Raw genomic sequence first — 72,089 nt, 5'->3', positions numbered from 1 at the left:
TGATCAACCTAGACAGCATATCAAAAAGCAGAGACATTACTTAACTGACAAAGGTCCATCTAGTCAAGGATATGGTTTTTACAGTAGTCATGTATGGATGTGAGAGTTGGACTAAAAGGAAAGTTGAGTACCAAAGAATTGATGCTTTTGAACCGTGGTGTTGGAGAAGACTCTTGAGAGTCCCTTGGACTGCAAGGAGATCAAACCAGTCAATCCTAAAGGAAATCAATCTCTGGATTTTCATTGGAAGGACTGATGCTGAACCTGAAGCTCCAATACTTTGGCCACCTGATGCAAAGAACTGACTCATTGGAAAAGACCCTGATTCTGGGAAAGATTGAAGGCAGGAGGAGAAGGGGATGACAAAGGATGAGATGGTTGGATGGCATCACCGACTTGATGGATGTGAGTTTGAGCAAGCTCCGGGAGTTGGTGATGGACAGGGAAGCCTGGCATGCTGTAGTCCTTGGGGTTGCAAAGAGTCAGACATGACTGAGTGACTGAACTGACTGAAGGGAGAGGTGAATCCAGGTGCACACAACACCTTTGTCCCTGGCTAATGTTTACTGAGTCATGTCCATGTTCTCATGCACTTCTGAGGGTCATGACACTGTCTCAGTTACAGCAATTGAGGTGGGGCAGTGAATGGGTGTATGCATTTGGAAAGAGGATTCAACTGTACACTCAAAATGAGTGAACTTTATTATGTGTAATGTTTTTATGCCTCAATAAAGTGCTATTTTTAAAAGTCAATAAAGACATCTGTTTCTACAGAAAATGTAAGCTGCAAAAAGCACACTCTTATCTTCACAATGGGAAAAGGTCAGATAATCTACAAAAGTGTGATTTTCTTGAGTACATCAGAGAACTCAAGTAGCAAGACAACCAAATGATCCAACTTCCAAGGAGGGACGATCTCCATCAAGAAGAGATGAGATACACAAACCCTTCCATATTTGGTTTCATCCAGGAAAAAGAGAAGAGAGCATTAGTAAAAGGAAAGAAGCAGCCAGAAAAAATGTAAATGAAATGTTACAGGCCAAGTGTGGGTTTGGGCTTCCCAGGTGGCTCAGTGGTAAAGAATCTGCCTGCCAATGCAGGAGATGCAGGAGAGGCAGGTTTAATCCCTGAGCTGGGAAGATCGCCTGGAGGAGGAATTGGTAACCTGCTCCAGTACTCTTGCCTAGAAAACTCCATGGACAGAGGAGACTGGCAGGATAGTCCATAGGGTTGCAAAGAGTCAGACATGACTGAGCGACAGCGCGCACACGGGCACACACACACGCACACACAAGTGGGGGCTTATGTGCTGGTTTGAAATAGATAGGCATTCCAGAAAACAGTGGGACAGTCACCTATAAACTATTCCTTGTGTCTCATCACTAGTGCTCATGAGGAAGACTGGGGGCAAGATAGGAGATGAGAGTACCCTTACTTGGTGCAGGCACGAAGGAAGGGAATGGCAGCCACTAAGGTATTGGCAACAAGCCCTGCAGACTTCCCCGGGCTCTTCAGCAGAAGCTTTCCATCACTTGAGGAGAAGCCGCAAACAGGTTAGAAATTCAAACTGTTCTGCCTTGAGAGTAGAAAATGTAACGTTCACGTTCCTAGAGCACAAGCAAAGATCCAATCGTGCAAAGACAGGAGATAGGAAAATACGACGCCTACATCTAGGGAAGGTGAAGGAAACCATCATGGACTCAGGATTTATATTGACAGTAGGTAGAAGTCTGCTACCACCCGGAACAGGGAAGGAACCCCTGTGAGACCAATCATGGTTACAAGGCCGAGCGTGGTTGCTACAGGAAGGAAGAGCAGGAACTCTGAGAAAGGCTCTCTCAAAGACCCAGGCACAGAGGACCTGCCTAAGACAGAAGCTAGACCAGGAGACAGTGACTCTCTCCTGTTCTTAGTGCCCCCCAGGCTTAGTCCCCAGGAACAAGGGCACAGCAGCATCTACAACCAGTGGCGGGGAAGCACGGTCACCTTGGCCTCAGAGATTGCTGACAGCAGAGAGGGCGGAAGGGACACTGAGGAAAGACCCTCCTGCATCTCGGCCCCCAGCCTAAGTACAGGGCAACAAAGAATTTGAAGCCTGTGGTACACTGCAGATTAATTACAACAGTAAGGAAAAGTTATTAAGGTGTTGTTAGACAGCAATGGCACTTCATCTTTATGTCATTTGGAATGGAACTTGGAACTGGGTTGGGCCTCAAAATGTTTGTTACCCAGCTGAAAAAGCTATTGACTGTTTCCAGTGCCTACACCAATATTTCAAATTGTCCTTTTTTTACTTCCTAGAGTGTTTTATACTGTGGGGCCATGTACCCTCATCAGATTGAGGATGGGTGAGGGATAGTCAGTGAGACAAAGGTGATGGTCAAGGCAAATGCTGAGACATCACTTGAGTTACCAGGCAGACCCATTTTCAGTTCAGTTCAGCTTCAGTCACTCAGTCGTGTCTGACTCTTTGTGATCCCATGGATTGCAGCATGCCAGGCTTCCCTGTGTTTCACCAATTCCTGGAGATTGTTCAAACTCAGTGTCCATCAAGTCGGTGATGCCATCCAACCATCTCATACTCTGTCCTCCCCTTCTCCTCCTGCCTTCAATCTTTCCCAGCATCAGGGTCTTTTCAAATGAGTCAGTTCTTTGCATCAGGTGGCCAAAGTATTGGAGTTTCAGCTTTAGCATCAGTCCTTCCAATGAATATTCAGGACTGATTTCCTTTAGGATTGACTGGTTTGATCTCCTTGCAGTCCAAGGGACTCTCAAGAGTCTTCTCCAACACCACAGTTCAAAAGCATCAATTCTTCAGTGCTCAGCTTTCTTTATAGTCCAACTCTCACATCTGTACAAGACTACTGGAAAAACCAAAATTTTGACTAGATGGACCTTTGTCAGTTAAGTAATGTCTCTGCTTTTTAATATGCTCTCTAGGTTGGTCATAGCTTTTCTTCCAAGGAGACCTATTTTAAGAAAGAATATTTATGGCAGTTGAGGATCTGTAATAGCAAATGATCCCTTTAAAGCATTCTGTTTCTTTCTACATCTTGGAAAGCCTTCAAGGTACCAGAGCACCTTGTACCCAAGCTTGAAGCTATCTTCATGGTTTACAGTATTTGTAGAGTCTTCTCCAGCACCACAATTTGAAGGCATCAATTCTTCCTATGTGACTACTGGAAAAACCATAGATTTGACTATATGGACCTTTGCAGGAAAAGTAATATCTCTGCTTTTTAATATGCTGTCTAAGTTTGTTAGCTACTATTATTATAATCTCATCAGGTGGGTAGTAAAGTCTTTGATGTTAGAGTGAAAAGGAAGACTGGAAGCAAAGGATATTGTAGAGACTGAATTGACTTCTTTCCTCATTAAATGTGATGGTAGAAAGAGAGAGGGCAATGTCAAGAATGGAGCTCCAGTTTGAGACTCCCAAGGCTGGCAGTATGGTGATGCCCATGGTACACTGCAAACCGTGTGCCTCGTCTGTAAAAGGTGGACCATTCAGCTCCAGCCTCTTCCATTTAGGACTGCAAGCCTAGTGGTGTCAATTCACCAATTTTTCAGCTGAAGCCAGAAATCCAGATGATTATGTGAAATCTTCTGAATTTTTATATTCTTAAATATCTAGAGCAAATAAAGCATCACCATGAGGTACAAACTTGCAACTTCTGTGTAGGATCTCAGAGGTTCCTCTGTTGTAGAACTCATCAATGCCTGCCCCGTGAGTGCTCTGCATATTTTTAGGTTCTCATTAAGTGCTGGTGAAATGAATGCATTTTTGATCAAAGATTTTCTAGGAAGCATGTATACCAACACTTCCTGGTTTTATAAATTTGTAAAATAGTTGAGAGAAATGGATACTAAAACATAACACTGCTGTTCAAGATTTAACATTTGAAGATTAGAGATGCAAAAGGAATCTTAAGCAAACATTATAAACATATTACGTAGGGCTGACTTTAGACAGGGCTGTTCAAAGAAATGGTAGTCTCTTCACTCAGCATATGCTACTTTTATGTCCCTATAAGCTCAACAGTCTTTTTACACAGGCAATAAACCATCTAATTTTCCTCTTGATTCTTCATTTGATGTCACATTTTTTTCCTGACCTAGAAAGTATCTTTCAACATGTTTTACCCTTTGCTGCTCATGACACTGTATTGCATTCTCTTTTCTGGTTAGGGCTGCCCTTATCCTGGTTCCCTTTCCACCCGTCTCTAGAAAGCTTATGATTCTAGCTTTCTTAAACAAGGATGGTATCTATGTCTGTGAACTAGAGAGGAAATACCCGTGAAGTCTTGAAAGATGAGTCCTAGTTACCCAGGAGACAAAGGCATACCCGGAAAGAGGGCATACCAGGCAGAGGGGAAAGCATGGACAAAGCAAAAAGATGCGAAGGTTAAATTATGTTCAGGCATGGCGGTGGTACAAGGTGACTAAGGTGTGTGTGGAGAGGCAGAAGATGAAGCTTGAAAGAAGAGGACTGGAAATAGAACTGCCATATGACCCAGCAATCCCACTTCTGGGCATACACACTGAGGAAACCAGATCTGAAAGAGACACGTGCACCCCAATGTTCATCGCAGCACTGTTTACAATAGCCAGGACATGGAAGCAACCTAGATGCCCATCAGCAGACGAATGGATGAGGAAGCTGTGGTACATATACACCATGGAATATTACTCAGCCATTAAAAAGAATTCATTTGAATCAGTTCTAATGAGATGGATGAAACTGGAGCCCATTATACAGAGTGAAGTAAGCCAGAAAGATAAAGAACATTACAGCATACTAACACATATATATGGAATTTAGAAAGATGTAACGATAACCCTATATGCAAAACAGAAAAAGAGACACAGATGTACAGAACAGACTTTTGGACTCTGTGGGAGAAGGCAAGAGTGGGATATTTCGAAAGAACAGCATGTATATTATCTAGGGTGAAACAGATCGCCAGCCCAGGTGGGATGCATGAGACAAGTGCTCGGGCCTGGTGCACTGGGAAGACCCAGAGGAATCGGGTGGAGAGGGAGGTGGGAGGGGAGATCAGGATGGGCAATATATGTAACTCCATGGCTGATTCATGTCAATGTATGACAAAACCCACTGCAATGTTGTGAAGTAATTAGCCTCCAACTAATAAAAATAAATGGAAAAAAAAAAAAAAAAAGAAGAGGCCACTCTTCAGCCCCCACTGGCTTTCAGGGTACAGTCACTCTCCTTAGTTTGGCATTCAAGACATTTTACCCAGGAGAATTTGCAGACTGAAATGCTTCCCTCTCACACAGATGAAGGCACATCCAAAGCCCCTCATGAGCTTTGAATAAAATAGATCTGGGTTTATATACATGCTTTGAAATATACAAGCTACCTGATCTTTGGAAAGTTGTTTAAAATCTTTGGACCCAAATTTTCTCACCTCTAAAAGGAAAATTAAGTATGTTTATCTCAAAGAGATGTTGTGAGGACCTAATTACATGAAAAGTGTTTATAACATACGTAATACAGTATGTATTTGGCACCTAGAGTCCTCAGTAAGTGGTAACTAGGAGTAGTAATAGGGTTGTGTCCCAAAATACTGATTTACTTTCAGTTCTCTGAATGTACTACATTCATCCTCATCTACATGTTTTTGAAGATACTGTGATCTCTACCTGGAGTTTCCCAAAAGCCTTCTCTGACTTTCCTCCCTCTATCTCTGTTTTTGATGGTTTGCTGTTTCCAGCACAGATTTTTCTTAATCCAAGAGTCCCCTTGGGGGAACTATAGATGGAAATCAGAGGCATCTGTGAATTTATATGGGAAGAAGTTGCATCTTTATTTTCACTAACATCTCACTGAAAGTCTGCATTTAAAGAATTCTGTATGTAGATAATAAAGCTCAATAGTATGAGTAATACCTAATATTGAAGCCATTAAAAGTCACAAATATTTCATATCATGTCCCAGTTGTTGCAGATTTCACAAAACAGCATTTAGTCACACTACTACTTTTAAACTATTATAAACTGTTGTTGTTTAATGTGGTAACTTTGAGGGGCATAAATTTCTGTATCATATTTTAAAATGCTCTGAACACTAAAATTTTGTATAATTAATTTCTTTTTAATCCTGCATATTTTAATTCATGCATTTAACATTGTTTTGAGAAAATGTTCATAGATTGTAAAAGCTTTCTAGGGCATTAAAAAAATAAGCTTAAGAACACTTGTCCTTATACTTTCTATAGTATATCTTACCACTAATTTAGATAAATATGGGCTTCCCTGGTGACTCAGATGGTGAAGAATCTGCCTGCAATGCAGGAGACTAGCTTTAATCCCTGGGTCGGGAAGATCCTTTGGAGAAGAGAATGGCAATGCACTCTAATACTCTTGCCTGGAAAATCTCATGTACCAAGTAGCCTGGCAGGCCACAGTCCTTAGGGTCACAAAGAGTTGGACACGACTGAGTGACTCACACTTAGATAAATATACTATTTTCAGTTAAAATACCATCTCAAAGTTGCATTCTGGGCAAAACTTCTTAGTTTCTTTTAATATATTTCTCAATCAAAAGGGAATATAACACACAATTACTTTTAGTTGTAGAAAGTTAATGTCCAGTCAGCACACTGAACATGTGCTTTTCTTAAATTAAGGTTTTCTTTCCTGATCCAAAGATCTTTGTCTTCCTAAAGCCATTTTTTTTTTCCCTTTGAAATAAATCCCAGAAGACTTACAACATCAGCTTGCAGTGGAGTCGGCCAACAGGAACATCATCATTCCCACAGTGATAGGAAATTCCAAATCATCTACAGGAAGATGACTTTTGCATAACTCTCAGAAACCAGGGCCACGGGCCAATTTTCTAACTTAAAAATCTAAGAAAAGCAAAGTAGTCCAAGAACAGAAGGGATACAAACAGTGATTCACTTTTGGTGGTTGGGTGGTGGGGTAAAGGATGGGTAAGAATTAAAATTTATTTTTAAACAAATTGCTGAAAGCTGAGTATGAGCTAGTGTAAGGGTAGAGGATTTCTGGGGCTGAAGACACAGGAGAGTTTGTACAAACAGGAGAGTTTGTACCTACCTGCCAGCTCTTCTCTCTGGGCCTCCTCCAAGCACTCATGAGAAAGATGAGGGTCAGGGCAGGAGGCTGGATGAAGTCTCTCTTGGTGGCGCAGGCCTGGAGGAGAAGGCAGCCCCTTGATGGGAAAATCTCCCCTGCATCCTCCTCTCCTAAGAACAAAAGCCTGTGCCCTTGGGGGAGGACAGTGAACCCTTCTCAGAGCACATGTGCTGACTGACTCTGGCTGGGGAAGCAGAGAAGAAAGAAAACTGTAGACTCCTGTGGGGAGTGTGGAGGGAAGGACACAGGCCAGTAGAGATTTCCTAATGCTGTGATCTCCCCAGGTGGCACTAGTGGTAAAGAACCCGCCTGCCAATGCAGCAGACATATGAGACACAGGTTCAATCCCTGGGTTGGGCAGATCTCCTGGAGAAGGAAATGGCAACCCACTCCAGTATTCTTGCCTGGAGAGTCCCATGGACAGGGGAACCTGGCGGGCTAGAGTCCATAGGGTCACACAGAGTCAGACACAACTGAAGTGACTTAGCATACATGCAAGGGCTGCTGTGGGGAGGGGCCAGGATCACTGAGAATGTGCTCTCCAACCCCTGGACCGATTCAGGAGCACAGGGTCTGCTTAAGATAGAAGCTGAGCCAGACCAACGGAAAGTGCCATTTCTTCTCCCCACCCAGGCTGGCCAGGGCCAACGGAGAGGCAACCACCGTGGGCCACAGGAGAAGGGGCCAGGTGAAGAGTGTGATGTGGAGACACAGGCCCAAGGGAAGGGCGAAGCTAAGAGTGAAATAGGGACACCAGGAAAAGTCCTCTGTCTAAGCAACACCCAGTTCATCCCACCATGAACTGGGAGATTGGGGTTGACATATATACACTGTACTGCGTATAAAATAGATGAACAATGAGAACCTACTGTATAGCTCAGGGGGGCTTTCCTGGTGACTCAGCAGTAAAGAACCAGCCAGCAATGCAGAAGCCATGGGTTGCACAGGTTCCTTCCCTGAGTCAAGAAGAAACCCTGAAGGAGAAAATAGCAACCCCTTCCAGTATTCTTGCTCAGATAATCCCATGAACAGAAGACCCTGGTGGGCCACAGTCCATGGAGTCTCAAAGAGTTGGACACAACTGAGCGACTGAGCGTGCGCATATAGCTCAAGGAACGCTAATCAGTGCTCTGTGGTGACCTAAATGGGAAGGAAATCCCAAATGAGCAGATATATGTATATGTACAGCTGATTCGCTTTGCTATACAGCAGAAGGTAACACAAAATTGAACAGCAACCATGTTCCAATAAAAATTAATTAAAAATAAAGTCATAATGTTTAATTGAGTAAAAAAATAAAATAAATGATACCCACCACCCTAAATTTCCAGGGAAATTTGAAGCTGATGGTGAACCCAAGATCACCACAGCAACAAAAAGCCAAAACTCAGCTCAACTACTGACTAAACCTAACACAACCCTGGCCTCCAACACATCCTAAGGGCCTAGAAGAGGTATATAATTTCTATGCACAAATACTGTTTGTTTCAGGCTATACTCTTCTAAATGTTGTTTATGACAATGAATAAAATATGAGGGAAATACAGAAAAAGTGAGAAAAAATAATCCATGGTAAAGAGCAAAGCAATCAACAGAGTCAGATTCAGAGATAACCCAGATATTGGAGTTAAATGACAGGGGTAGTTACAGAGATGAAGTATGTCTTTGATGGCTGTGATGGTTAATTTTGTGTTAATTTGACTGAGCTAAAGGATGCCCAGATAACTGGTAAAACATTATTTCTGGATGTATTTTATGAGGATTTTTCCAGAAGAGATTACTGATTCAAGGCAGGCTGAGTAAAGAAGATTGCCCTCATTCCTAACCAATGTGGGTGGGCATCATCTAATTCACTGAGGACTGGAAGAGAATAAAAAAATGGAGGGAGGGTGAATTTAGTCTTTCTAATTTAGACAGGACTCCTATATTTTTCTTCGCCTAGACATCAGTGCTTCTTATTCTCCAGCCTTTGGACTTGGACCAGAACTTATATATATATATATATAGATAGATAGATAGATAGATAGATATATCTGTCTCCCAAAACTCAATGAAAAGAAAATAAACAACTCAATTAAAAATTGGCAAAAGTTTAAACATTTCACCAAAGAACATATACAGAAAATAAATGAACATATAAAAAGATGCTCAGCATCACCAAATATTAGGAAGTGAAAGTTAAAATTATTGGGTTGGCCAAAAAGTTCACTTGGGTTTTTTTTCTATACCCTCTTATGGAAAACCCAAACAAACTTTTTGGCCAATCCCAGTATAATGGTATATGACTATACCTCTATTAGAATGTCTAAAAAAACACCCTGAAAGTACCAAGTGCTGACAAGAATGTAGAGCAGCTGAAACTTTCATACATTGCTAGTAGGGTATGCAAAAATGGTGAAGACACTGTGAAAAGCAGTTTGGAAATGTCTTATAATGTTAAAATAGACCTCTTATATTACTCAGAAGACCACTATCCAAGAGAAATGAAAACTGATACTCACACAAAAATCTGTATGTGAATGTATATAGAAGGTTTATTTACAACTGCCAAAAAACTGGAAATAATTCAAATATCCTTCAATTGTGTTAACAAGCTGAGATACATCCATATAATGGAATACTACTCAACAGTAAAAAGGAACAAACTTCTGAGAGATACACAGTGTATGAATCTAAAATGTACTATGCTAAGAAAAAGAACCTAGACTAAAAAGGTTTATAGGATATTCTGGAAAATGATAGGAATAGAAAATAGGTTAAGAGATTGTTAGGGGTGTGCAATGCAGGAGACTGGAATTCAATTCTTGAGTCAGGAAGATTCCCCTGGAGAAGGAAACGACAACCCACTCCAGTATTCTTGCCTGGAAAATCCCATGGATAGAGGAGCCTGGTGGGCTACAGTCCATGGGGTTGCAAGAGTCAGACATGACTTAGTGACTAAACCACCACCACCACCAGGGGTTGGAGCAAGGATTGGCCACAAAGGGACATGAAATAATGCTTTGGGTAATGGAATTGTTCCATATCTTGATTGTGGTCATGGCCATATTACTGTCAAAGCTCACAGAATTGCATATTAAAATTGGTGAATTTTACTGTATATAAACTATATCTCAATAAATTGAATTGAAAAAATCTGGACAGGAGTGTCATTTTCCACATTTGCTCCTGTCAGACTGTTCTGCACACCATGAAGAAAGGGGCTCCTTGATGGTACATATTCTTTAAAGGGACAGGCATATAATTTTGTACCCACTTAGATACATCATATCATTTACTATTTTATCTTATCTGTTGGCTTTCATTTTCCAATGAAAACACGGAGTTTCATTATAGATATGTAATGTCATTCTCATTTTCTTTATGATAATGCTATTATCTTGGTACAACACAGTATATCTATTTGAGATTAGATCAAAAAGTTTTCTCATCAGTTATACAACAACTAATTTGAAATGCTCATTTTTTTCCCTCCAACAAGCTCTCCAGTTAGAATGCTGTCAGCATATCACATCTTGATGATTTGTTAACAAATAATGTATGGCCTGAACTTGTTCAAAGTTTGAAAAATTTATGGGCATAGTATATGATTTTGGTCCCTTTGGTAGTCATAATTTACTGGGGATTATGGTAGTGTTTGGGCTTCCAGGTGGCTCAGTGATGAAGAATCCACTTGCCAATGAAGGAGATGTGGGTTTGATCCCTGGGTGAGGAAGATCCCCTGGAGGAGGAAATAGTAACACTCCAGTATTCTTGCCTAGAGAATCCCTTGGACAGAGGAGCCTGGGAGACTATAGTTCATGGGGTCACAAAGAGTCAGACACAACTGAGTATGCATGCATGGTAGAACTTAATACGTTAATTCTAAAAATATAAGGGTTTGTGAAGTCTGAAGATCTCAAAGCATGCAAAGAGACTTGTAGCTTTTAAAATACTTCAACATCTTCTCTGAAGCCCACGTAGTTAACATTGAGAGTTACTGGCTGGCCATGGACAGCAAGAACCCATTGCTGAGTCAGTGTAGGTGGGAAATAGTTTGGCATGTTAGAAAGAATTTATAATTTGGAGTCAGAAAGAAAGGCTGAGTGTGTAGGTGGCAAAGTCAAGCTCAGGATCTAGGGATTCAGAGAAGCGCTGACCATCGAAATTTGAAGCTCCTTGGAATTCCCCTTCCTATGCCACCTCATTCTAAGTAAAGCTACTATTTTTGAACACGGATACTGCATTAGGACCTTTTCTTGCACTGAAACATTAATAATCTTCATGACAAACCTGTGTGCCGTTATTATCATTCTCATTTTACAGGAAAAGAGACTGAGCTTGTAGCAAAGTCAGGAATATCTTTTTGATTCCAGTGTCCCTACCTTACTTGATGTTCCACACTATCCTGCATCTTACAAGGAACTGCCCAGCATTCAGCCTTTCTGGCCCCACCACACATTTTCCAGATTTGTGAAGTCTCTTTCCACATCTCTGAACAATCAAGCCACTCTTTCCACTGATACTATCTTCTTTCTTTATGATTTATGGCACCTTCTAGATATCAGAGAGGACTACTCCCAACCCAGGCCTTGTCTTACAGGCTCATACTCTTTGCTTTTTTGAAAGGAACACACTTTTCTCCCCTGTAGAAAGTTCATACTTTTTTTTACTAAGATCACCTTTCTCATTTTAAGTATCACCGTTTTCAGTTTTATAACATTGCTTGCTAGCCTGGAGCCAATGTCAAGGTCTTCTTCACAGTGAAAACCTCATAGCATCATAATTATCCTTAATTAAGGGATGGGGAAAAATCTTCCCCCGAAAAATGTTCAATTTGATTATCATTATCAAGATTTAAAAGGTGCATCTCCAGATCAGTTCTGATTTGTTTCAAAATGTTTTCTCTGAACTCTCAAACAAAAGACATGTTTTGTTTTGTTTCTTTCCAGAAATGGTAACATCGTATAACTGAATCCACTGTGTGCATGCATGCCTGCTCAGCTGTGTTGATGAACTGGTAATTAAGAGACTTGTTCTATCTGAAATCCATTGTTTAAACAGCTATATGGCCTTGAGTAAATCATATAATTGATTTGAACTTTGGCTTCTTAGTCTGAAAAATCATATAGTTTTGCCAAACAGTTTCTAAATAGGTCTTAGAGACCCCAACCTCACTCTAGATCGTTAAAGTATGCGTGTAATAAACTTTTACTAGCTAGTAGACAGCTTGTTTTGGAATGTTCTCTTAATGTAATTGTTTTTTCTTTGCCTTTGTTTGAACAGAATTCCTGTTCCGTCATGATGGACAAAGTGACCAAAGGAAAAACAAACACCTCAGTGAGAATATACACACCTCTATAGAAAACATACATAAAACATATGCCTACACACATCTAGTTTTACTTGCAGAGATATCCTCTTTAAAGATGGCATCTTGAATAAACACGTTGCCAGCACAAAGCCAGATAAAGAACCAGGCCACCTCCCCCAACTTAGGCCCCTTTGTTTTAAAATCTTGGTTGATTATGAAAACTGACCACTTGGGACATTATTATTATTATCATTTGTCTTCTCACATTTTAAATTCCCACTTTTACGTTTTAAATTTAACAATAAAGGGGGAACCTGCAAGAGACTAGGCCCCCACCCTTGACCTCAGTAAAAGCAGAACTCCAGGACCACACCTTCTGCCTATGACCTCCTGACTGCAGGTGTGCTGGGTAATTTCCAGGTCCTGTAAGCAAAAAAACCTTTATTTTTCCAAAGTTTCCTGATGGTTATTGCTGAAGGGTGACTTGTGCTCACAGTAAGAACCACAAGAACTTGTCTACAACATTGGTAACTGATGGCTGAGACAGGCACAGAAAACACCCCTATCTGTACGTGCCTCAGACACACAAATGCAGCATTGAAAGTGGCAACTAAAAATTGTCACTCACCATCTGCCTCTGCAAGGATAAAGTCACTAGCCATTGCAGGTGCAGACCTTCAACACATCCTAAAAGGAGTTTAGGGCACAGATCAGGAGCGGGGCACTCCATGCTCTGGGAAACACTGGCAGAACAGACTTTAAGAAAGTTAGCAATTTTTCAGGAAAAGATTTTATGAGCCCTATTTTTTACATCTTCTTATAACTAGAAAAGTACTAAAATCATTAACAGAGACATCTGCTTCTCTTGACTAGCAGAAACCTTCTGTGGAGATGTGTGCTTGACTGCACGCACCCCTTCACCAAAATCATATGTATATTGACACTCCCCTAGCTCTTTGGAGCAGTTCCTCAGAGTTATCTGGGAGTCTGTTCCCAGGCTATAGTCCTCATATTTTTCCCCCGAATAAAACTTAACTCACAACCCTTATACTGTGCATTTTTTTTTCAACTGACAAGCATTAAAGAACACCGAAGCTCTCCACCTCTAAACTGTGTACCTGCTTGCCATAGTTCATGAGTTTCTATAACAAATTACCATAGACTGGGAAGGTTTTAAACATGCATTTTTTAATGTATTTATTAAAAATACATAAATGTATTTTTTCAGTTCTGGAGGGCTGGGAGTCTGCTATCAGGATGCCAGCATGGCTGGGTTCTGGTGAGAGCCCTCAGTTGGGCTATAGACTGACTTCTTGCTGAGTCCTCATGTGGCAGAAAGAAGACAAGAAAGCTCTTGGGAGTCCCTTTCATGAGGGCAGTCATTCTATCATAAAGATTCCACTTTCATGACCTTATCAACTCACAAAGGCCCCATCTACTAATACCCTCACATTGAGGGTTAGAATTTCAACATGTAGATTTGAGAGGAGGGAGCTCACACATTCATTCTATAAAAATGGTCATTCTTTCATTTATTCAACAAAATTTTATTGACCATCTACTATATGCTGGGTGCTGTTCTACTGTGTTAAGAGAGATATATGGGCCAGTGAATTATCTAAGTATCCACAGGTATTTTCATGAGGATCCAGATTCTGATCAACAGAGAGCAATTGAGCTGGTTATTTTCTTCTAGAACTTAAAGGAATATATCTGGATTTTTTTAATTCATTTTTTTTTTCTTTCAGTTTACAAGTCAGAAAACTGAGGAACAGAGTAGCAGAGTGAAGGTAAGAGGAGAAAGTGCTTCTTTATTAATCTAATTATAATTAGCAACTAGACAAGTCTCTCTAAAAACATTGATTTGAAGCATCACTCTGAAGTAACAGACTTCTAAGTGTTTATTCAGTGGGAGGCCATTCATTTGTGAATTAAAAGAAAACATGCTATACACTATACGTCAGTCACTGTATTAGGCAGAAGCTAGATTTAAAGTATGTCTACAAATACTTTGATACTATTTCCTTTGAAAAGGCAAGCCTTTAAAAAAAATACATAGTAGTGTATACAATAGATAACTAATGAGAACCTACTGTATAGACCAGGGAACTCTACTCAGTGCTCCGTGGTGACCTAAATGGGAAAGAAATCCAGAAAACAGGGAATATATGTATATGTATGGCTGATTCACTTGCCGTATAGCAGAAACCAACACAATGTTGTAAAGCAATTATCCTCCAATAAAAATAATAAAATCTTGAAAAAAGGAAATCCTCTTATTGCCCTCTTCTCTAACTTTCAGCATCCATAAAGGAATTCCCCCTTTAGTCTCTTGAGCCCTACTTCACTGGGCTCCTCTGTGAAGCTTATGGGGTTTGATAATCCCACCTCTTTCCTAGGCTCCCCCAGCCCTAGGGTGATGACTGTTTGTGCAGTTACTGTCTCATGTACCTCACTGCTCCTCCCCTTGGGTTTTTTTGAATCCACCAATATCTGTTTAACTTATTCTCTAATTTAACTTCTCTCTGTTGAAATAACTAGTGTGTGGTTTCTGTATTCTTGAATGGTCCTGGATTGATACAGGTAGGGATTAACCAGGTGAGAGAGTGAAGGGTATCCCAGACAGAAGGAAGAAAAAGAACAAAGCTATGAAGGCATGAGTGAGCACAAGGTAATTTAGAACCTGGGCAGACAAGTGGGGAAAGGAACGACATAGGAAGATAATGGGAGAGGATAGGGGTCGTGACTTGTTTTTATATTTTCTTACAAAATATCCGTAATTAATTTGTCAATCTTTTAATGGACACTGCAGGTATAAAATGAGACTACTAGGACATGACTGATGGGTTAGTGAAATTGGAACCTTGGAAAAATCCTTCCCCCCAAAACCAATTGGACAAAATTATTAAAAACAACTACTCCCGAACTCAGAAGTTAACCAAATGCATACAACAAATAGAGAAGCATTTATTTGAGAAAAACTACAGGATCTTGATAAGAAGGGTGGAATCTCTGACATTTTAACCCAGAGATGCTCATTCCACTCCCAGCTTCATGGAGTAGTAGCTATGAGGAATGCTAGCTGGATAGGGCTAAGCTGTTTTCGAGATTCACAGAAAAGCCCCACCATCAGAGATGATTTTCAAAACAGTAACAATCCGTAGACAACTTCTGAAACAGTGGTTTGAGGGGCAATGTGTGGACCCTTTTCCCAGTGAAACAACTGTAACTGGTGAAAACTATAAAACACAGATTTAACATCTCCAAAAGTTATCCTAAGGGAACACAGTAAATGAATAAACATTTAAAAAAGAAAATATGCTAAATCTTGGTTAGAACAGCAAGAGTTTATGGCATTTGAGACATGAAATGCTTCTTTTCTCCATGCCCCCTATACCTGCCCCCTCACCAGATGAGAATGACAGAAACTCCATTCTGGTGGGCACAGCCAAGAACACAGGGCCTCCCTTTCCCCAGCTTCCGGTAGAGGGTATCTCCCCCAGAAGGGTCAAGCACCAGCATTTCTCACCCCCTCCAGCTCCATGTTGCAGAAGTTCTATTCCAGGCAGAATGACTGAGAAATTGAGGACTCCTTTCCTCCTCCTAGCCTCTACTTGTAGGGCACGAATTTGGATTCCAATGCGGTAGACCCTGGGCCCAATCCTGGCCAATCCTGGGCCCAAATCACTCCCGTCCAACTTTCTTGTTGGGAGAGACAAGCTGAGAAGATCTATGTGCAAAGCTAGCACGTCACTCTGGGGAAAGTGGGCCACTGGCCCTGTCCTCAGTTCTGGAGCAATTGCAGAGGTTTCAGAAAGGCAGAAAATAGAACAGAACGCTCCAAAGTTCTCACTTAGAGAACTGAGTTTATTTGAGAAGTTCAAGCCTAAGGACACTCTCAAAAACAGTGGAGATACTGGTGGTAAGCAGTTAGGAAGAGGCTGGTAGTTACATAAGAGCAACAAATTAAACCACAGACTGACTAGTTTACCAGAGAGAACCCATAGAAAGAGGAAACTAAGAGCCCTCTGGAGTTGGAACAAACTACAATGACTAGTCTCAAAGACTGCCCATGCTAAGGGGCCTACATTTAATTGATTGGTCAAAAATAATGGAGTAATCAGTCAGCAATTACTCAAGCTGTTAGGATGTTGTGTCAATAGATGCAGACAGCTTAACAGATCAGGATAAGAGATAGTCAAAGAGTCAAGAAATTTTGATAAAATCACTGTCATTTCAATGTATGACAAAAACCACTGCAATGATGTAAAGTAATTAGCCTCCAACTAATAAAAATAAATGAATACAGAAAAAAAAAATAAAATCACTGTCAATTCAGGGTGATTGTGTGCATGCCCAGGGTTACACCTTCTGAGGAGTAACAGTAAAAGCTGCATTCTCCAGGAGAAATAATCTTTACTAAAATAGTCAAGGAAACAACTAAACAAACAAGCAAACAGCATCAACATCCAGCTCCACAGGCAGAGATCAGTGTATAGAGTTACTACAGTATATTACCTCAAGTGTTCAGTTTTCAACAAAAACAACAACAACAACAAAAAGAGACATGTAAAGAAACAGGAAAGTATGACCCTAAAACAGGAAAGAAGAAAAAGGGCAAGCAACAGAAACTGCTCTAGATAGGACCAAGTTATCAGGTTTAGTAGGGGTATGGCTGTATGTTCAAAGAACTGAAGGAAATTCTGCTAAAAGTCATTAAAGAAAGATATGACAATATCTCATCAAAGAGATCATCAGTAAAGACAAATTATTTTAAAAATGGCAAAATACAAATTTTAGAGTTGAAAAGTATACTGCTGCTGCTGCTAAGTCGCGCCAGTCGTGTCTGACTCTGTGCGACCCCAGAGATGGCAGCCCACCAGGCTCCTCTGTCCCTGAGATTCTCCAGGAAAGAATACGGAGTGGGTTGCCATTGCCTTCTCTGGAAAAGTACACTAGTTGACTTGAAATGAAAAGCCCAATAGTATCTTTGAATTGGAAAATTATATTTGTAGATAAATTGATAGAAATTATAGAGGAATAGAGAGAAAGATCATGAGAAAAATAGATATGTTTTCATAGATATGTGGTACAATTTTAAGTACATGAACATACACATCATAGGCAAACCACAGGAGAGGGGAAAGAAAAAAATAGGAAAACTATTAGAAGAAATAACTTGAAACTTTCTCAAATTTAATGAAAAACACTAATCTGCATATCCAAGAAGCTCAACCAACTCCAACTAGGATAGTATAAAGCAATCCACTTCCAGACAATTAGAAAAAGTAAATAAGTTCAGCAAAGCTACAGAGTATAAGATCAATATACCAAAACCAATAATATTTCTATAAATTACCAATGAAAAATCTGAAAATGAAATTAATAAAAAATTCTGAAACCGTTTACCTCAGATTGGGACTTGAACCCATGTGCTGGGACTTGAACCCAGCCAAAACCCAGTTTGGGACTTGAACCCACATGGCTGGGGCTTGAACCCAGTCAAAATCTTGCTTGGGACTCTCACCCACGTGGCTGGGACTCAAATCTAGCCAAAACCCATGGTCTTCCAACTGAGACCACAGACCTGGTTTTAGGACCTCATGAAGCTCAGGTTCTTAATGTCTCATCATATAAACAATTCAGTGAGAGACAAAATGTATGTAAGAAGCATATTTATTAAGACAGAAACACACAACATAAGAGTGTGAGCCATCACAGAGGGCAAGGGCAGTAGCCTTTAAATGTGGCATGGTTAGTTTTTATGGGCTGGGTAATTTCACAGGTTAATGACTGTGTGGATCACAACAAACTGGAAAATTCTTAAAGAGATGGGAACACCAGAACACCTTACCTGCTTCCTGCAAACTGTATGCAGGTCAAGAAGCAGCAAGAGTTAGAACTGGACATGGAACAACAGAGTGGTTCAAAATTGGGAAGGAAATATGTCAAGGCTGTATATTGTCATGTTGCTTATTTAACTTGTATGCAGAGTACATCATGTGAAATGCTGGGTTGGATGAAGCACAAGCTGGAATCAAGATTGCCAGGAGAAGTAACAATAACCTCAGATATGCAGATGAAAACCACCCTTATGGCAGAAAGTGAAGAGGAACTGAAGAGCCTCTTGATGAACATGAAAGAGGAGAGTGAAAAGGCTGGCTTAAAACTCAGCATTCAGAAAACTAAGATCATGGCATCTGGTCCCATCACTTCATGGCAAATAAATAGATGGGGAAACAGTGGAAACACTGACAGACTTTATTTTTTGGGGTTTCAAAATTACTGCAGATGGTGACTGGAGCCATGAAATTAGAAGATGCCTGCTCCTTGGAAGAAAAACTATGACCAAATTTGACAGCATATTAAAAAGCAGAGACATTACTTTGCTGACAAAGATCTGTCTAGTAAAAGCTATGGTTTTTCCAGTAGTCATGTATGAATGTGAGAATTGCACCATAGATAGAGCTAAGCACTGAAGAATTGATGCTTTTGAACGGTGGTGCTGGAAAAAACTCTTGAGAGTCCCTTGGACTGCAAGGAGATCAAACCAGTCAGTCCTAAAAGAAATCAATCCTGAATGTTTATTGGAAGGCCTGATGTTGAAGCTGAAGCTCCAATACATTGGCCACCTGATGCAAAGAGCCAACTCATTAGAAAAGACCCTGATGCTGGGAAAGATTGAAGGCAGGAGGAGAAGGGGATGACAGAGGATGAGATGGTTGGATGATGTCACTGACCCAAAGGACATGAGTTTGAACAAGCTCCAGGAGATGGTGAAGATCAGGGAAGCCTGGCATGCTGTGGTCCATGGGGTTGCAGAGTTGGACATGACTGAGTGACTGAACAACAACCATGAGTAGGAGGATTATTCCAACTACTTTGTGAAGGGTTGGAGATCTCCAGGAACTGGGCCATCGCCTCCATTTTGGTCTTTTGATGGTGCCTTGGAACTGTCATGGTGCCTCTGGGTGTGTCATTTAGCTTGCTGATTGAGGATCAAGGTCTAATCGAAGTTGACTTGTCTGGCATCTTGGACCCATTTGATTCTAATCAGTTTACGTTGTGTCCTCTGTTCAGTTCAGTTCAGTTACTCAGTCATGTCCAACTCTTTGCGACCCCATGGACTGCAAAAAGATATGACACTTTTTGCTCTTTTGTGTCCTCAGGCTATGTCATTTTTTCAAATGTTGTGCCCTGCCCCCTTCCCTCCTGTTTCAATTCTATTTAAAGTAACATTAAAAATGTGAATGAATTTAATAAAGTAAATGAAATTCTTATAGATAGGCCATATTCATGGATCTGAGGACTTAATATTGTTAGAATGACAGTTCTTTCCAAACTGATCTGCAGATTGAGCACAATTGCTGTCAAACACATAGCTAGCTTTTTTTTTTTTTTGCAGAAGTTAACAGACTGATCCTAAAATTCATATGGAATTGCAAGGGACCCAGAATAGCCAAAATGATCTTGAAAAAGAATAATTAAAAAAAAAGAAAAAGAAAAAGAATAATTTCAGATAATCCACACTTCCCAATTTGAATCCTTCTACAAAGTAACAGTGATCCAGCCTGTGTGGTATGGGCGTAGGAGTAAACTCAAATAATAGAATGGATTCAAAGTTCAGAAATAAACCCTTACAAGTGTAATCAATTTCTTTTTGGCCAGAGTGCCAAGATAATTCAATGGGGGAAAGAATAGTTTGCATAGTTTATTTGATAAATGGTGCTGGACAACTGGTTATTCACACACAAAAATGAAGTTGGAACACTTCCTCATACCTTATATGAAGACGAACTCAAAATGGGTTACAGTACCATTGTTACAGCAAATCTACAAAACTCTTGAAAAGAAAATATATAACAGAAAAGAATCTGAAAACAAATATTTATATATGAATCACTTTGTTGTACATATGAAATTAGCATAATATTGTAAATCAACTATAGTTCAATAATAATAATAAAAAATATAAGACCTATGCTAAGAAAAAAAAAGCCAGGCATAATATACCATATATTGAACAATTATATTTGTATGAAATGTCCAGAAAAGGCCAAGTGACTGAAAGCATATTAGTGGTTACCTGGAGCTGGAGGTGTGAATATAGGGGTGATAAAGATATTCTAAAATTGATTTTTGTTTCGCCCTTGATACTTGTTTCAGTGCTGTTCTCTCAGAACATCCCACCCTCACCTTCTCCCACGGAGTCTAAAAAATTATTAAAAGGCAGTGAACTAAACACCTAAAGTGGGTAGTTTTATTGGATGTATATTATAGTTTGATAAAGCTGTTAAAACAAGAAATTTACAGTTATGAGGGATATATGTTAAAATAGCAAAAGGCATCACGTACTAGAAACAAATTGAGGGAAAACCAATCACTGTGTTTGGGGTTGCTGCCCCGACTCTGTGCGACCCCACAGACGGCAGCCCACTGGGCTCCCCCGTCCCTGGGATTCTCCAGGCAAGAACACTGGAGTGGGCTGCCATGTCCTTCTCCAGTGTTTGGGGTTGGAGGGTACTAAACATGAAACATGGATTGGAAACCATTCTTGGTTTTGTTTGTACCTGAACACCCCCAAAACCCACTAAATACAGTCACTTGTGGTCTTTCTTTAAAGTTAAAGTTTAAGCCAGTCCACCATGAGACTGGTGCAGAGAGAGGGTTCATATAGATGCTGGTGGTGGGAGGCAAGGGAGCAGAATCTACATTTCCACACTGCTTTGTTATTTTCTCCTAGTGTGATAGGAATATTATATGTAGAAAGTTGAATGTGACAGTAGTACTTGAAATGGGGAGAGTCTTAAAATGTCATCTCAGAGGTCTCCTATATAGTCGTTTTAACAACAATGTTTGTTGTTGTTGTTTAGTTAGACACATTTTTATTTGCCTGCAGATCCTCACTGAATTATGTGCAGGTGGAGCAGCAGATGCTGTGATGTTTGGTAAGTGACTCTTTGTTGTTGTTGTTGTTGTTTTTAAAATTTTAATTTTATTATAGTTGACTTGCAATGTTGGGTTTGTTTCAGATGTACAGCAAAGTGAATCAGTTATTTGTATCCACGTATCCATTCTTTATTAGATTCTTTCCCCATATCGGCCTTTACACAGTATTAAGTAGAGTTCCCTGTGCTTTATAGTATGTTCTTGTTATCCACCTTGTGTATAGTAGTGTGTGCATATTCATCCTAAGCTCCTGACTTATCCCTCCCCCCTGTTTCTCCTTGGTAAACATAAGCTTGTTTTTCACATCTGTAAGTCAGATTCTGTTTTGTAAATAAGTTCATTTTTATCCTTTTAAAAATTATATTCCACATATGAGTGATATAATTTGATATTTGTCTTTTTCTGCCTTACTTCTCTTAGTATGATAATATCTAGGTCTATCCATGTGGCTGTAAATTCATTATTTATGGCCAAGTAATATTCCACTATGGGGCTTCCCTGGTGGCTCAGTGGTAAAGAATCTTCCTGTAGATGTCGCTTCAAAATTATAGCACTATTTATGATCGCCGAGATATGCAAGCAGCCTTTAACAGCAATTCAAATAAAAATGCCTAGAAATTTATAGGGCTTCCCTGATGGCTCAGCAGGTAAAGAGTCCGCCTGCAATACAGGAGACACAGGAGACATGGGTTCGATTCCTGGATCAGGAAGATCCCCTGGAGGAGGAGGTCATGGCAACCCACTGCAGTATTCTTGCCTGGAGAATATCATGGACAAAAGAGTCTGGTGGGCTGCAGTCCAAAGGATTGCAAAGAGTTGGATACAACTGAGTGACCACACACACACGTGCACACAGAAATTTGTTAGTGATACAAAAGGACATGTCAGCTAGTAGATCACTATGACCTGTGATGGCCTTAGGTGATTACTGGGTACTAGATATTTCAATGTAAGCGGCAAGGAGCCAGTGGAAAGTGAGGGTTGCCATCAACAGAGCTGCTTTCAAACAATTAAATCTCCATTTTCTTCTGTAGAATTCCCCCTCATTTTTGAGGATCATTCTCTTCTGTTAATACCCATCACACCCTCCTTTATTTGCCATCTGTCAATCTTTCCCTTACATTGTAATTGAGTTTACTATTGAGTTCATGACCTTCTTTCCACCCTAAATTTTGCTTTCATTCCATGGGTTTTCAATAGTCATCTGGTGACACATCTGACATCTAAACCCTCATAGTTTCTTGCCTTTTCAATCCAGTGATCTTCTTCCCCTTTTCACCACTTTAGAGAATCAGACCCATGGGCATATATTACAGCTTGTCATTAGCTGTAATTTCTCTGCCACTTCACCGCTCCTCTTAGTGAGTACATCCTCCCTTTCTTCCTGTAGCCTCCTGGATTTTTCACTCTTACTAATCTGATGAGTTATTAGACTGCTTAGACCCAAGATTGAAGGCAAATTTTCCTGTCAATGGCCAGATAGTAAAAATTTTAGCTTTTTGGGTCACATGATCTCTATCACAATTACTTAAATCTGCTGTTTCAGGGGAAAAGCAGTGCTAGGCAGTATGAAAGCTAATAGGAATGGCTGTCTTCCAAGGAACACTTTACTTACAAAAACAGGCCACAGATCAGATATGATCCATGACCACAGTTTATACCCCTCCCCTGAGTTTAGACTCAGACTTAGACATGGGCTTATGTAAGAAAATGCAAGTTATTTAATTTTTCTGAGCCTTGTTTCTCCGTCTATGTATTGGGGATGATGCTAACTCTCCAAGTTTATAAGAATGAAATGAAGGAACTTTCCTGGCGGTGCAGTGGCTAAGACTCCACACTCCCAGTTCAGGGGATCTGGGTTTAATCTCTAACCAGGGAACTAGATCCTACATGCCTCAACTGACAGTTCACATGCCACAACTAAAGATCCCTGCTACCGCAACTAAAAAAGATCTCATATACTGCAACAAAGATGGAAGATCTGGTGTGCCTCAGTGAAAACTCTGTGCAGCCAAGGAAATAAATAAATATTAAAAAAAGAATTAAATGAGAAGATGTATCACCAGCATCATGTAATTGATGGCACACAGTTGAGGAACTAGAAAAAAGAAAATGGAAAACATTGCCGCACCCCCAAATTCACTGTTACTTATAAGAAAGCTGAAATTGGAGAAAGGTGGCTTCTATCTGTAGGTAAGTGGCCTTTCTAATCTGAACCCCAGAATCAGAGAAGCTTACCTACATTGTCTAGGCAGCACCACACCAAACCAGGCCTTCTCAAACAGGAAGAAGCTGAGGAGCCTACCCGGGTACCTTTTTATAAAAAATCATTATGGTCTGTCCAAATGGATGGAAATATCAGGAACGGGTTCTTAATGTTCTGCGGAGAGCAAATGTTCACCCCTTTCTCCCACTGTTGCCAGGCTGAATGTTTATGTTTATGAGGTCAAGGCCACCTCTTCCCACAAGGGTGCTGGCAACATGCTGACACATTGTCACAGTTTCCTGAGTGTGTGCAGGGGAGTTTTTCTGCCTTTAGCTCAAATTTCTCTGTGAATGTATTCCAAAAGCAGACTAGAAGGCACTTTAAACTTCTGGAGCTTCTGGATGTGACTAAAAAAGACCCCACTATAAGGGAGTAAGATTCTTTGACCATCTTTTCTTTTTATGCCAATGTTGCATTTCCCTTGGGGTATGCTAAAGTTTAAATTGACAAATGTCTAAGTTATTTTCCAATTAAACAGCTTTAATCCCCCCTCACCCACCAAATCATTGAGTAAAATTAACACTTGGTAAAAGTGTACTTTTAGAGTATGTAAGTACGCTCTTCCCCTCAAAGGTGGCCTCATACTATCTCTGCCATTGGGCAAAGTAATTTTAATTTGAGAAGCAAAAGCCAAGGCTTTGTTATTTCAACCAAAAATAGCTCTCCTTCCTTACATTTATTTCCTTTCAAATCGGTCTCCATGATGTGGAGACACACCCTGAGCCCACCACACTCATTCCTGTGGACTGAGGGCTTACAGAAGTCCTGGCCTGGGAACTCTAGTCTCAGCTCAAAGGCTTGTCTCAGGGAGCCTCACCTCAGCTCCAACCTCAGCTCAGTTGCTGACACGGTGACCTCAGGCCAGGTTTGAGCTCCTCTCCGTGTCCCAGGGTGGTAGTAACTATCCCAACTGGCTCAGCAGCTCTTACATAAACAAAATGAGTTAATTACATATTTTAGGGGTACAGAGCATTTGTCTGGTTACTATGCTATTATCTAAGGGACTGTGGTAATTAGGCTGTGGCTCGGAGCGTACATTTATCATCAAAAATTTAGGAAGCCAAGTATTTTCACTTATTTCTACATGAGAGAACGTTGTTAGGGTTTACTTTAAGAATCCTGGACCCACTATTATCATTGTCACAATCCAAGTAGTACAAGGCAATAGACAGAAATATGCCTTAGAAGGGGCAGGGAAGGATTGGCAGGATCTAGATCTTTCTTTCAATATATTCCTTTAGAAATTATCTACTCAATCTCTGTGTCAATCTTCTACATGCTGTGATCACAGTCCTGATATCCACACAGTTATATGTATAGATTGGTACAGATGCAAACACACAAATGTTATGTGTACATACATATAGTATCTATGTGAAATAAAAATATGTCTATCTATATATGGGCTTCCCTGGTGGTTCAATGGTAAAGAATCCACCTGCAAATGCAGGAGACTTGGGTTCAGCCCCTGGCTTGGGAAGATACCCTGGAGAAGGAAATGGCAACCCACTCCAGTATTCTTGGCCAGGAAATCCATGGACAGAGGAGCCTGGTGGGCTACAGTCCATGGGGTTGCAAAGAGTCAGACAGGACTGAGTGCCTAAAGAACAACAACTATGTACACATCTCTACCTAGATATTCGTCTCTATAGTTTTCTTCATGCAAGTGTGCATGCATACTCAGTCGCTCAGACGTGTCTGACTCTTTGCCAATAGAATTTTAGCATGTAGTCCATTCTATGGACTCTGTCCGTAGAATTTTCTCTTTTGATGCTCCTATCCTGTGACAGACGCAGGGTACGGTGGGATTTAGACCTATGCCTCCTCCTCTTACAGCCTGAGATTTAATTTAGATCATCATTGTTGGAGTGCTCAATAGACGTAGTTGCTTAGAGCAAGGGGAAGAGTTTACAAAGAATACAACCTGAATATTGAGAAGAACCAGGCAAATCAAATCTTTGTCATACAGAAATTGTGGTCAAAGGCTGTTTACCTTCTTTCCAGTTTTTCAGATACTTCTGCTATTGTGAAAGTAACTAATTCCATGTGACAGGGAAATGAGGGCATAAGCAAGGGAAATTCACTACCTAAATATGTAAATACGTAAAAAGTGTAAGACTGCAATAAAAGGTGACCATGGGCTGGGATTAGATGTGTCTGTTTTCTAAAATGAATTTCCTCCTCCTCCTGGCTTCTTTCTCTGGCTCTGTGAAGTGAGCAGGGGCAGGGCTGTGATCCTACGAGGCATACTTGAGCCACCAATGGCATTTCAGCTTTTGATCAATGAAGCTTATAGGGAAACTCCAGTCCCGAAATAAATGCAAAGACTGCTTTATCCAAAGAAAGTCTGGACGGCTGTAATTCCTGTGAGAGAATATGATGGAGAAGACATTCATTCATAGGTACCATCCAACTCTTATTTGTAAATTTAATGGCTGAAACAGGAGGGAGAACCATAGACCTGTCAGTGATTTTCAAACGGTGCAATCCCGTAAGGGATAAAAATGAGTTTTACTGGGGTGTAGAAAAATACTTTTAAAATGAAATAGTCACATAGAATAAAATACAAAAACTAGAAAATATCATAGTACACTGCATGCAGTAAGAATAAGGATTGTTTATGAAACTTGTGTATGTGTATGCACATGTGTGTGTATGCCCTGAAATGAGATTTGATATGATCTCAACTTTGTGTCTCAGGCAGAAGAAGTTTGGGAAATGCTGCCATAATTTAGCTCTTTGCCACATACTTTTGGCATTCTGTGTTTGCAAAACAAACTAAAATTCTGGCCACTCAACAGTGACCTTCTCTAAAGGATACACTCTTGCCCTTTATGGCAATGCTTCTCAACTACTTCAACATGAGGCGATGAAAAACCTGAGGTAGAAATAAGCTGCCTAAGAAAGCAAATGGGAGATTGAGAAGGAAGCTTCCTGAAGCAGTTAACATCAGGGAGAGAGAACACCAGATAATGCATATTGCGTGTGCATGTGCGTGTGCGGATGTGTGTGTGTGTGTGTCTGAGAGAGATTTAGAGACCAGAATTCATTAGAGGGCACCAGAAAAAAAAGTGTTTCTTAGGGTAAATAGCTGTAAAACCTTGCTACACCTGCTGAGCCATTAATGCGAGAGCCTTGATATGACTCAAATGAAAAAGTTCATCTGAGAGTTAGGAACCAGGAGATCTTTCCTGCTTCACCCAGTTCAGTTCTTTTCTTTGGGGAGGACAGTTGTTTCTGATTTCTAATAGAACCTATGACGGAACATCCTGGAAACCCAGAAGAGAGCAGCTGTCTAGAACATAACCTATTCTGGAAAAGTACTGAGGAGGAAGCTAAGTAGGCAGAGCAATGTCATGTTTATTTGAATCAACATGTGAGTATTTTTACTGTCTTCTCTTATAGGCTCCTCGCTTTGTTTCCAAATGCCATAGCTCATAAATTACTGCTGATGTGGATGTTTGTCTTAGCTTTCTGGGTCATTTACTTCTCTCCCAAAGACTACACAAAGGTAGGAATTGTTTCCTTTTTCAGAATTTCAGAAAAGGTCACAATGACTTGGAATGTTCACTGTGATTAACACAAGAATTAAATGTTAAAAGCATGTAATCTTAGCAATAGATGTGGATGAGAGGATCCTTTGTTTAGCAGTAATTCCTTTCACAATATGCATTCTATTATTATTATTTTTTGAGCGACAGGTAGATTTGCAGTCTCTATGTAGTGTTTGGCACTGCTAACCATCTTGCCTAAGCGTTTTCTCCAATCTTGGCCTCTGAGCCTCCAATCCAATTAAATCTCCGTGTCAGCCCCTGCCTTTTTCACATTTTTTAAAAAATACTTTACATAATTCAGTTCATATTCCTTGATTTTCCTTTTCTTCAGTCTTTTTTAAAAATGGATTTTGCTTTACTTTTTCTTCTTCTCAACCATTCAATACAAATCTCATCTTTCAAAAATTCTGTTTTCATCATCTTCTTGTCCTCATGATCAATAACTTTCACCAATGGCTTTCAGAGGGCAGTGCAGAAGAGATCAATTCCTTAACCATTCAAGCTTCTTCTAAATCTGAGCCCAGCTTCTTTTCGAAGTATCTATTTCACCTTCATCTAATACAGACCCTCACCTCCAAATAAGAAGGACCACAAATCTGGGACGTTCAGACAATGATGGAGACTGTTAAACTGTAGAGCTCTCAAACCACAGCTCAAAAACTTCCTCTCTGTGAACCTTCTCTGTAAATATGTGTTTTCTCGATTTCTTCCATCAATCCTCTTGTTCATGTTTGTACCCTTTAATTCATATGCTCAGGTCCCATCCACAAATATTTGTGTCTCTTAAAGTGAGGCCTGGACACTCTGCACTGAAATGCCCATGTTTGTGCATGAGTGTATAAAATGCAGATTCCTGAGCCCTGCTTCAAAGCTGCTAAAAACAAATCTCTGGACTTGAACCTAAAATGAAGTTTTGAAAAATCTAATCAGAAAAGATACAAGTACACCAATGTTCATAACAGCACTATTTACAACAGCCAAGACATGGAAGCAACCTAAGTGTCCATCAACAGAGGAATGGATAAAGACGATGTGGAATAGATACTCAGTGGGATATTACTCAGCCATACAAAAGAATGAAATAATGCCATTTGCAGCAACATAGAGGGACCTAGAGTTTATCATACCAAGTTCACTCCAGCAAGTCAGAGAAAGACAAATGTCGTATGATATTACTTATTTGTGGAATATAATACATGATACAAGTGAAGTTATTTTCAGAACAGAAATAGACTCACAGACATAGAAAACAATCTTATGGTTACTAAAGGGAAAGTGGAGATGGGGGAGGGGTAAATTAGGAGTTTAGGATTAACAGATGCACACTACTGTATATGAAACAGAGGGACCTTGGGGGTCCAGTGGTTCAGACTCTGATTCCACTGCAGGGGAACTGATTTCTGCTTGGGGAGCTAAAGATACCACATGCTGTGAGGCACAGCACCCTCCCCCCCCCCCCCAAAAAAAATAGAAAAACAACAGGACCTACTGTATAGAACAGGGAACTATATTCAATATCTTGTAATAACCTATAATGAAAAAGAATCTGAAAAAGAATATATATATATATATATATATATATATATATATATATATATCTGAATCACTTTGCTGTACACCAGAAAACTAATACAACATTGTAAATAAACTGTACCCCAATAATAATGAACAAAATGATAAAGTTTCAACAAGTCCCCCAGCTGATTCTCACACTCACTGAAGTTTGAGAATCACTGCCTTCCTATTTCCAGATCTGAGATCTTTTCTGTGCCTCACTCTTGAATTCATTCCTCGGTTATCTCCACCTGTTTCACTAGTGTTACCAACACAGAGAAAAGCACACAGAAGTTATCTTCTTCCTCGCCTCCCTCCTTGGCAAAACAGAATCATATGGAAAGAAATTCTCTGCGTTTTCTCCTTTCTCTCTCCACAAGCAGTCAGTCACTAATCTCCTAAATTCTACCTCCTGTTTCTCTCATATCTATCCTTTTATCTCCATCTGCAGAGTCTTGATTTGGTCAAGTCCTTTGTCATTTCTCATCTGTGGTGTTGAAATAGTCCTCTCATTAATTTCCCTGCCTCCGGTCTCAGGCTGATCCAATCATTCATTCAACAAACCTTTGCTGGGTATAGACTGTGTGTCAGGGCTGAACTGGGTATTAGGGATATAGAAATATAGGACATAATCTTTGTGTTCAAGATCCTGAGATTGTATTTCTAAAAGAAAAATGTCATGCTCCCAACTTCAGGGGAAACATGGCAGGGTTCAGATTTCCTGGCTCACTGTCTTAGTCAGGCTTTTTTATGAAAGGATTTAGAAAACCTGGACCAAGGCATTCTTGAACTGGCTGATTCCTCTGCTTGTTCTTCCTCCAGATTTTCACGTAGCTAATGCTCTTCGTTCAGGTCTTTGCTCAAATGTCATCTTTATTTAGCACTAGAAATGGCTCCCACCCCACTACTTAGCATTTCCCTTACTCTGACTTTAAAAAATAATGATAATGCTTTTCACTTTCTAAAATACTATATAATTTACTTACTTACTCTGTTCATTGATTATTGTCCCTCTTGGCCTGCTGTAAGGTGACTGCCATAAGAGAAGGATTTTTATTATTATTCATTTGTTGGTATATCCCAAGTGCCCAGAACAGTGGTTGGCACATAGTAGGTGCTTAACAAATAAATTTCTTTAAATTACAAAATAAAGACTGCTCAGTGGTCCTGGTGTGATATAATGGTGACCTGAAATAAGGTACTAACAATGAGGATGGAAAAAAGTCAAGGAATTTGAGTTAAAATTGACAGGAATAAATTGACTGTGGGGCAGGGGTGAGGATGTGGAATTAAGTAGGAATTATTCCAGATATGTACAACTGCCTGGCTGGTGATGCCATTTGTTGAACTATAGAATAGAGTAAGACAAACAGTTTTGGAAGAAAAAAGACACGTTTAGATATGAACAGTCTATGTTGGAGGTGCTTTTAGGTCATCTAAATGGAGATGTTGCTTCAGTAGACTTGAATATACAAATCTGAAGCTAAGAAAGATGTGGTTTAGAAAAATGGATTTAAGATCATCAGAATATAAATGGCAGCTTAGCTTATTGATGTTGGTGACAATTCCTTGGGTGAGCTACAGAGTGAAAAAAAAAGACGCACTATACAGCACAAGGAACTCTACTCAATACGCTGTAATGGCCTATATGGGAAAAGAATCTAAGAAAGGGTTCAGCTCAGTTCAGTCGCTCAGTCGTGTCTGACTCTTTGCGACCCTGTGAACCGCAGCACGCCAGGCCTCCCTGTCCATCACCAACTCCCAGAGTTTACCCAAACTCATGTCCATTGAGTTGGTGATGCCATCCAACCATTTCATTCTCTGTTGTGTCCTTCTCCTCCCGCCCTCAATCTTTCCCAGCATCAGGGTCTTTTCCAATGAGTCAGCTCTGGATGTATGTATGTGTACAACTGATTCACTTTGTGGTACACCCAAAACTAACACAATGTAAACCTACTATACCCCAATAAGAATTTAAAAAAAGAAAAAAAAGTTGCTAAAGCTATTGCCCCAAGGAACAAAAAAAGCACTGGTCTGTGAAGTGAGTGGGAGGAGAGAAAGAGACTGACAAGAACTCTCAAGAAGTTTAACTGGGTAAGTTTAGGGAATAAGCAAAAGTTTTAGTATAGCAGTTCTTTGTATAATATGGGAGATATGTGAATACGTTTAAATTCTTATGGAAAGAAGTTAACAGAAGTAAATAGGAGGTAAAGGAAAAAATGTGGGTCCAATTAAGTAGGGAAGGGTAACAGAAAGTTGAACTACTATCTGACTACTTAAAAAAAATTTATTTAGATTTAAAATTTTAGATTATTTATTTTTGGCTGTACTGGGTTTCTGTTACTGTGTGGGCTTTTCTCTAGCTGAAGTGAGTGAGGGCTACTCTCTAGTTTCAGTACATGGGCTTCTCATCGTGGTGGCTTCTTTTCTTGCTGAGCACGGGCTCTGGGACGTGTGGATTTCAGCAGTTATGGTGTGAGGCTCCATAGCTGCAGGTCCCTGGGCTCTAGAGCATAGGCTTAGTGGTTGTGGCACGTGGGCTAAGCTGCCCTGCAGCATATGGGATCTTCCTGGAACACGGATCAACCCTGTGTCTCCTGCGTTTTTATTTGGCTATACCAGGTCTTCATTGTGGCATGCAGGATCTTGGATTTAGTTCCCTGACCAGAGATCGAATCCACGCCCCTGCATTGGGAGAATGGAGTCTTAGCCACTGGACCATCAGGAAGTCCCTGACTACCTTTTTAGATTTTTAAAGTTTAGGAACAAAAAAATTCAGTTATTGGAGGAGATGCCTCCTGAATGCTGAGGGCTACTTGGATGTTAGCAGGATTTTCAATGATGAAGACTATAAGACAATTTCTTCAAAATTTTCAGTCAATGAGTTGAGTAGAAGCTACCAATGATTAGTATATGAGGGATGATAGGAGGATTATGTAGTGATATTAGTGAAATTTGGTTAGACTTATCTTAGAAGACTCTAAGATCTTTCAGAAGATCTTAGAGTCTTCAAAAAAATACAGTATGTATTAGGGCCTATATATGGGAAATATAAATGCATTTGAATTAAGTATTTATATCTCATATGCATATGTATTTATCTATATTTATCTCTAATATACACTTGAAATATATATATATCCCTAATATTTATATTTGAAATAGGTTGTTAAAGGAATGAGGCAACTGGGTAAGAAAAAATTGAGCACTGAATCCTGATCCCCTCCCTACTACTGCTATCTTAAAGAGACATTCCCCTTTCTGTGACTCATTTCAAGGGTCAGGCACAAAATTGTTTTCCCTAGCTCATATTTATGGCTCATATATTATGTGATTTCAATACATAATATTCTTCAAACAATGGAGGAAGGGAGAACAGAGGATAATGGATTACGAAGGGGTGGGAGTGGGAGGGACTGAGTGTGACTAAAAAGGGCTATATGAAGCAGGCAGATGGTGATGGAGATATTCTGGATCTTGATTATCTGAGTGTTAGTCTCTCAGTCATGTCCTACTCTTTGTGACCCCATGACTGTAGCCTGCCAGGCTCCTCTGTCCATCAATTCTCCAGGCAAGAATACTGGAGTTGTTAGCCATTCCCTTCTCCACGGGGTCTTCCTGACCTGGGATCCAACCTAGGTCTCCTGTATTTCAGGAAGATTCTTTAATACCTGAGCCATCAGGGGAGCCCCATCTTGATTATATTCAGTGTCAATATGCTGGTTGTGATATATTACTACAGTTTTACAAGGTGCTATTGTTGAAACCGGGTAAAGAATACATGAAGTCTCTCTGTTATTTTTATTTTTTTGTATTTTATTTATCTTATTCTATTGTATTTTTATTTTATTCTATTATTATTATATATTTGTGAATTTAAAATTGTCTAAAAATAGTTTTTGTTCACTCACTGCTATACTACTGTTCAAATTAAACATCTCATTACAAACCGTATCTTGCCCAAACTATATATCCCTTAAGAGTAGAGCCTCATGTGGTACTTAGATTGCCTTTATCAGTTGTTGTTGTTTAGTTGCTAAGATGTGTCCAATTCTTTGTGAGTCCGTAGACGGTAGCCCCCTAAGGCTCCTTTGCCCATGGGATTTTCCAGGCAAAAATGCTAGAGTGCCATTTTCCTACTCCAGGAGATCTCCCAGACTCAGGGATCGAACCTGCGTCTCTTGCCTGTCAGGCAGTCTTTACTACTGAGCCACCCGGGCCTTGTTCAAATGTTCCTGCCTGATTCAGGTGCTAGATGAGTTATAGGGAAACATGATAAGTTTCTCATGCAGGCTAAGGAACCTTCTTCTTGTCCCATATGTCTGGCTGAATGGCCAAAAGTAGGGATTCCATAGAGTGGGCAGAGAAGACAAAGCTCAAAAGGGTTATCCCCCAAAGCAGAGATTAGCCCGTGTCACTCTTACCCTAAATAGCATGCTAAAGGCTTGGGGGAACTGAACTACAGGCTGGACCATTGCCCAGGTCCCAGGGTGGCCACTGGATGTTAGATGCATGGGACAGATTCAAACAGTACAGGCAAAGCCTTAGAGAACTGAACAGACCTTGAAACCAGAGCTTGTAAAAGGTGGGTTGGAACTTATGGCTTTAACCTAACTAGGTTTGATTGCCTGGTTAAAAAAAAAAAATCAGCATTATCTTTAGGGTTTAAAAAAGACCTGAATCTCATAGCACAACAGTTAAAACATCCAGTATATGAGCCAAAACGATTTAGCATATGAGGAACCAGGAAAACTATAACTTTCAGGAGAATAAGCAAAGTTACTAACTCTTAGACACATAGCTGTTGAAGTTATCAAAAACTTTAAGACAGTAGTTCCAATTGTGTTAGTTTTCTTCTGCTGCTGTGACATATTATCACCAACTTGGTGGCTTACACAATACAAATGTATTTTATGTTATGTTTCTTGAGGTCAAAATTCCAGAATGAGGTTCAACTGGGCTAAAATCAAGGTGTTGGCAGTATGTACACCTTTCTGGACACTCTGTGGGAGAGTATATGCCCTTGCCTTTTCTAGCTTCTAAAACTTGTCTGCTTTTCTTGGCTCCTCCATCAGTGAAAGCCAGCAAATTTGGGCCAAGTTCTTCTTAGCCAGCTGTCTGGTCCTCCCTCCTTTGCCTTCCTCCTTTGTTTTTTTCCCCCCTCTTTTACTTTTGAGGACCCTTGTTACATTTGGCCCACCTAGATAATTCGATATAATTCAGTATTCCCTATTTTAAGGTCAGCTGATTAGCAACTTTAATTGCATCTTTGATTTTAATCTTGAGATGCAATCATCCTGGATTAGGGTGGACCCTAAAGCCCATGACAAGTGTCTTTTTAAAAGAGAAGAAGGGAGAGGATGGACAAGGGGAAGTGAATCTGATGGCAAAGATGGCAGTGATGCTTCTATAGGCCGAGAATACCAAGGACTGCTAGCATCCACCAGAAGCTAGGGGAGAGGCATGGAGCATGCTCTCCTTCAGAACCCCCCGAAGGAATCATCTCTGTTGATGTCTTGATTTTAGAATTCTTGCCTCCATAACTGTGAGAGAATAAATTTATGTTTTTTTTAAGCCACCAAATCAGTGACAATTTGTAATGGCAGCCCTAGGAATCTAAAACAGTCAGCAAAAATATAGAAGAACTAAAGAATACAATTAACTGAATCTCTTTGACATTTATAGAACATTTCACCCAGCAATAGCAGAATATATGATATTTTCAGTGCACATAAAACATTCACCAAGATAGAACATATCTAAAGTCATAAAACAAATCTTAATAGACTTTAAAGTGACTGAAATTACACAAAGTTTGTTCTTTGACCATAATGAAATTATACTGGAAATCAGTAACAGAACAATAACTGGTAAATCTCTCAGCATTTGGAAATTAAGTGACACAATTCTGCATAATCCATGAATCAAAGAATAAGCTTCAAGGGACATGAAAGAACATTTTGAACTAAACAAAAATGGCAATATAACATTAATATTTGTTGTATTTCCAGTACAGCTAAGGCTGTACTTAGAGTGAAATTTATAAATGAAAGAAGAGCAATACAGGAGTCAATAACTATATATTTGAATTTGTTCTTTTTTTCATGTATAACTCATTTATAAATTAAGTTGTTATTTTAAAAAAGAAGAAAGTTACCAAATCAATAATCTAATTTCTACCTTAAAGAGCAAGAAAAAGAAAGCAGAAAGAAGGAAATAATGAACAGCACAGTAGAAATCATTAAAATTGGAAACAAATACAATGGAGAAAATCAATAGAACAAAAGTTGGTTCTTCAAAATGATTAATAGAATTGATCAAACTTTAACCAAACTGATATTGAAAAAAGAAAGAGTAGGCATAAATAGCCAATATCAGAATTGACAAAAGACAGATTATTAAGGAAATTACAGACATTAAAGGATAATAATGGAAAACCACAAGCTACTCTATGAGTGTAAATTTGACAACTTAGATAAAATGGATGAATACCATAAAGTACCAAAAGTCACCCAAGAATAAATAGATGTTCTGAATAGTTAAAACTCTTCTGAAAAAGAAATATCTAGGCCCAGATAGTCATTTTACATGGCAAAATTCTATCACATACTTAAAAAGTAAATAACACTAATTTTATACAGTCTCTTTTTCCAAAGGATAGAAAAGAATGGAAAACTCCCAAATTATCTTATTAGGCCAACATTACACTAAGGCCCAAACCAAAGAGTACAAGGAAATAAAATAGCAGATCAATATGCTTTGTGAACACATGTGCAAATATCCTCAACAAAATATTAACAAATCAAATCTAGCAATATATAAAAAGAATAATATACCATAACCAACTGGATTTTATCCCAGGAATACAATTGCTGGTTTAATGTTTTTAAAAATCAATCAAAATATTCAACCATGTCAACAGGCTACCGAAGAAAAAGATACTTGATCATATCAATTTATACAGAAAAAATTTGACAAAATTCACATGTCATTTATGACAAAACCTTTAGCAAGCTAGGGATGAAAGAGAACCTCTTTAACCCATTAAATTACATCCCTAGCAAATATAGAGCTAACATAATTTTTAATGGTGAAAGGGATTCTTAACCCCTGAGATCGTAAAGAAGGCAAGGGTGTCCATTTTCACCACTTCTGTTTAACATCATACTGGAAAGGCTATTGTAGGAAGAGAAGGAAAAGGAAGTAAAGCACATGTTCGCTGGAAATGAGATAAACCTGAACCTATTTGCCCTATTTGTCCCAGACGACTTCATTGTCTACATAGAAAATCCTGAAGAGCAGACAAAAATGCCCCCAGAACTATTATGTAATTTTATTAAGGTCATAAGCTATAAGGTTAACACAAAATTCAGTTTTTTTCTATATACTGTAATTTTAGCAATGAAAAATCAGATATAGAAACCCACATAACGCCATTTACAAGAGATTAAAAAATGAAATCCTGAGATAAAATTCTAACAAAATAGGGTAGAATCTATAGTCTGAAAACTTTAAAATGCTGAAAAAAAAATTATATACATAAAAATGTTCACACAGTGTTGAACACATACAATGTTCATGGATTGGAAGACTCAGTATAACTGTCATCACACTATAAATTTAACACAATTTGAAACAAAATCTTCACAGGAATTTTTGTTGATCTAGATAAGATAATTCTAAAATTTATATGGAAAGGCGAAGGAAATAGCACAGACAAAGCAAGTTTTAAAAAGAAGAACAGAGTTGGAGGCCACACTAAAATAATTCGAGACTCGTTATAAAGATACAATAGTTGACACAGTATAGAATTAATGAAGGAATAGACACAAAGGTGAGTAAAACAGAATAGAAAGTCCAGGAATATAGCCATACAAATAAGGTGACTTGATTTTTGAGGGATGTAGAAAGGAAGTTCAATGGAAAAGTGATAGTTTTATAATATGGTTAGAACCACCAGCCATCTGTATGGTAATAAAATGAATATCAACCTAAACCTCATAAATTATACAAAAATTAACTCAAGTGGATCATAGATCTAAATATAAAATGCAAACCCATAAAAGTTTTAAGGAAGCAGATTATCTTAACCTCCTGTGGTTAGTTAGATTTCTTAGATATAATGCCAAAAACATGATCCATAAAATTAAAAAATAATAATACGGGACTTCATCAAAGTTAAAACATTTTTCTTTACAAAAGGCACTGTTGAGAGAATGAAATGACAAGGAATAGAATGGGAGAAAATATTTGCAAATTATACATTCAACAAAGCACTTCTATCTATAAAATACGGTGAACACTTGAGTTAATATGAGTTTGAACAGCACAGGTCCACTTATATGTGGATTTTTTTCAACAGTAAACATGCCAGTTCTACAGGATCTGCAGCTGGTTGAATCCATGGATGTGGAATCAAGTACATGGAGGAGTTGCATTTACTGATTGTAAATGACTATAAGTTATACTTCTAGTATAACTGACACATAGTATAAATATAGCTGACTACAAGTTATATTTGGATTTTTGATTGTGTGGAGGGTTGGTACCCCAACCTCCACATTGTCTAAGGGATGATTGTATAAAAAAGTTCTCAGAATTCAACAGTAAGAAAGCAAATAATTCAATTAAAAATTAGGCCCCCAAACTTGAATAGATCCTTCACCAAAAAGATATAATGGATGGCAACTAAGCAAAATAAAAATATATAATCCATGTGATTTGCCACTAAAGAAATCCAAATTAAAACTCTGATGAGCTGACCCTATGTACCTACTAGAATGGCAAAAAATACAATAAAAGAAAACCCTGCAATTTCAACTGCTGGTAAAGACATGGCATTTCCATTGCTGGTGAGAATGTCAAAAAATACACATGTTCTAGAAAACAATTTGGTTATTTCTTGTAAAGTTAAGGATGCATTTACCATATACATTTATAATTTCTACTCTTAGGTGTTTTTTTGTGGGGCAAGTCTCTCAATTGTAGAACTCTCAACTGGGCCAGTAATTGTTTGTTGTTGAGGGCTGTCCTGAGCATTGTCAGATGATACACCTTGACCTCTACCCACTAGATGTTACAGCAACCTTTCAGCCTCCCCACCCCCCAACACACCCCCACTCTGCTTCAGCTGTGACAGTGTCCCTCAGAGGTAGTCAAAAAAGAACCATGAAAAAGATGCTCAACATCACTAATTATCTGAGAAGTGCAAATCAAAACTACAATAAGGTATTACCTCACACTGGTCAGAAAGGCCATCACCAATAAAACACACCTTGACCCCAATGGAAAATCCACTCTGGAAGTCCCAAGAAGAGGGAGTTCCAATCTTTAGAATCTTCCACAATACCTTTATCATCTGTTAGCCTAGACTCTTATTTAGTTGTTACTGGGATCTATATATCATAAGAACTATAGGATATTTGTTTTTGTAAAGAAATTAGGAAGCAGGATTGCATAGTTAAAATTAATGAGGCCATTGTCAGAAAGAAGGAAACCAAGATGGCTGATTCTCCTTATTTGTTCCCTGAGCTCCTCCAAGTCCTTTAAATATTTAGGTTAGACTTTTTGTTCTTTTTTCTTCTCTTTTTTGACGCTAATTGCCTTCTTTACTGAAAGAATTGTTCTTGATGAAAGGTTAATGGTTCTGGACTTCTGGCCACAGTTTACAGATACATAGTAAAGATAGTCTTTTCCTGAAAAGATAAAAATCTCAGTTCCAGAAATAGCTATCCCTAAAAAGCCTTTTTTCTCTTCTCTATATGGTAATCTTCCTCTTATCTTTTGAGAACTATATGTCATCAGCTCTGTGAAGCCATTGTTTAAAGGAAAAAAAAAGTTTTATTGGGATATAACTCATAAAACATACTACTCATCCATTTAAAATATATAATTCAGTGATTTGGGGTATTAATTATAAAAACTGTGATTAAATAGAACATAGAACTTTAACATTTTGACAATTTTAATGTGTATAACACAATGGCATTAATAGCATTTATAGTATTGTGCAACCATTGCCACTATCTATTTCTGAAACATTTTTATTGCTCCAAATAGAAACTCTGTGACCACTAAACCGCAATTCCCATTTTCCCCTCAGGAAGCCATTTTTAACAGTCTGGGGCCAAGTGTGCAACAATCTCTTTGGAATGCCCTTGCAATTCTACTCACATGTCTTTCAAATTATTCTTTTTGTAATAATAAGTTTATATATTTGTTCTTTTCACTAGATTGGTTTTTCTGGATATGCAATCATATCCTCTCATAATTAGTCAGAAATAATTAATTAAATTAAAATTATTATTATTAAGATCAGTAAAGGCAAAGAATATCTATGCCGTAAGAACCAGTAGACAGAAATCAACACAATATTGTAAAGAAATTATCTTCCAATTAAAAAAAAGAGCCAGTGGAGTAGATCTTTCTATTCACTTATTTGAATTCTAGATAGACAAAAGAATTTAAAAATCCAATCATACAAAATATGAAAAAAACTGGTTCTAAAGTTTGTGTGGAGAGGCAAAACCCCCAGGGTAGCCAAATCAAGAGTAAAGAACAGAGTCAGAAGCCTGACACTACCTGACTTCAAGACTTACTATAAAGCTTACTATACTGACTGTAAATAGTACATGATCAAGACAGAATGATATTAGTGAAAGAATGATGAACCAATCAGTGAGACAGAGTAGAGACTCCAGAAACAGACCCACATAAATAAAGTCAACTAATGGTTAACAATGGAGTAAAGACAGTCTTTTCAGTAAATGGTACTGGAACAACTGGTCACCCATCTATGTTTAAAAAAAAACCTAGACAACTTTTCTAAAAATGAACCACTGACCTAAATGTAAAATGTAAAACTATAAAATTTCAAGAGATAACAAGAGAAAATGATACTGACTTTGGGTATGGAGATGACGTTTAGATATCAGAGCAAAGGCACAATCTATAAAGGAAGTAATTCATAAACTGAACTTCTTTAAAAATAAACTTGTGCCCTATGAAAGGCAAAAGAATGAGAAGACAAGTTGCAGACAGAGAAAATATTTGCATAAGACATATCTGATAAATAAATGTTATCCAAAATATACAAAGAACCCTTTCTTCCCCTCTAGGATTATTCGGCACATTTACACGTGAGAAAAGTTAGAAACCACTTGATATGTATGTAATACACACACAGAGTAACTGAAGCATCATCCTTAGAATTTGAAATATGAACCTTAGATAAAGCTGTGGCTGCAGATAGCACATCAATTTCCAAACTGAAAGATCCTCTTATTTATCTCAAAATTGCCACGGGAGATGCTAGTTGTGCAATATTAAACATCTTCTCCTAAGGGAACACTCTACCATTGCTTAAACATGAAATTTATCTTCACACATATCCTTTGCCAAACCCATTTGAAAAGCCATTTATTTGGAACATTTATTTGATCAATCTAGTTTGTAGCCAAAACATCTTCTAGTCCTGTAATCAAAATTTGGAGCATATTTTCAAGCAGAGCCGGATTCTATACACTAAAAGATAAATATGAACTAAAACTTAGTAAGACAACTCACAGTAACCACATCAAGATGAAATGTTCACTGTTAAAGTAGGTCAAAATTGTTTATAAAAAGCACAAAATACATATACATTAAAAAAAGACTTAATGGTAAAAAATAAACCAACTAAGCTTTTTAATTTTTTCCCTTCTTGTTGACCAAAGAATTTCTTCAGTGTGTAGAACAATTTAGTGGTTAAGACTACAGGTTCTAGAGTCAGCCTTCTTGCATTTGAATCATACTTCCCACCACTTACTGGCTCGCATCTCTGGCCAAGTTATTTAACATTCTCAGGGCCTCAGTTTCACTTTCTGTAGAAGAGGGGAAGCAGTTCTACTAGCTTCAAAAGGTTGTCATGAGGCTAACTTAGAAAATCCAATTAAATCAATTAGGACAGCATCCTTTTATAAGCATGCTTATTATAAGCAAATGTTTTCTATGTGTTGACTGTTTTAATTGTTTAGAATCCAATTCTAACTGGAATGCAAAATTAGGAAGTCAAGAAACACCTGGAATAACAGGCAAATTTGGCCTTGGAGTACAAAATGAAGCAGGGCAAAGGCTAATAGAGTTCTGCCAAGAGAACAGTCATAGCAAACACCCTCTTTCAACAACACAAGAGAAGACTCTACACATGGACATCACCAGATGGTCGACAACGAAATCAGATTGATTATATTCTTTGCAGCCCAAGATGGAGAAACTCTATACAGTCAGCAGAAACAAGACTGGGAGGTGACTGTGCCTCAGATCATGAAATCCTTATTGTCAAATTCAGACTGAAATTGAAGAAAGTGGAGAAAACCACTAGACCATTTGGGTATTACCTAAATCAAATCCCTTATGACCATACAGTGGAAGTGAGAAATAGATTTAAGGGACTAGATCTGATAGACAGAGTGCCTGATGAACTATGGATGGAGGTTCATGATATCGTACAGGAAACAGGAATCAAGACCATCCCCAAGAAAAGAAGAGCAAAAAAGCAAAATGGCTGTCTGAGGCCTTACAAATAGCTGTGAAAAGAAGAGAAGAGAAAGGGAAAGATATACCCATTTGAATGCAGAGTTCCCAAGAATAGCAAGGAGAGATAAGAAAGCCTTCCTCAGTGATCAGTGCAAAGAAATAGAAGAAAACAACAGAGTGGGAAAGACTAGAGATCTCTTCAAGAAAATTAGAGATACCAAGGGAACATTTCATGAAAAGATGGGCTCGATAAAGGACAGAAATGGTAGGGACCTAACAGAAGCAGAAGATATTAAGAAGAGGTGGCAAGAATACACAGAAGAACTATACAAAAAAGATCTTCATGACCCAGATAATCATGATAGTGTGATCACTCACCTAGAGCCAGACATCCTGGAATGTGAAGTCAAGTGGGCCTTAGGAAGCATCACTATGAACAAAGCTAGTGGATGTGATGGAATTCCAGTGGAGCTATTTCAAATCCTGAAAGATGATGCTGTGAAAGTGCTGCACTCAATATGCCAGCAAATTTGGAGAACTCAGCAGTGGCCACAGGACTGGAAAAGGTCAGTTTTCATTCCAATCCCTAAGAAAGGCAATCCCAAAGAATGCTCAAACTACTGCACAATTGCACTCATCTCACACGCTAGTAAAGTAATGCTCAAAATTCTCCAAGACAGGCTTTAGCAATACGTGAGCCATGAACTTCCAGATGTTCAAGCTGGTTTTAGAAAAGGCAGAGGAACCAGAGATCAAAGTGCCAACATCTGCTGGATTATTGAAAAAGCAAGAGAGTTCCAGAAAAACATCTATTTCTGCTTTATTGACTACGCCAAAGCCTTTGACTATGTGGATCACAATAAACTGTGGAAAATTCTGAAAGAGATGGGAATACCAGACCACCTGACCTGCCTCTTGAGAAACCTGTATGCAGGTCAGGAAGCAACAGTTAGAACTGGACATGGACCAACATACTGGTTCCAAATAGGAAAAGGAGTACGTCAAGACTGTATATTGTCACCCTGCTTGTTTAACTTATATGCAAAGTCCATCATGAGAAACGCTGGGCTGGAAGAAGCACAAGCTGGAATCAAGATTGCCAGGAGAAATATCAATAACCTCAGATACGCAGATGACACCACCCTTATGGCAGAAAGTTAAGAAGAACTAAAGAGTCTCTTGATGAAAGTGAAAGAGGAGAGTGAAAAAGTTGGCTTAAAGCTCCACATTCAGAAAACTAAGATCATGGCATCTGGTCCCATCACTTCATGGGAAATAGATGGGGAATCAGTGGAAACAGTGGCTGACTTTATTTTTCTGGGCTCCAAAATCACTGCAGATGGTGATTGCAGCCATGAAATTAAAAGATACCTACTCCTTGGAAGGAAAGTTATAACCAACCTAGACAGCATATTGAAAAGCAGAGACATCAGTTTATCAACAAAGGTCCATCTAGTCAAGGCTATGGTTTTTCCAGTAGTCATGTATGGATGTGAAAGTTGGACTATAAAGAAAGCTAAGCACCAAAGAATTGATACTTTTGAACTGTGGTGCTGGAGAAGACTCTTGAGAGTCCCTTGAACTGCAAGAAGATCCAACCAGTCCATCCTAAAGTTGATCAGTCCTGGGTGTTCATTGGAAGGACTGATGTTGAAGCTGAAACTCCAATACTTTGGCCACCTGATGTGAAGAACTGACTCATTGGAAAAGACCCTGATCCTGGGAAATATTGAGGGCAGGAGGAGAAGGGGATGACAGAGAACAAGATGATTGGATGGCATCACCGACTCAATGGACATGGGTTTGGGTGGACTCTGGGAGTTGGTGATGGACAGGGACGCCTGGCGTGCTGCGATTCATGGGGTCGCAAAGAGTCGGACATGACCGAGTGACTGAATTGAACTGAACTGATTATTAATGTATTTAATACCATTGTAATTTCTCACTTTGTTTTCTAATTTTCCATTGAAGTCTTCCAACTTAAAAAATTCAGGGGAGATTAGGTACATCTTGCTTATATTTCCACATGTCTCCATAGTTAACACAAGGTTGGGTGCATAGCATGGACTCACTACGTATTTTATGGAAGAAGGGAGGGAAGGAAAAAAGAGAAATGAAGTAGGGAGGAAGGGAAGGAGGGTAAAGGAGGAGGGGAGGAGAGGAGAGAAGAGAGATGGGAGAAGAGAGGAAAGGAGAGAAAATAAGGAATATAAGAAGTGAAAATGTTTAGTCAGGAGTAGAAAACCAGTAATAATATGTATGACATGGTTTCATGATCTGGAGTAGAACTCTTAATAATTTCACAGGTAACTTGACTGTTTTTTATCTAAATCTACTTTTTTGATGCTTTTGATATATATGTACAATCACAGTTGTTTGGATACATTATAGATGTGTTTTTACCTGTGGCTCATTTACACTGATGTGTGGCAGAGGCCAACACAATATTGTAGGGCAACTGTCCTCCAAAACTTTTTTTCCAAATATTTTAAAGTATTTACTTCATTTGGTTTATACACACACACTGAAATGTATGAGGGAAAACACAGAATGAAGCATACATTCATGTAAACAGGCTAATTCAAAGTTTAGCTTTTCAACTTATTTACCTTAGACCCATCTTCAGCTTTCAGGTTGGTTGGGGTGGTGAGGCCTAAAGCAGCTTCTGAAATTTCTGAGTGGCTCTAGTCAGTACAAGATAGTTCTAATAGTCTTGAGTTATATATACAGTATACTGAGGCCATCAGATGTCTCACTACTGGATCCTCCAAGCTGGCTCAATGACCAGGGTCTGCCTTTGAGCACTTTGTCAGCAGTCAACTTCATGACTGCTCTGACCACATCTGCTTCATCAGCCCTGAAGTCACTCAGTTCATCAAGGACACTGGAACCCAAGTATTAAGAAATTTTTTTCCATGGGTAGATATTGACCAAGCCATTAGGTGTTAAATTTGTTAATTTGAAACTGCTCTATGTTACATGGCAGCTTGGATGGGAGGGCTGTTTGGGGGAGAATGGATACATGTTTGTGTATGGCTGAGTTCCTTTGCTGTTCACCCAAACTATCACAACGTTGTTAATTGACTATACCCCAGCACAAAATTTTAAAAAATTTCTTTTTTGTAAAAAGTGCTACAATTGGGACTTCCTTGGTGGTTCAGTGGCTAAGACTACAGCTCCTAATGCAGGGGACATGAGTTTGATCCCTGGCCGGGTTTTGAAACTAGATCCTATGTGCTGCAACTAAGACCCAATGCAGCCAAATAAATAAATAAACAAAATAAATATTTTAAAAGTGCTATAATCTTAATAAGAAGTAATAAAGTTGTTATTTGATTTATTGTTATCCAATTTAAGATTAAAAAAATTGGGAGGAGCGATTATTTACCAGATGGTGAAATTATGATCATATATGATAATAAAAAAGAATGAAAATAATGCAATAAAATGTAAAAATAAATTCAAAACAGGTAATAATCCTGCTAATTTAACTAAATCCAATTAGAATGATTATAGGTAGTCTAAGTGATCTAGTTTGGCTGACTAGATTCTTCCTTAATAAAATAGTTGATTTTTCTCTTTGACTTAGTACCTGATAGAGTTAGTACAAAGGTACTTGTTTATAATTTGAAATGACATATTTTTCATGATTTTCCAATAGTACTAATTCCTATAGAATCAATACTTTCTCAAAGTGTTGCTCTCTACTGAGAGGGTATTTTTATTCAATAAATAAACATTTTATTTTGTTTAAAAAATAGAATTAAATATTTAGAAAATGAAAGTGTGGAGAACAAAGATTAAAAGCGATATAAGTATATCACAAAGGAATTTTTCAGTGCTTTTACAGTAAACATTAAATACTTCTAAAAATGTCAAGAAGTGACATTTGCAGATAAATTTTTTTTCTGCAAAACTGAGAGATTAAATGTTAAAAAGTTTGTTATATAAAAACTGATGTACCAAGAAATTAAAAAACATTGAAATCAATGAAATCAAAATAAAATATTGAACAAAGGAAATAAACTATACGGAAGAGAAGAAACACATTATTTCTTATACAATATTTGAGAGAAAATAAAGTTGAAGCACAACAATTAGTTTAATACTAATTAAAATAAATGTAATTTAAAACAATAGTAAGTCTCCATTTTCACCTGTCAACTTTGCAAATAGTTTTAATGACAATGTTTCATAATTTAACCAACAGTATTTAAAGTGATGAATTTTGTAAGGGAAACTTAATTAACTGAGATATCCAACTCCTTTCTCTTAGTGAGCAAACAGCTATCCAAACTCCTCAGTCAGAAGACAGATTTTGTATGATTCTTTTATTCAGTCCACAATCCAATTATTAGCATATGAAATGCATGCATGCGTGCTAAGTTGCTTTATTCGTGTCTGACTTTTTGCAACCCCATGGGCTGTAGCCCACAAGACTCCTTTGTCCATGGGATTCTCCAGTATTCTTGCCAGGAGAATGGAGTTGCCATGCCCTCATTTAGGAGATCTTCCCAACCCAGGGGTTAAACCCACATCTCTTATGCCTCCTGCATTGGCAGGCAGGTTCTTTACCACTAGCGCCACCTGGGAGGCAGAATATGATATATGTGATGTTATATATTGTTTTGGCATAACTAAATCTCTTGTTCCAGAAAAATCTTTGACTATAGTTGCAGTGCTGCCTAGTCGCTCAATCGTGTCTGATTCTTTGCAACCACATGGACTGTGCCCCTCTGTGGAATTTTCCAAGCAAGAATACTGGAGCAGGTTGCCATTTCTTGCTCCAGGGGGTTTTCCTGACCCCACAATCGAACCCGCGTGTCTTGCATATCCTGCATGGCATTTTTATGGCAGAGGGAATAAGACATCTGAGCTTGAAGCCTTTCTGTATAAATATTAAGCAGCAGTTGACTTAAAAAGCAAAACCAAGTAAAACAAAACACAAACAGGAGTGGTTTCCAACCCTGGCTTTATCCATGTCATTTTAGGCTACAGCTAAATGTACTTCCTTGAGGCCTGAGAGATTCCTGGGACCTGAATAGACTTTAAACTGGTGGTGATGTTTCTTCTAATTACCTCATTGTCCCGCAGAAAACATGTGTTCATTGTCAGCTAAACAAACTTCTGATTTGATTAACTGTGTCCTTCAGTACTCTTGTTATGGAGCAGTGTACTTAACTCACACTTTGCTGCAATGTGGTGTGCCAGCTAGTCTTACATATTGCTGGTGGCAATGAAAACTCTTATCTTGAGGATATATATTTGACAGTTAAGAATAGAAATGTTTATATTTTTTGGTTGACAGATAATCCAATAATGTATGATCTAATACGCCCATCCCTAGGAATCCTTCAAAGAAGTATCCTATGTTTGAAAAGTTGGAAAATATCCAAATGTAATGTCAAATGGAAATGAATAGTTATAATCCAACTGTCCAGTGTCACTGGCCACAGAATTCTTTTTGCATCCTCTTGACAGAGTATCATGCAACCATTAAAACTTATCATGAAAATTATCTAACAATATTAAAATGTTTATAATCCATGGTATTATCTGCAAATATGTGTTAGTACTATATATTTAGTATGATTACAGCTAAATGAATTATATGCATGGAAGGAAAAAGAAAGAGTGGACATAATAATTCAAAAACACCATAAAGAGCAAAGCTTAGGTAAGATCATATTTTTAAAAACATAGTGTTTTCCATATTGCCTATAATATGGCTATATGATTTTCATAAAGAAAAGTAGGCCAAGTGAAGAGTTGGTAAAGGGAAATACTTCAATAGCCAATCATTTGGTAGTATAAAATTATTTCATATATTTAATTTTTAAGCCAATGACTTCTAACGGAAATCATCAGCTTCCTTAGCTACCAAGCTAAGGAAGTCACATTTCATGGAAATTAGTCCTGTGATTCCAAAACTGAAAACTAGTTAGAATCCATTTTTCATCTGTGTGATTCTATCAATTGAAATATATATAAACTAACCCATAATAGTTTATTTTGAAAAGCAAGCCATATTATTTACTGATAATATATCCTTTTTTCAATACTTCAGTTCTTGTTCAGCTTGAGAAATTCTATTTCTCTGGATCATTGGAACGCATTCAGAAATTCCACCTATCCGGAAGCCCCACCAAATCCAGAAATTTCACCAGCAGAGACTGAGCTGAGGATAAAGAGGATCGTGGAGAAACTAGACCAGCTGATCCCACCCAGACCCTTCACCAACGTGAGCTCCACCACCAGCGCCGCACACAGCAGAGCCAGCCTCCTCAGCCCTCGGGACACGCACTGCAGGGGGGACCGGCTGGACATCCTGCTGGAAATGAGGGATCGCTTGGGACGCAGGAAGGAATATGGCGGGGATTTCCTCAGGGCCAGGATATTTTCCCCAGCCCTGAAGGCGGGTGCTTCAGGAAAGGTGACAGACTTCAACAACGGCACCTACCTCGTGAGCTTCACCCTGTTCTGGGAGGGCCAGGTGTCCCTGTCTATCCTGCTCATCCACCCCAGTGAAGGGGTGTCGGCTCTCTGGAGGGCCAGGAACCAAGGCTACGACAGGGTGATCTTCACAGGCCAGTTTGCTAATGGCTCCTCCCCAGTCTTCTCTAAATGTGGCCTGACCTTTAACACCAGTGCGGAACTCTGTGAGTACTTGGACTATCGCGACCAGGAAGCCTTCTACTGCTTGAAGCCTCCCCAAGTTCCCTGTGAGGCGCTGACCCACGTGACCACCAGAAATGCAGACATTTCCTATATTAGACAGAAAGAATGGGCTCTTTTTGACAGGTAAACAGCCTTCAAATATTATTGATACAAAGAGGGAGACTTAGGTTCAGACCAACTCTGCTTAATAACTTTTCATAATCAAGCTCCCTTAAGTCAATTGTGTTGACTAGGTTATAATCAGAGTCAGTGGGGATGGTAATATTTTAACAGGGTCCCAAATAGGTCACCTCCTCCACTGTGGTTTTAGGCATCCTGAACTATTTGTAAAAAGAGTGTAACCCATGAAGCAGTTTCTATAGGCCTATAGTTCTCCATGGCTTGTCATAGTTTCAGATTCAGTAATTTTCTGGAGACTAACATTTTCTATGATGTATGCCATGAGATGCCAATCCTAGAGAGTGTTAATAGATGCTATGCAAAAACAAAAACGAAAACAGAACAATGACCAAAAAACCCCAAACAAACCAACAAAAAACCCACAGGGAGTGAATGTTATCATTATTTGGTCTACCTCACCCTTTACATCAAATGACTCACCAAATCCCATGAATTGTACCTTCCAAATACTTTCTGAACCCAGCCATTTCAAGCCACTGCTGTTCCCTCTGTCCGTGTATAAACTATCATCCCGCCTCAGATTATTGCAGCAATCTCCAGAGATGTTTCCTTGCTCACAGCCTGGTTTCCTTCCTATCCACACTGCATTCAGATCAGTGTTTTAGTTTTCCTTGCCTAAAATCCTTAATAAGATCCCATTCCTCTAAGGATGAAATCTAAACTCTTTAGCATGTTTACAAGGACTTGTCTCTCTCTGAAGCCACTTATCTCAACTTTCAGCTACCTTGTTCTCTGTCAGTCAAATTGAACTCCTTTAATTATACAAAAGGACCATGCTGTCTCTCAGCTCTGGCATTTCACGAGCCTGCATCTAAACATCATTTCTGCTTTGTTTGGGTAAACTTCTGCTGCTGCTGCTAAGTCGCTTCAGTCGTGTCTGACTCTGTGTGACTCCATAGACGGCAGCCCACCAGGCTCTGCCGTCCCTGGGACTCTCGAGGCAAGAACCCTGGAGTGGGTTGCCATTTCCTTCTCCAATGCATGAAAGTGAAAAGTGAAAGTGAAGTCGCTCAGTCCTGTCTGACTCTTTGAGACCCCATGGGCTGTAGCCTACCAGACTCCTCCATCTATGGGATTTTCCAGGCAAAAGTACTGGAGTGGGTTGCCATTGCCTTCACTGTTTGGGTAAACTGTTAGTCCCATATTCTTCCATTGTATTCTATTCTCCCCCAATCAAAATGCTCATTACACTATTAAATTTCAGATAAATATTTTATATCCTCTGCCAAGCTGTAAGCTCTGTGACCCAATAACTGTGACTATTGGGTTGGCTAAAACATTCATTTGGGTTTTTCGGTAACATCTTATGGAAAAACCCAAAAGAACCTTTTGGCCAATCAAACTTTGTTCGACATTCATTCATTCAATTTGTAAATAGTTCTCACTTTCTATATTCCAGACATAGCTCTAGGTGTTGAGAATTTAACATTCTGGGCTGGGGTAGAAAGACAACAAAGACATTTGGAACATAAAGTCATCAGAATAAGATTTGAATGTGATAGTGAATGTTATTTTAAAAGCATGGTCAGGTAAGTATCTTGAGCAGCAACCTGAGAATGGGTTACTTGAACAGAACCTGAATGAAGTGAGGAAGTGAGCCACGTGCATTTGAGGGGGACACTATGTCAAGAAGGGGACTAGAACCTGAAGCAACAGGGTGTTGGAATCTTCCAGGAACATGAAGGGGACCATTGAGGCTGGAATGCAGTGAATGAAGGAAAAAGGAGTTCCAGCAAGTACGTAGAGCCTATTGACTTTAATATCTATTCCTTCAAGTCAGATAGAACACGAAACTCTTCCCAAAATTATTTGATTATAGACCACCTACTTAATGGATTATTTTAAGGGGTTGTGGTTCTATAGTAAATGCTGCTGCAGAATGGCCTTGGTTTTCTAAAACATGTTCAGAAAAGTAAGTTGAATAGCATAATATCCTGGAAATTCAAGTTCAAATCCAATTCAAACTTTATGATGACACAAGGGGAGGGGGCAGGATACAACAGACCCTACCTGGCTATAAGGTTTCCCTTCCACGCCTAGGTCGCCTTTAATTCTTTTTGTTTTCCTGGTCAAGGTTTGAAAAAAATCCATTGATCTTATAGCTCATCCAAAAAAGCCTGGACTTTTTCAAATAAATATTATGCTAATAACTAAAGGACACATAATCATGGAGACATAAAGGCCTAAATAATCACAAAAGCGTAGAGACCTCCCTGCCTTGAAGGTCTCCAAACCACATCTCAACTCTATGCGCAGAGATTACCTGTGCTGATTCCATATTTCCTGTTCACTATATCTGCTCCCTCTTGAGAAAATGGTCCTCCTTGCAGTTTGGGATGGAGGAGCTCTCCTTGCACATTCTCCTGTCTGCTCTCAGGAATGCTAAGTTCTGGGTCTGGCAGGTCTGCAGATCTGTATTTTGGATCTAATCATACTTCTCAAGTGAGCTATGTTCATGACAATAATCTGCCTGACTCCATTTTACTTCCCAAAGACACATTTACTTCCTCCATACCCTGCTCTGTTCAAACCATTTATCCCTCCCTCCCTCACCACACACCCCTCCCCTCTCCCCTGCCCATTAATGCATAGAAGTAGAGATATGAATCTGTTCACATGTGTAGTTGAGTTCATAGCTGATTCCGAATCCATGAACTCTCATGCATCATTCTCTCACTAAGATCAAGGGCCCCTTCTCAGGCCCAAGCAGGTTCTGTGGCATCTTCCTTTCCTAGAAGTCCAGGGACTAAGCCTATTTCTCTTTCACTTGTCACATAATATTAACAGATACATTTTCCTACCAAGGTCCTCTCTCCCAACACTGGCTGCAGAATCAGATGCTACCTCCTCAGATACTCAATTCTTCGAAGTTAAAAATAGGTTTTTTTTCTTCTTAATTTAAGAGTTTTATTGATAACCATGATGGAAATATAAGTAAAGGGGTTATCGTATGAGAAGACATCATACAGGCAACAAGTTGTTGACAATTCTTTCCATTTTTGTTATATTTCTATATTGCTATCAAATTCATTCAATCCTTCTGTGGGTGGAAGGGACGATTATAGACTCCCTTCTGAAATGTAATACACAGACACACTCAAGAATACTAAGACAAGGCACACCGAAATGAATGTCTTCTTACCACGAGTACATGTTTTTAATCCTAATTTTAATGGCCCATCACAGTTTGGCTTTGGTAACCAGATTTACAAGGTAGCCAGATACTGGTCTCTTTTGTCAACTTCAAACTTACCTGGAATGGATGTGGGAAAAGCAATGTTTCAAGTTTCCCATTGAGACAAAGTTTAATTTGTGCTACAGGTAAGTCTCACAGGATTCTCAGTAAGATACTCTGGAGTGACTATGCCCATTTCACTTTTGTGGAATTTAATCACAGACATATTAAAGAGCTTGGCCAGTGTAGGCTACATCTAGTAAGTGGCAGAGTCAGAATTGGAATCCCAATGTACCCTATTCTGGTTACTTCCCTGGTGGCTTAATGGTAAAAGAATCTGCCTGCCAATGCAGGAGATGCAGGAGATGCAGGAGACATGGATCCAATGCCCGGGTTGGGAAGATCCACTGGAGGAGGCAGTGGCAATCCACTCCAGTATTCTTGCCTGGAGAATCCCATGGACAGAGGAGCCTGGCAGGCTATGGTCCATAGGGTGGCAAAGAGTTAGCATGACTGAAATGCCTTGGCACACATGCACAAGCCCTATTCGCAAGGAGATAATGGGGAACAGGAAATTTCCTGGGGGATTTGTGAAGGAGAAGAGTGTATGGAGGAGAGGCTGGATAAGGTTTTATCTCTCCTCCTGGATAAGGAGGAGTCATCTTCCCGTGACTTTCCATCATCAACCTACAGTTGACGACCTTGGTTCTTATCCTGTAGGTTGGTGATGGGAAGTCATGGAAAGATTTTGTGTAGAGGAGCAAAACAGGCAGCATACAGGATGTATTTAGGTGGGATAACCCGAAAGGGCATAAAGACAATATTATAACAATCTAGGATGTAGTTCTCTGATGTCCTTGTATCAACAGCATCTGCATCACTTGAGAGTTTTGTTAGAAATCCATATCTGTGGACACCACCCCAGAACTATTTTTCTCTAGTGTTATTGAGGTATGATTGACAAATAAAAGTTGTGTATTATTAAGGTTACAACATGACGTTTTGATACATGTATGCATTGTAAAATTTCCCAGGTGGTGCTAGTGGTAAAGAAACTGACTGCCAATACAGGAGACATAAGAGAGGTGGGTTCGATCCCTGTGTCAGGAAGATGCCCTGGAGGAAGGCATGGCAACCCACTCCCACATTCTTGCCTGGAGAACCCCATGGACAGAGGAGCCTGGTAGGTTATATAGTCCATGGAGTCACGGAGAGTTGGACACAACTGAAGCGACTTAGCCAGCATGCATGCGTATGTTGTAAAATGATTACTAAAATCAAGCTGATTAACATATCCATCATCTCACATAGTTTACATTTTTGTCTTTATGGTGAGAACACTTTATATCTACTTTCTTAGCAGATGTCAAGTATACACTGTTATTAACTATATTCACCATTCTGTACATTAGATCCCCAGAACTTAGTCATCTTAAAACTGAAAGTTTGTATCCCTTAACCAACATCTCCCCACTTCCCCAACCCTCAGCTCCTCAACATTTTATTTCTGTTTCTATTCTCTCTGTGCTGTGCTTAGTCACTGAGTCTGTCCGACTCTTTGTGACCCCATAGACTGTAGCCCACCAGGCTCTGCTGTCTGTGGGATTTCCCAGGCAAGAACACTGGAGTGAGCTGCCATTTCCTTCTCCATATCTGGCTTATTTTATTTAGCAAAATTGTCTCTAGAGTCATCCATATTGTTGCAAGTGGCAGGACTTTCTTAAGGCTGAGCAATATTCCACTGTACATATAAACCATATTTTTCTTTATCTATTTATCCACTGATAGACACTTAGGTTGTTCCCATATCACGGCTATTGCCAATAATGCTGCTGTGACCACAGAACTACAGATATCTCTTCAAGTTTGCAGAACTCTTATATCAGAAGCTCTGAAGATGAAGCCCAGCGATCTGAGTTACAACAAGCACTCTAGATGATTCTGATGCAAACTTGAATTAGAGAAGTACTCGCCTAGGAAAATATCCATGAAGGACTAAATTACTATGAGTGCTAAATGTGGTAGAATGTGGTCAAAAATAATTTGGATGGTAAAATTGAAGAGATTTATACTTGATTAATTGCACATACAAGGTGAGTGACTCTCTGCATCTCTGGATTCCTATCATTAGCAGGAGAACAGTTTTACAGAATCCTGGCCTGTTTACTTTCTGCATAATATCTAAAATATATCAAAATAAAGAAAAAATGTATTTACAGAGAGTTGAGAGTGGTTTGATCTTTCTAAGTCCCCTGTGATCTGTTCTTACTTTAATGTCTCAACTGTTATCAGGCTAATTTATTTTCTCGTTTCTTGAAGGTCCAACGTGGGGGTTGAAATAATGAAGAACTTTGCCTCCATCAAGGTCTTAGCATGTGGCAGTAAGTCTATTGTGTTAAAAATTTATCCATTTAATGGATATCCTTACTTTAAGAGATATTTATTGAACATTAACCATTTCAACCTTTCATTTCCTGGGATAAATAGTATTAATCATCTTGGGCTTTGCAGAAGGGGTTTCATTCTTGGAAATTATTTTCATATAAATTTAAACCAATTTTCATCTTGAGCCAGCTATAAAAGGGTAGGCAACCCTTCATTTCAGCTGCTTTCTCTCAAAATGTGCAGGTTATTTGTATTTGTATTTCAACTTGGGATTTGTTCCTGAAAAACCAATAATTGGGTACTGGTGAAAATATCTCAAATGAACTAGAGCTTAGAAACTTCTTTGATGGTTTCTAATCTCTCTTTCAGCCAAACCATCTCAGTTTATAGTTGTATAAACTAAAATTCCTGTGGATTTCTTTCAGTTTTTTCACATACACTTCAGTGGTCAATTCAAAGCCATCTCAGTTATCAAAGTGATGTTTCTGCTATACTGAAATTAAAGTGAACTTCAAAGAAGCAAATTACTTCCATTTTAACAGTCAATAGGGTATACATCTATCCACTGCCCTTTTCTCATGTATTCAGAAAATGTTTATTGAGGACCTACTATAGGCAAAGAACTTTGCTAAACCCTGTGGGGATATAAATAAACCAGAAACCCAGATCTAAAGCTCACGGGCTCTGGGTGAAAGATGAGATTCCTTCCCTGCCATGGCAACCATCATCCATACCTAATTTTTACATCAATGAAAGTTCTTTGACTCTTAAGGCCAATTAATTTGTAACAGCCCTGCTTGGTTTCCCTCTTGCCTAGATAGTAATTTCTAGTAAAGTCTTATAAGATGGTGTGTTCCTAAACATATATCCCAAATCCGAGCAATGGAGGTAGATAACAAAAAGATGTGGCTTTAAAAAAATGATGCATTTATTTATTTACTGGCTGCACTGGGCCTTCGTTGCTGCACATGGGCTTTCTCTAGTTGTGGTGAACAAAGGCTACTCCTCCTTGTAGTGCGTGGGCTTCTCATTGTGGTGGCTTCTCTTGTTGTCGAGTACAGTCTATAGTAGTTGTGGCTCTTGGGCTTAGTTGCTCCGTGGCATGTGGCATCTTTTTGGGCCAGGAACTGAATGCTGTCACCTGCTTTGGCACATGATTCTTAACCACTGGACCACCAGAGAAGTCCCAAGATTTTTTAGCTTTTAAATTGGAGGATAATTACAATATCGTGATGTGGCTGATTCATGCTGATGTATGCCAAGATGGGTTTTAAAGTGGCAAAGGATAAAAATGGCTCAGTCACACATGGATGGAAAGATTTTGATATGAATCAGGGAGTTCAGCTTAGACCACTTTTAAGGTGGAATATTGGGGCTTCTCAGGTGGCTCAGATGATAAAGAATCCACCAGCAATGCAGGAGACCTGGGTTCCCTCTCTGGGTTGGGAAGATCCCCTGGAGGAGGGCATGGCAACCCACACCAGTATCCATGCCTGGAGAATCTCCACTGACAGAGGACAGAGTCGGACATGACTGAGCGACTAAGCACTGCAAAGTGGAATATTCAGAAAAAGCAGATAGTGTTCTCTTTTTCTGCACTAATCAGACCACACAGAATATTAAATTCAGTTACGGGCACAAGAAAGAAACATTGAAGGAGTTTTCTGTGAATTAGAAAACATGGTTCTGATATATACAGAATAACAAGCAGTAGCCACTTTGTAAATGTGTTCAAACTTTCTCCATGGGTAAGTAGTTTGAGGAAGAGATGTCCAGTCCTGCCTGGCCAGTGTCATGGGAATGATATTCAGTTGGGCTACTGATTCCTGCTTGTTACCACCGCGCATTTCTCCCTCAGTTTTGGCTAGCTGTCTCACAACTGCATGGCCTTAGCAACAACATGAAGCCCTGGGAAACACTGAAAATTCACAAGGGAAAAATCTAACCCCACTCTATGTGTGTGCATGTTCGGTCATCCAGTCATGTCTAACTCTTTGAGACCCTATGGATTGTAGCCCTCAAGGCTCCTCTGTCCACGGGATTTTCCAGGCAAGAATACTGGAGTGGATTGCCATTTTCTACTCAAAGGGATCTTCCTAACCCAGGGGTCGAACCTGTGTCTCTTGTGTCTCCTGCGCTGGCAGGCAGATTCTTTACCACTAATCCACCTGGGAAGCCCCAACCCCATTCTGGGGACTACCATTCATTATTGAGATTATTCAAAAGTGATAAGTTTTAAGTCATCCTTTTAACATGATCTTGTTAAGTAAATATTTGGGAAGAAGACAGGAGAGCAGCAATAGAGAAGGGCGGAGGGGAAGGGGGAAACAGAGGAAGAAAATGAGGAAACTGTCTTTGAAATAATTTGTGATAATAAAAATTGCTGATTGTAGGAATTTTTATCACCAGAGAGTAAGAACATAACAAAATGTCAGCTCGGCATGAAGAGTCCTTTCCCCAGTGGTTATACTCTGAAAAAAAAGTGGATTGCAGCATTTTGTAAACAGAGAGAATTAAATGAAACAAAAACTATAAATGACTGCTTGAAGAGAAAACTTATTTACCTAATGGGAGATTCAACACTGCGTCAGTGGATTCAATATTTACCAAAAATGGTAAAAAGTATGTGTCTTATTTTGAAATTATAGTTGCCTTCAGAGGTTATTTTTATAATGGAAGTCTTCATTTTCCTTTTCTAATGTTAACTATTTTTAAAAATGTGTCAAACATTTGGATTTGAGCTTTTAATCAAAAGTTAAATTTTATCTTTTCATTCTCAAATATCAACATTTTCTTCCTCTTTCTCTATGCTGGTAATAATTTCACAATTTTGTTAAGATTTTAATGCATTTGGTAAAGTTCTCTTCTTCCCATAGGCAGCAGTGCTTTTTAAGTTAGAAGTGATCTTGGTCAGAATTTTATAAATATGTGCATCTAAAAATTATATCATTATTTTCCTTTTGTTAAGAGTTATTGATTTTTTTTCCCCATCAGCCTTAAAATATTTTGATCTTCATGGAGCTGGGCCCTTTAAAACACATGTGCTTCTGGATGCTGAAAGACATATTTTGATTCAGTGGAAAAAGCATGGTCATCCATTTATTACCCAAAGTCTGTTCTCGGTAAAGGATGATAATTATATCCCACGGGAAATTGACCGGATAGCAGGAGACAAGGACACCGCCATTGTTATCACTCTTGGTCAGCACTTGAGACCCTTCCCCATCAAAATTTTTATCCGTAGGGCCATCAACATTCAAAAGGCCATAGAACGACTATTCTTGCGAAGCCCAGAGACCAAGGTGATCCTGAAAACTGAAAACACTAGGAGGATGTTTGATAATGCAGAGATGTTTAGTGATTTTCATGGTTATATTCAGAATCTTATCATGAGGGATATTTTCATGGATCTCAATGTGGGTGTTATTGATGCCTGGGACATGACTATTGCTGATAGCACTGATAATGTCCATCCTCCTGATTATGTGATTGAAAATCAGATCAACATGTTCTTAAATTACATTTGCTAGAGGAAAAATACAGCAACAACAAAAAAACCCAGTGCTAGCCATTCTCTGTAGATGACCTCACTTACACTGCAAGGGTAGTTTAATACAAAATTAAAAAGTTACTGTTGAAATAAACATATTTAAAATTTACCACTTAAACCATTTTACAAGCACAATTTCGTGGCATTAATAACATTCACAATACTGTGCAAGCACCATCATGATCCCAGATATTTTTTATCACCCCAAACAGAAACTTTATATCTATTGATAATAATAGATAATAATAATAATAATAATAATAATAATTTCCCAACTGCTCTTACCCCCAGATAACTACCATTCTACTTTCTGTCTCTATGAATTAAACCATTCTAGGTAGCTCATATAAGTGGAATTATATAGTATTTTCCCATTGTACTGGCTTATTTCATTTAGTATAATATCTTTTGAGTTTCATCCATGTTGTAGCATGTGTCAGAATTTCCTTCCATTTTTGCAGATGAAAAATTCCATTGTTTTATGTATATACACATTTTGTCTTTCCAGGCATCTGTTGATGGGGATATTTGGGTTGTTTCCATCTTTTGGATATTGTGAGTAATACTGCTATGAAGAGGAAACCAAATTTAAAGGATTGTTTATAGTGCTGAGTGTGATGACAGAACAGCAAAAGATCATCATTCATAGTTTAATTTTAGGAAATTTAAGGCCTGGAAATGAGCAGTCTAAATGATTAAAGCTTAGAGAAGTTTAGAGAAAATGTGAAATATAGAAGAAAACCTAGTGGAATCGTAATAGCAGTCTTTGTGCTTAAGATAATTATTTGAAATTTGTTAGCCAGTTGTTCTCTAGATTTCAGTAAGAATCAGGAATCACAGTCCAAACCTGCAAACTCATTGAGATAAACCAGTTAGTATTATCATGTCAATGTACAGACCCTACAAACCTGGCTCTTGCTGATCCTCAAAGTATGAGATGAGATCTCCTTGAGACGACTTCAAATGATTTTATAAGGTTTTCTCTAGATTATCCTCTCAAAATAAATGTATCCTCCCTTTCTATTAATATACTTGAGGTTCAGTCAGTTCAGTCACTCATTGTGTCTGACCCTTTGTGACCCCATGGACTGCAGCATGGCAGGCCTCCCTGTCCATCACCAACTCTCGGAGTTAACTCAAACTCATGTTCATAGAGTCAGTGATGCCATCCGACCATCTCATCCTCTGTCATCCCCTTCTCCTCCTGCCTTCAATCTTTCCCAGCATCAGGGTCTTTTCCAATGAGTCGTCAGCCCTTCAAGTCAGGTGGCCAAAGTATTGGAGTTTCAGCTTCAGCATCAATCCTTCCAATGAATATTCAGGACTGATTTTCTTTAGAATGGACTGGTTGGATCCTTGCAGTCCAAGGGACTCTCAAGAGTCTTCTCCAGCACCACAGTTCAAAAGCATCAATTTTTCAGTACTCAGCTTTCTTTATGTTCCAGCTCTCACATCCATATATGACTATTGGAAAAACCATAGCTTTGACTAGATGGGACCTTTGTCAGCAAAGTAATGTCTCTGCTTTTAATATGCTGTCTAGGTTGGTCATAGCTTTTCTTCCAAGGAGCAAGTGTCTTTTAATTTCATGGCTGCAGTCAACATCTGCAGTGATTTTGGAGCCCAAGAAAATAAAGTCTGTCACTGTTTCCATTATTTCTCCATCTACTTGTCATGGAGTGATGGAACCGGATGCCATGATTTTAGTTTTTTTTATTATTGAATTTTAAGCCAACTTTTCCACTCTCCTTTCTCAATTTCATCAAGAGGTTCTTTAGTTCCTCTATACTTTCTGCCGTAAGGGTGATGTCATCTGCATATCTGAGGTTATTGACATTTCTCCCAGCAATCTTAATTCCAGCTTGAACTTCATCCAGCCTGGCATTTCACATGATGTACTCTGCGTAGAAGTTAAATAAGCAGATTGACAATATACAGCCTTGACGTACTCCTTTCCTGATGTGGAACCAGTCTGTTGTTCCATGTCCAGTTCTAACTGTTGCTTCTTGACCTGCATACAGATGTCTCAGGAAGCAGGTAAGATGGTCTGGTATTCCCCTCTCTTCAAGATTTTCCCACAGTTTGTTGTGATCTACACAGTCAAAGCCTTTGGTGTAATCAACAAAGCAGAAGTAGATGTTTTTCTGGAACTCCCTTGCTTTTTTGATGATCCAACAGAAGTTGGCAATTTGACCTCTGGTTCCTCTGCCTTTTCTAAATCCAGCTTGAACATCTGGAAGTTCACAGTTCACATACTGTTGAAGCCTAACTTGGAGAATTTTGAGCATTACTTTGCAAGCATGTGAAATGAATGTAATTGCGCGGTAGTTTTAACATTCTTTGACATTGTCCTTCTTTGGAATTGGAGTGAAAACTGACCGTTTCCAGTATTGTGGCCACTGCTGAGTTTTCCAGACTTGCTGGCATATTGAGTGCAGCACTTTCACAGCATCATCTTTTAGGATTTGAAATAGCACAACTGGAATTCCATTACCTACACTAGCTTTGTTCTTAGTGATGCTTCCTAAGGCCCACTTGACTTTGCATTCCAGGATGTCTGGCTCTAGGTTGGTGATCACACCATCGTGATTATCTGGGTTGTGAAGATCTTTTTTTGTATAGTTTTTCTGTTTCTTGCAACCTCTTCTTAATATCCTCTGCTTCTGTTAGGTCCATGCCATTTCTGTCCTTTATTGTGCCCATCTTTGCATGAAACGTTGCCTTGATATCTCTAATTTTCTTGAAGAGATCTCTAGTCTTTCCCATTCTATTGTCTTCCTCTATTTCTTTCATTGGTCACTGAGGAAGACTTTCTTATTTCTCCTTGCTATTCTTTGGAACTCTGCATTCAAATGGGCATATCTTTCCTTTTCTCCTTTGCAGTTAAGCATCTCTTCTTTTCTCAGCTATTTGTAAGGCCTTGTCAGACAACCATTTTGTCTTTTTGCATTTCTTTTTCTTGGGGATGGTCTTGATCCCTGCCTCCTGCACAATGTCATGAACCTCTGTCCATAGTTCTTCAGTCACTCTGTCTATCAGATATAGTCTCTTGAGTCTATTTGTCACTTCCACTGTATAATCATAAGGGATTTGATTTAGGTCATACCTGAATGGCCTAGAGGTTTTCCCTACTTTGTTCAATTTAAGTCTGAATTTGGCAATAAGGAGTTCATGATTTGAGCCATGCTGACTGTATCTGATCTTGCTGACTGTATAGAACTTCTCTATCTTTGGCTGCAAAGAATATAGTCAATCTGATTTTGGTATTGACCATCTGGTGATGTCCATGTGTAGAGTCTTCTCTTGTGTTGTTGAACGAGGGTGTTCTTATGACCAGTGTGTTCTCTTTTAGCAAAACTCGGTTAGTCTTTGCCTTGCTTCGTTTTGTACTCCAAGGCCAAATTTGCCTGTTACTCCAGGTATCTCTTGACTTCCTACTTTTGCATTCCATTCCCCTATGATGAAAAGGACATCATTCACAGAAGACTGAGCCAGACCTGTGTTTGAGTCTCCTGTGGAGGTACGGGTCAGCAGTGGCCTGCTGCAGGAACAGGGGCTCTGGGTGCAGCTACCTGGTCACACAGCCTGTGGCATAAGCCCTCTTGGAGGTTGCCATTAACCCCACCACAGAGCCGCAGAGCAGATGATCCACAACCTGCAGAACAATTATACCAAAGAAATTATTGCACTGTTAAGAAAGTTCTAGGACCCACAACAGATTTCCCAACCTTGGGATCTGGCAAAGGGATTGAGAACCCCCTGGGTATTTGACTTTGGAGTCCAGTGGGATTTGATTACAGAATTTACACAGGACTGGGGAAACAGACTCTTGGGGGGCACAAACAAAACCTTGTGTGCACTGGGACCAAGGGGAAAGGAGCAGTGAGCCCACAAGAGACTGGCCCAGACTTGCTTGTGAGTTTCCAGGAGTCTTCAGCAGAGGCATGGGCCGGTGGTGGCCTGCTGCAGGGTCGAGGGCACTGAGTATGGCAGTGCGTGCATGGGATCTTTTGCAGGAGGTCGCCATTATCTTCATTACCTCCACCATAGTTTGGTCTCAGGTCAAACAGCAGGGAGGGAACACAGCCCTGCCCATCAGCAGAAAGTTGGATTAAAGAGTTACTGAGCATGGCCCCATCCATCAGAACAAGACCCAGTTTCCCCCACAGTCAGTCTCTCCCACCAGGAAGCTTCCATAAGCCTCTTATCCTTATCCATCAGAGGGCAGACAGAATGAAAACCACAATCACAGAAAACTAACCAAACTGATCACATGGACCACAGCCTTGTCTAGCTCAATGAAACTATGAACCATGCCATGTAGGGCCACCCAAGATGGATGGGTTGTGGTGGAGAGTTCTGACAAAACATGATCCACTGGAGAAGGGAATGGCAAAACACTTCAGTAGTCTTGCCTTGAGAACCCCATGAACAGTATGAAAAATCAAAAAGATAGGACACTGAAAGATGAACTCCCCAGGCTGGTAGGTGCCCAGTATGCTTCTGGAAAATATTGGAGAAATAACCCCAGGAGGAATGAAGAGATGGAGCCAAAGCAAAAACAACACCCAGGTGTGGATGTGGCAGGTGATGGTAGTAAAGTCCAATGCTGTAAAGAGCAATATTGCATAGGAACCTGGAATTTAGGTCCATGAATCAAGGTAAATTAGAAGTGGCCAAACAGGAGATGGCAAGAGTGAACACTGACATTTTAGGAATCAGTGAACTAAAATGGACTGGAATGGGAAAATTTAATTCACATGACTATTATATCTACTCCTGTGGGCAAGAATCCCTTAGAAGAAATGGAGTAGCCCTCATAATCAACAAAAGAGTATGAAATGCAGTACTCGGATGCAGTCTCAAAAATGACAAAATGATCTCTGTTCATTTCCAAGGCAAACCATTCAAAATTACAGTAATCCAAGTCTATGCCCCAACCAGTAATGCTGAAGAAACTGGAATTGAACTGTTCTATGAAGACCACTTGAGGTTACAAGAGTAGAAATGTTGTTACTCCAGGGTGATTTCTTTTTTGGACTATGTTTCCTAGGGAGAGGAAGTGAAATTATAGTGCTGTAACATCAGTATGAATGTCAATCCATACAGCTTAGGATCAGGCTTCTCTAAATAAGAGAACACATATTAGAAGTCTTTTCCTTTGGTTCTAAATCTTCACATTGAAAGCTTTCAAAATAAATTTATTTGTTCTCCCAATCATCACACTCTTAAATGCTTATATGAGTTATCATTGTCCTACCGAAGTTATCTTAAGTCCCTTTAGCCTAATTCTGAGATGCTAGAGTTTCCACTTTTATTATGATTACTCTTCTCTGATTGCACTGAACTGTGTCTGTGTCATCCTACAGCATGTGTTCTACCCCATCTCTCACTTCAACAAAGTCAATGCTCTAATTTAAATGTGAATAATAAGAGTCTGTTCACTTGTTCTAAAGCTGCACTGTAAGCATTATAGCTGTTAGTCACATATCACTGTTTAAATTAAAATTAAATTAAATTAAAAATCATTTACTTGGTTGCATTAATCACATTTTGTGTTCAGTGGCTACATGTGGTTAGTGGCACTGTGCTGACAGTACAATATTTACTTCCATTTGAAAAGCCCACAGCTAACATTTTATTCAACATAGAAAGACTAAAACTTAGCTTCTAGAATCAGGAACAAGGCAAAGATTCAACATAGTACTGTATATTCTAGCCAAAGCAATTAGATAAAAAAAATAAATAAAAGGCATGGAAGTTGAAAAAGAAGAAATAAAATTATTTGTTTCCAGATGACATGATTTTATATTTAGAAAATCCTAAAGATGTTACAAAAACACCAGTTCAAACTAATAAATTCAGCAAATTTGCAGAAAACAAAATCAATGTTTAAAAATCAGTTGCATTTTTAAATAAAAAACACAATGAGGTGTCACCTCACAATGGTCAGAATGGCTATTATTAAAGAAATCTGCATATAATAAATGCTGCAGTGGGTGTGGAGAAATGGAAACCTTTGTACACTGCTGATAGGTATGAAAACTGGTGCAGTTACTATGGAAAACAGTATAGACGTTCCTTAAAAAACTAAAAATAGATCTACTATATGATCTGGCAACCCCACTCCTAGATATATACTCAGGGAAAAAAGCTTCTAATTCAAAAAGATACATGCATCCCAAAGTTTATAGCCACATTATTTATAGTTGTCAAGACATGGAAACAACAGATAATTGGATTAAGAAGATGTGGTACATATACAATGGACTATTACTCAGCAGTAAAAAAGGAATGAAATAATGCCATTTGCAATAGCCTTGATTAACACAGATAATGCTATACTTAGTGAAGTAAGTCAGACAGAGAAAGACAAATACTGTGTGATTTCACTTATTTGTGGAATCTAAAAAATAATACAAATAAATTTGTATACAAAACAGAAACAGGCAGAAGATAAGCTCATGGTTGCCGAAGGGGGGCAGGAGGAAGGGAAGAAGGGGAAAATCAGAAGTGTGAGGTTAACAGATAAAACTACTATACATAGATAGTAGGCAACAAGACTTTATTGTATAGCCCAGAGAAGTATATTCTACATCTTGTAATAAACTACAGGGAATATAATCAGAAAAAGATATCTGAATCACTATGCCACACACCTGAAACTTACACAGTATTGTACTTCAGCTGTTCTTTGATTTAAAAAAATTCAGTTGCATTTTTATACACTTACAATGACCAACCTGAAAAAGAAATTAAGAAGGCCATCCCATTTACTATGCCTCACAAAGGATAACATATTTTGGAATAAATGAAGTAGATTATAGACTTGTACACTAAATGATACAAAATACTTTTAAAATCAAAGAGGTTACAAATAAATGGAAAGACATTAACATACTTGTAGACTGGAAGACTTCATATTATTAGAGTGTTCATACGTACCAAATAAAGCAATCTACAGACCCAATGCAATACTTATAAAAATTCCAGTGGTATTTTTTTTGTGAAAATAGAAAAAAAATTCTAAAGTTCATATGAACTCTCAAGGGAACCTGAATATCCAAAACAATCTTGAAGAAGAACAAAGCTGGAAGACTCAAACTTCCTGATTTCAAAATGGTACTACAGAGTAACGGTAATTAAGGCAGTGTTCTTGTTGTTTGGTCACGCAGTTGTCTCTAACTCTTTGCAACCCCATTGACTGTCACATGCCAGGCTTCTCTGCCCATGGGATTTTCCAGGCAAGAATACTGGATTGGGTTGCCATTTCCTTCTCCAGGGGATCTTCACTACCCAGGGATTGAACCCACATTTCCTGCATCTCCTACGTTTCCTGCATTGGCAGGTGGATTCTTTATCACTGAGCCACCTAGGAACTCCAATTAGTGTGATATGGTACAGACATAAAGATAGATATATAGGCCAATGGAACAGGATAGTGAGTATAGAAATAACCCCTTGCATATATGGTCAAATGATTTTTTAACAAGGGTGCTAAGCCTAATCAATGGGAAAGAACAGTCTTTTCAACAAATGGTGTCAGGAAAACTGGGTATGCACATACAACACAATGAAGTTGGAGCCTTACCTTATACTGTATATAAAAATTCACTCAAAATTTATTAAACACCTAAACAAAAGACCTAAAACTGCTAAACTACTAGAAGAAAACGTAAGGGAAAGTCTTTAAGACAATAGAATTGTCAATGATTTCTTTGATATGACATCAAAAGAACAAGTAACAAAATAACCACAAATGGGACTATACCATGAACTCAAAAACTTGCGCATGTCAAAGGAAAAAATGCATGAAAAGACAGCCTACAGAATGGGATAAAATAATTGTAAATTGAACATCTGGTAAAGCTTAATATTCACAATATATAAGGAAAAGCTACAACTCAACAACAATAACACAACAACCTGATTGAAAAAATGGGCAAAGGATTGAGGTTAGAGTCAATTCTAGGGGAATTCTCAAGGCAAGAATGCTGGAGTGGGTAGCCATTTCCTTCTCCAGGGGATTTTCCTGACCTAGGGATCAAACCCAGGTCTCCTGCATCGCGGTAGATTCTTTACCATCTGAGCCACGTGGGTACCAGCCATTGATTTATTGTGCTAGAGTTCTTGAGGTGTAACTGCTGATCTTATTCACTGGCTGTGGCATAGTCACCAGGCTAGTGACATGCAGCAGAGGAAAAATCTGAGCAAAGAAATCGATTAGATTTTCTCCAAAGAACATATACAAATGGCCAATAAGCACATGAAAAGATGTTCCTCATCACTGATCATTAGGGAAAAGTAAATGAAAACCAAAATAAGACATTACTTCATGCCTATCAGAAGGGTCACAATCAAAACAATGTTGATGAGGATGCAGAGAAGATGGAACTCTTGTGCACTGTTAGTGGGAATGTAAAATGGTGCAGTTATTGTGGGAAAAAATATGGAGGTTACTCAAAAAGTTAAAAATAGAATTACCATATAACCCACTGATTCTGCTTCTGGGTATATCCAGAAGAACAAATATCAGGATCTCAAAGAGTTACGTGCAACTCCCATGTTCATTGCAGCATGATTCACAACAACCAAGATATGGAAACAAACCAAATGCTCTCTGAAAAATGAATGAATGAATGAAGAAAATGTATATACATGAAATGAAACATAATGGAAGTCTCAGGGAGAAAAGAAAATCCTGTCACATGTTATAACGTGGATGAACCTTAAGGAAATTACGCTAAGCAAAATAAGTCAGTCACAAAAGGACAGTATTATGATTCCACTAATATGAAGTAAAGTAAAATGAAGTAGTTAAAATGATAGAAACAAGAAGTACAAACGTGGTTATCAATGTGGGGGAGAGGGAACAAGTATTTCGTAGGTGTAGAGTTTTGATGTTGCAAGACAAAAGTTCTAGAGACCTGTTGGACAGCAATGTGAGTATACTTAATGCTACTGAAATGAGCATTAAAAATAGTTAAGGTGGTAGATTTAATATTATGTGTTTTTTACATGATGTGTGTTTGTTCCATTTTATAGCAAATAAACATCAGTGTTGAAATCCAAAGCAGTTCATTTCTTTGCTCAACATGTTAAAATGAAACAGCCTCAGTTGCACAGTAGCTGTTAGTGTCTTGAATTTTTAATTTTCTTTCATAATGAGTCAACGTTAGGAGGCATATTGTTGTTTTTTAAAAAAAAAAAACCCTAACTGTTCTCTGTTAGAAAGCAGCATGTGAATTGGCTTCAGGTATGTCTTGCTGCACACACAATTGCTGTCCTAATGGGAGTAATCCCAATGCTTCTTTCCATTCTACACCACAGCACACAAAGTAACTTATATGAAAATTCTTCCCCTACAGCATAAGTTTTCAATGACAACCAGAAGCAAAGAATCAAGTGCTTCAACTTCTTATAAACGCTGCACAGATGCCAAGAGCTTATTTATAGCCTACATATCAATCACGTCAACCTACTGTAAAGCAAAATGTAATATAACACCACACCTTTCAATTCACATTCTATGTTATTGACATTGTGTTTGCACAACAGTATCATTTGATAAAGGAATTTTACCAACAGTTCCTTCTGACTTAGCAGTAACCATATTTGTCATTAACTTGTGGTTGACTTCGTGGTTTGACATGTACCTTTTTTCATTATCAGGAGTGCAATGCTGAATGATACCTTAGTAATTCTAATCTTTCTTTTGACTTTACTGATAGAATTCATCAAGTTTGTACTAGAAGGAAATCTTTTGTTACTGCTCTGAAAAAAAAGTAGATTACTTTAGCAGAGAGGTTACTGTGCTTTCTCTGACAATTACATAAAATCTTTGATGGCTTTAGTCCTCTGTATTAGATGAAACTTTTTTTGGCAGGTGACAGAAATCAACGTCAAACTATCTTGAGAAAGGGTAGGATGAAATACATTTCATTTCAACTCTATGAAATATAAATACAAAATATTTACATGTTTTTCTTTGAGAACTACCCAAATACTTTCTGACCCCTTGATAAACTATTGTAGGCCACATTCTGAGGATTAGTGCTTTCTTCTAAAAGGGTTTTTCTAAAAAAAAAAAAATTTAAAAATTTATTTATTTTTAATTGGAGGATGACTGCTTTGCAGTATTGTGTTGGCTTCTGCAACACATCAACATGAATCAGTCATAGGTATGCATATGTCCTCTCCCTCCTAAACCTCCATCCCACCTCCAACCCCATCCCATTCCCTTAGGTTGTCACAGAGTACTAGTTTTCCAGGCCACAGGACTGGAAAGTGTCAGTTTCCATTCCAACCCCAAAGAAGAGCAATGCCAAAGAATGTTCAAACTACCACACAATTGCACTCATTTCACATGTTAGCAGGGTAATATTCAAAATCCTTTAAGCTAGGCTTCAACAGTATGTGAACCAAGAACTTCTAGATGTACAAGTTGGAGCAAAAAGAGGCAGAGGAACGAGAGATCAAATTGCCAACATCTGTTGGATCATAGAAAAAGCAAGAAAATTCCAGAAAAAACATCTACTTCTGCTTCATTGAGTATGCTAAAGCCTTTGACTGTGTGGATCACAACAAACTGTGGGAAAATCTTAAAGAAATGGGAACACCAGACCTTCTGTATGCAGGTCAAGAAACAACAGTTAGAACCAGACATGGAACAATGAATTGGTTCCAAACTAGGAAAGGAGTACATCAAGGCTGTATATCATCACCCTGCTTATTTTACTTATATGCAGAGTACATCATGCAAAATGCCAGACTGGATGAAATCAAGCTGGAATCAAGATTGCTGGAGGAAATATCAATAACCTCAGATATACAGATGGCAGCACCCTAATGGCAGAAAGTGATGAGGAACTAAAGAGCCTCTTGATGAAAGTGAAAGAGAAGAGTGACAAAGCTGGCTTAAAACTCAACATTCAAAAAACTAAGATCATGGCTTCTGGTCCCTTCACTTCACGGCAAATAGATGGGGCAAAAATGAAAACAGTGACAGATTTTATTTTCTTGGGCTCCAAAATCATTGCGGACAGTGACTGTAGCCTTGCAATTAAAAGATGCTGACTCCTTGGAAGAAAAGCTATAACAAACCTAGACAGCATATTAAAAAGTAGAGACATCACTTTGCCAACAAAGGTCTGTCTAGTCATGGCTATGGTTTTTTTTTCAGTAGTCATGTGCGGATATGAGAGTTGGACCATAAGAACGCTGAGTGCCAAAGAACTGATGCTTTCAAATTATGGTGCTGGAGAAGACTCCTGAGAGTCCCTTGGACGGCAAGGACATCAAACCAGTCAGTCCTAAAGGAAATCAACCCTGAATATTTATTGGAAGAACTGATGCTGAAACTGAAGCGCCAATACTTTGGCCTCCTGATGCAAAGAGCTGACTCATTAGAAAAGACCCTGATGCTGGAAAAGATTGAGGACAAAAGGAGAAAAGACAGCAGAGGATGAGATGGTTAAATGGCATCATTGATTCAATGGACATGAGTCTGAGCAAACTCTGAGACAGTGAAGGACAGGGAAGCCTGGTGTGCTGTAGTCTATGGGTTTGAAAGAGTCGGACTCAACTGAGCAACTGAACAATGCCAACCAGTCTGAGCTCCCTACGTCATACAGCACATCCCTGCTGACTGTCTTATTTAAGGTGTACGTTTCCATGCGACTCTCGGCTCGTCACTCCCTCTCCTTCCCCCGCTATTTCCACAAGTCCATTCTCTGTGTCTGCAAGAGTGTTTTCAAAGTCAGCTCCTCCATGGGCCTGGGTAACACAGCTACCTCTGAAGCTTATGAAAGACGTTGATTGACACGTCCAACTTCTGGCCAGCCAGATAAGACCTTCCCTGTGTGATGCTCAGAAATCTCTATTTTAAATGGTCTTCCAGTGTAACTCTAGCATACCCATCCTGGCATCTTGCAATAAGATCAATTTAGGAATCATATTCTACAGTATTCTCTCTCTATTTCCTGAGGTCAAGCAGCTTACACTTGTCCATTTGCCCTGTTTATATCCCTCCACAGTTCTCATCTAAACCTCTCACATGGCTGAGTCCTCACCACAGGATACTATGGGAAGCAGCTCCCAAGACAGGTAACTCATAATCCTTGTGGAAGTTTCATCAGCAGGTAGGACAAGGAAAAGCAGCCTTCATGGGACCTGATTACCAGGCAGTTGTCTCTATCCTCACCTGCTCTGGATCCAATAAATCTTAGTGTCTACATCTGCACTTCTACTCAACTTCATGAAAAACGGAATTCCAGTGCTCATGGAAGGTCACTCCATTTACGGCATAGAAGTCACCCTAGGAATAGGGGAGGCATGATGAGGGATGAAATAAAAATGCTCTGAAATACAGGTGGGTATGTTTCTTGTCTCTTCTATTTATCTCTGTCTCCATTATCTGAGTCTTGGATGTATTACACAATATGTCCTTCCTGCCAAATATGACCTGGGCAGAGGAATAAGTGTGTGGCTCTTTTTAAGGATTTGGCCAGCATATATTGAGATGCAAGCCAAGGGCAAAGCAGTGAATGATCAGTGCTGCTTATATTTTCTTGAGTAATTCAGCTCTGATCCCCAAGCTGCATATCCCACTAAGCCAAATGAGAGCTCTGTGATTGAAAAGACCTGCCCTACTCAGAAAGTTATTTGGTATCAGGCCGTTGTCACTTGGTTATACACTGTAGGGAGGAGGCAGGTGGTGTTTCAGTATTCCATACTTGAAGCAGTTGATGAAAGTATTCATTCCACTTGCAAAGAGCACTTTCTCCAAGGAGAATGGAAATAAATAAATAGGTTCTGCCTTTCTGCAGATCTGCTGCTAGTTTAGGAGTCAACAAATGAATGGCTACCAGCCAAACCCAGACTGCAGCCTGCCTTTATACAGCCTGGGGGTGGGGCCTAAGTATGGCTTTCACCTTTTGAGGTTTTTAAAAATAAAACAAAGAAAAACATGTGACCAGCAAACCTAAGATAGTTACCATCTGGCCTTTTACAGAAAAATTTGCTGATATTTGGCCTAGAGTCCTTTTAGACTCGTGTACCTGGTAACTTCCTGTTTGGCTCTCCTCTTAATTGGACTCTTTCTGGCTGCATCATGAAGACCAACCAAGAGTTGTTTCCGACCAAGTTCATGTACCTGTCCTTGGTTCACCCAGTCCCATTTGTGTTCAGGTAAGTGTTCAACAACCAGCAACTGAACCAAGAAACCCTGATTTGTAGCATCTGCCAATTTCTGTGGTGTAAATACTCCCCTCCACAGCTGATTTCAGCTGCCAACAATTTCAAGCTGTAATGATGATGTTACTGAACACAAAATTGGGGGGCAATGCACACAATCAGATCTTGCTAGATGGTAGGAGTTAACTCCTGCCACCACTGCCCGATCCTGAGACGTGTGAGGCAGCTGGCATAGTGGAAAGAGAATCATTCTCTGGTTAAATATTCTTAAATTCAAATGAAATCATTACTTCTTAGGATGTTGCTGTTGTACAGTCACTCAGTCGTGTCTGACTCTCTGAGACTCCATGGACTGCAGGCTTCCCTGTCCTTCACTATCCCACGGAGTTGGCTCAAACTCATGTCTGTTGAGTCTATGATGCCATCCCATCATTTCATCCACTATTACCCGCTTCTCCTCCTGCCCTCAATCTTTCCCAGCATCTGGGTCTTTTCTAATGAGCCGACTCTTTACATCACATGGCCGAAGTATTGGAGCTTCAGCTTCAGCATCAGTTCTTCCAATAACTATTTAGTGTTGATTTCCTTTAGGATTGACTGGTCTGATCTCCTTGCTGTTCAAGGGACTCTCAAGAGTCTTCTCCAGCACCACATTTCCAAAGCACCAATTCTTCAGTGCTCAGCCTTCTTGATGGTCCAACTCTCACACCTGTACATGACTACTGGAAAAACCATAGCTTTGACTATATGGACCTTTGTTGGCAAAGTGATGTCTCTGCTTTTCAATATGCTGTTTAGGTTTATCATAGCTTTTCTTTCAAGGAGAAAGTGTCTTCTAATTTCAGCACTGCAGCCATTGTCCACAGTGATTTTGGAGTTCAAGAAAATAAAATCTGTCACTGTTTCCATTTTTTTCCCATTTGCCAGAAAGTGATGGGACCAGATGCCATGATTAGTTTTTTGAATGTTGAGTTTTAAGCCAACTTTTTCACTCTCCTCTTTCACCTTCATCAAGAAGCTCTTTAGTTCCTCTTCACTTTATGCCATTAGGGTAATGTCATCTGCATATCTGAAGTTATAGATATATATCCCAGCAATCTCGATTCCAGCTTGAACTTCATCCAGCCTGGCATTTCACATGATGTACTCTGTGAAATAAGTGAAATAAGTAATATAAGTGAAATAAGCAGAGTGACAATGTATAGCCTTGATGTACTCCTTTCCCAATTTTGAATCAGTCCATTGTTCCATGTTTGCTATTCCCATCTCTTTAAATATTTCCCCAGTTTGTTGTGATCCACACAGTCAAGGGCTTTAGCATAATCGGTGAAGCAGACATAGATATTTTTTCTGGAATTCCCTTGCTTTTTCTATGATCCAACGGATGTTGGCAATTTGATCTCTGGTTCCTCTGCCTCTTCTAATACCAGCTTATACATCCAGAAGTTCTTGGTTCACATACTGTTGAAGCCTAGCTTCAAGAATTTTGAGCATTTCCTTGCTAGCATGTGAAATGAGTGCAACTCTTCAGTAGTTTGAACATTCTTTGACATTACCCTTCTTTGGCACTGGAATGATAACTGGCCTTTTCCAGTCCTGGGGCCACTGCTGGATTCTCCAAATTTGCTAGCATATTGAATGCAGCACTTAATGTCGATGATCTTGGTTTTTCATGT

General features: G+C 39.1%; 1 protein-coding gene across 1 annotated transcript; it reads left to right on the top strand.

The window, feature by feature from the left end:
• Positions 1-26,003: 26,003 nt before the first annotated feature.
• LOC110139734 (NXPE family member 2-like) lies at positions 26,004-57,199 on the top strand. The gene is made up of 6 exons (XM_020897773.2): positions 26,004-26,029; positions 27,033-27,138; positions 47,319-48,052; positions 53,604-53,665; positions 56,079-56,291; positions 56,664-57,199. The coding sequence occupies exons 1-6, from the start codon at positions 26,004-26,006 to the stop codon at positions 57,197-57,199; spliced, it is 1,677 nt and encodes a 558-aa protein (XP_020753432.2).
• Positions 57,200-72,089: the final 14,890 nt, after the last annotated feature.

The sequence above is a fragment of the Odocoileus virginianus genome, chromosome 10, assembly GCF_023699985.2.
Source record: "Odocoileus virginianus isolate 20LAN1187 ecotype Illinois chromosome 10, Ovbor_1.2, whole genome shotgun sequence".
In the NCBI taxonomy this organism is placed as follows: Eukaryota; Metazoa; Chordata; class Mammalia; order Artiodactyla; family Cervidae; genus Odocoileus; species Odocoileus virginianus.
This window is presented reverse-complemented; position numbering and strand designations above follow the sequence as displayed.

Coding starts and splice junctions, on each gene's coding strand:
- LOC110139734 (XM_020897773.2), top strand. CDS start 26,004: ATGATGGAGAAGACATTCATTCATAG. Junction 27,139..47,318: donor CTCCCAAAGACTACACAAAG/GTAGGAATTGTT, acceptor TCAATACTTCAG/TTCTTGTTCAGCTTGAGAAA. Junction 48,053..53,603: donor GAATGGGCTCTTTTTGACAG/GTAAACAGCCTT, acceptor CGTTTCTTGAAG/GTCCAACGTGGGGGTTGAAA.